The sequence below is a fragment of the Bombina bombina genome, chromosome 1 (genome assembly GCF_027579735.1).
Source record: "Bombina bombina isolate aBomBom1 chromosome 1, aBomBom1.pri, whole genome shotgun sequence".
Classification (NCBI taxonomy): Eukaryota; Metazoa; Chordata; class Amphibia; order Anura; family Bombinatoridae; genus Bombina; species Bombina bombina.
In genome coordinates this window covers 797,374,936-797,447,024 of record NC_069499.1, presented here as the reverse complement: position 1 = coordinate 797,447,024, position 72,089 = coordinate 797,374,936, and positions in this window count along the sequence as shown.

The window sequence follows — 72,089 nt, the reverse complement described above, 5'->3', positions numbered from 1 at the left end:
AATATAATGTTTTATGTTAAGATTTATCTTAAGTTTTATAAGAATATGAAACACACTGACATAACATCAAATTTTAAAACAAATGCATACTAGTTTATTAAAAAGGGTATTTAAATATATCCATCCAGATACTTTAAAAAGGAAGTACATTCTTAATTTAAAAAGTGCCCAAAAATATAAAAATAAATAGTTATACATCATGTGTCAATATCCGTTTCATCACATTTTTGCTTTTCCTTGTTTTGCAGGTGTTGTGGATCTGTCTGTAGTGAGCTTTGTATCATCTGGTCTTGCAGCTTTTGATGGTGTCACCTGGTCTCTTAACAGTGATACTTTCAACAGGATGCCTGTACCATCTGGCCCTTCCAGCATTTGTGTCCTCTGGTATCACAGCAGCAATTGTTTGAGCAAGCAGTCTGAATCATCTGGCCTTTCAGAATGGTGTCTCTTGTCTTCTCAGAAGTGGTCTTGTGTATCCTGGTCATCTAGCAGCAAGACTCTTGATATCTGTCATTTCAACATCAAATCTATGTACTTCCTGGCCACTCAAAACCCTGGGTCTAGCAACATCTTTGCAGCAAACCAGTCTCTTGCGGCTCTCAACATCGAGCCATTTTTCCTGAAAAGGGATGGACGATTTAACATCATTGTCCTCTCCTTGCTCTATTTCAACAAAGGAAAATAAGTGTTTATCAGAAAGTATGCTTAGTATATAGAGCATATGGTGTGTGTTTTTGTGAGTGTAAGGAGATATAAAAAGGTGTGTGAATGACCAGTAACATGGGCTGAAGCTTGATGCAGAGTTACTGCTCATATGGCTTTGCAACAAAATACTAGATCTAAAAGAAGCACTAATAGTTAAGCTAAAACCTCACAGGAACCTATATTACCTAATTGTAAGAATATGCTATTTAATTATAGTAATATATACAGTGTACAGTATATATGTATATATATATATATATATATATATATATATATACAGGTAGCCCTCAGTTTACGCCGGGGTTAGGTTCCAGAAGGGATGGTTGTAAATCGAAACCATTGTAAATTGAAACCCAGTTTATAATGTAAGTCAATGGGAAGTGAGAGAGTTAGGTTCCAGGCCCCTCTCAAAATTGGCATAAGTAACACACACCGAGATTACGAGTTTTGCAGTAACAGGGGTGCGTTGCTAACAAGCTTTTTTTTGTTAACGCTCCCTTAAGACAACGCTGGTATTACAGGTTTTTTTAAACCCGGTGTTAGCCGCAATACCAGCGTTGCTTACGGTAGCGGTAAGCTGGCTAAACGTGCTCATGCAGGATTTCCCCATAGGAAACAATGGGGCTGAGCCGACTGAAAAAAAACAGCGTTCAGCTCATAACGCAGCCCCATTGATTCCTATGGGGAAATGAATTTTATGTCTACACCTAACACCCTAACATGAACCCCGAGTCTAAACACCCCTAATCTTACACTTATTAACCCCTAATCTGCCGTCCCCGACATCGTCGCCACATACATTATAATTATTAACCCCTACTCTGCCGTTCCGGACACCGCCGCCACCTACATTATGCCTATGAACCCCTAATCTGCTGCCCCCAACATCTCCGAACCCTACATTATATTTATTAACCCCTAATCTGCCCCCCCAATGTCGCCACAACCTACCTACACTTATTAACCCCTAATCTGCCGCCGCCAATGTCGCCGCCACTATAATAAAGTTATTAACCCCTAAACCTAAGTCTAACCCTAACCCTAACACCCCCCTAATTTAAATATAATTTAAATAAATCTAAATAAAATAACTACAATTAAATAAATTATTCCTATTTAAAACTAAATACTTACCTATAAAATAAACCCTAAGATATCTACAATATAACTAATATTTACATTGTAGCTAGTTTAGGATTTATTTTTATTTTACAGGCAACTTTGGATTTATTTTAACTAGGTAGAATAGTTATTAAATAGTTATTAACTATTTAATAACTTTCTAGTTAAAATAAGTACAAATTTACCTGTAAAATAAACCCTAACCTAAGTTACAATTACACCTCACACTACACTATAATTAAATAAATTAACTAAATTAACTACAATTAATTACAATTAAATTAAATAAACTAAAGTACGAAAAACAACAAACACTATATTACAGAAAAAAAATAAATTACAAGATTTTTAAACTAAACTTTAAAAAATTGTAATTATTTTTTTATTTTCTGTAATTTAGTGTTTGTTGTTTTTCGTACTTTAGTTTATTTAATTTAATTGTAATTAATTGTAGGTAGTTTAGGTAATTAATTTAATGATAGTGTAGTGTTAGGTGTAATTGTAATTTAGGTTAGGATTTATTTTACAGGTAAATTTGTATTTATTTTAACTAGGTAGTTATTAAATAGTTAATAACTATTTAATAACTATTCTACCTAGTTAAAATAAATACAAAGTTGCCTGTAAAATAAATATAAACCCTAAGCTAGCTATAATGTAACTATTAGTTATATTGTAGCTATCTTATGGTTTATTTTACAGGTAAGTAGGTGTATTTAGTTTTAAATAGGATTAATTTATTCAATTGTAGTCATTTTATTTAGATTATTTTAAATTATATTTAAGTTAGGGGGGGTTAGGGTTAGGTTTAGACTTAGGTTTAGGGGTTAATACCTTTAATATAGTAGTGGCAACATTGGGGGTGGCAGATTAGGGGTTAATAAAATGTAACTAGTGTTTGCGAGGTGAGAGTGTGGCGGTTTAGGGGTTAATATATTTATTAAAGTGGCGGCGATGTCCGGTCGGCAGATTAGGGGTTAAAATTTTAATTTAAGTGTTTCCGATGTGGGGCGGGCCTCGGTTTAGGGGTTAATAGGTAGTTTATTGGTGTTAGTGTACTTTGTAGCACTTTAGTTAAGAGTTTTATGTTACGGCGATAGCCCATAAAACTCTTAACTACTGACTTTTAAATGCGGTAGGAGTCTTGACAGGAGAGGGTCTACCGCTCACTTCTTCCAAGACTCGGTGTTATGCAAGTCCCATTGAAAAGATAGGATACACAATTTACGTAAGGGGATTTGCGGTAAGCTCGAGTCGCGGAAGAAAATTGAGCGGTAGACCCTCTCCTGCCAGACTTGTAATACCAGCGGGCGTTAAAAAGCAGCGTTGGGACCTGTCAACACTGCTTTTTAAGGCTAACGCAAGACTCGTAATCTAGCAGACATTTAATACATTATTTTTAAAGCTTTGAAATGAAGACTTTAAATGCTAAACGGCATTATAAACCTAATAAAATAATCACACCACACAGAATATATAATTAAAATAAGTTAAATGAACAAAAACATTTGCTAAACAGCATTATAAACCTAATAAAATAATCATATAACATAGACTTTACTTGCATTTTTCTGAAAACAGTTCTTTCTATGCATTCCAATCTGGACTGATTTATAGAAAGGAAGATCTTGTTCCTTTGCAAGCTGCTCGATAGCTCAGGTCTGGTTAAACTGATTAATTTCAGGTTGCTTGGCTTGCATATCTTTGCTGCAACACAAGCGGACAGCTCCACCTACTGGCTATTTTAATCAATGCACTGCTTCTCAATGCTTTTCAATAGCAGTCACATGACTGAAAAAAAGGTTGTTATTCTGAAACGGTGCAAATTGAACCATTGTAAACCGAGGGCCACCTGTATATATATATATATATATATATATATATATTAAATGATCACATATAAATATTTATTCAAACATGATAAAACATTCCTATATTAAATAGAAGTGTTTAAAACATATAAACCATGAGCTAAGTACATTTCAGTTGGCCAACCTAAAAAGTCAGTCTTAGTTTTGTTAAAAAAGTTTCCGTTTTGGAACTTCCGGTGGGTGGGACAACTGGATGGTGGCTCGTATATGGAGCTCTGCACTGCAACCAGTAAACATATTCTAACCGGCTGCTCCCAGACCCCCACAAATTTGTATCTTGCTGGGCACATGTAGCTTCTACTGCTGCATTAGTGAAAAACAAGTTTAGAGTGAGTGCACCTGGTGAGTGTTAATATTGGGGAAACTGGTTTATATAACCACGCTCTAAACCCTACAAGTGTGACAGTTGTTCCTTCAAACGACTGTCAAAGAATGAAGCGCAATAACCAAGGTGAGGGGAGCTAAAGGTGTATTCGATGGTGTTTGTATGTTACTGTGTAACCTAAATAAGAGTTTATATATAAAACAATATACAATGTATAATTTGTAATAACAATACTTAAGGATAGAAAATAGTTGCTAAAATATTGTACACTTTTTGCTTGCCTCTTTAGTCTCTTTTGAGGCTTTAAAAGTTTCGTATTATTGTTGTTCTGGTACTCACGATTTTGTCTTGAGTGTGAAAGGCTTTTTAGCTTTATGGGGTCATAAAAAACCGTTGCGGAGGCAATATACGTTTGGAGTAATTACAGCCTTTAATTTGACAATCTTGCTTTTTGCTTTTTGTGGCTTTGGTGGTTAAATAGGAACAAGCAGTAGATTTGTTTCTATTTCCTTTTTTAGGAGTTACAAAGTTTTAAAAGAGGCTGATACAATGTGTATCTCCATTGGCTGTGCTAAAGAAAAATCTTAGCCGTTTTATCGTTGTTAAGGTGCTTGAAAGTTCCTCGATGTTTAGCGGGGGTTCAAAAATGAAATATCCGTTGGTCTCTGAGACTGTATACCCTATTTTTTGCTAGTATGCTGTTCAGGGTTTGCAGGAGTCTCTAAGAGGCTTATAGCGTTTGAAAATTCTTCAATCTTTAGCAGGAGTTTAATTAGGAATATCCGTTGGTCTCTGAGACTGTTTACCCTTGTAATTTTGCTGGTAGGTGTTCAGGGTTTGCAGGAGTCTCTAAGAGGCAGTTCTGTCTGTCGTCCGGTGTTTTTGTTTTGCTTCTTTTGCGCTTATTATTTCAAGTGCTAGATAGAGTTGAATCCGTTGAAGGGAAGATAGTTCTTATCCCACAGTGTGGGCATAAAATGTCAAAGAGGGTGCACACTCAGGTGGGGCAGATCTACGCGTTTCGGCGGGTGCCTTTATCAAGATGCCTCTGAGAGTGTTCGCGGTCCTTTTTAAAAAGGGGTAGGTAGGTCCTGATTGGTTAATTAGAGATTCTTTGTTGACCAATCTTTGTGCAGATATTTGTGCAGTGTGTTCGGTTACAATTTTTAGCTGTAGTACAGATTTGTGAAATGATATGATAACGTCAGCTTGATTGAAAAATTTAACATATAAAGTTACTCATAATTTTCTAAACATAGTTGATCTGATTGTGTGTTTAGTTTGTGTGTGCGCCCTCTATAAAACATTATATAGTTGAAAGAAATAAACTGCATAAATTTGTGAATGGGAAAAATAAACTATATATAATTGTGAGTTGGAAAGAAGGGGGGGGGGGGTGTGTGTGTTCGGACGTATGTGATAACTTTGAATTTTTGCATCAGCATAACAATGCTTTAATTATTTTGCAGTTTTGTAGCTGATTACTGTTAAAATTTGCGACAAATTTCGAAACGAAGATGTTATATGATATATTCCTCTATGAATATATGTAAATATAGGAATGTTTAAATCTAAAAGTATTAGATCAGAAAGTTTAAATCAAACTCCATATTTAATCCATGTGGATATAAAGTTTTAAAGGAGTAAATATATTCCGCTTCTTTTCTAAGTAGGAGGTTTTCTAGATTTCCCCCTCTGGGATTAAGGAAAACTTTTTTGACTCCCCAATATTTCAGGTGGTGGATATTGCCATTATGATGTTCAGTAAAATGTTTATATAGATTGGTGTTAGTTGATTTATGTTCGATATGGTGAAGATGTTCTCTTATGCGGTCTCTAAGCATACGGCTAGTTTGGCCAAAGTATTGGTAACCACATAAACATTGTAAACAATAAATGACATTCTTATCTGAACATCGTATGATTTCCTTGATGTTGATATATTGATTGTTATTATTAGATTTCAGGGTTTTAATCTTGCTACTATGTTTGCATGATTTACAGGATATACAAGGAAAGAAACCTTCAACTTTTTCTTTGTTAAGATCGAATGTATTGGGGTTGTGGATTTCCTTATTTTTAAATTGCTAACTAACTGGTTGGTGTCTCCTGAGTTTCCGGTGGAAGGCGGAGCATCAAGACGTGTGCTTCTACTCGGCGTCTGGGCCGACTACTGCTATCCTTGCCTTCAATTTTAGCCCGTTGTACCCGTAAGGGCTAGGGCTTACAGCTTGATTTTCCCATCGCAAGCTAAAGGGAAACTCCGTGTTGCAGTACCTGCAGCGGTAAATCCGCATCCTTTTTTACCCTCCCTTAACCTCCGAGGAGATCACTTTTACCTACCCTTTGTGGCACTTGCATGGAGTGTTGCTGAGCTCGCGCCCCCCCGGTGGGGGTTGCGAGGGCTGGAGTGGAGACGAAAGGAGGTCAAGTGAGGCCCCGTGAGTGACGGGTGAGTCCGTCCGGCTCGTAAGCAGTCCCTGGGGGCGAACCCAGGAGAGACCGCCCCACGGCAGAGCAAGTGGTGTTGGAGGAAGAGGTGGGCTCTGTATCAGCGGTGAAGTGCCGCAAGGTCGGGTGTCTGAGTCCGCGGAGGTGCACGGCACTAGGTGAGGCTGCAGTTATATCCGGCTGAGTGATTGCAGTCGGCTGGTTGGCAGATCAGGACCTGACACCGGGGTTCCACAACTAAGTTTCAGGGTGGCTTGATTGCATCGCTCCTCCGGGTAGGAGTGTCCCCTGTTGGTTATTAGTCTTCTTCAAGCGCAGCCCACATCCACTGTAAGTAATACAGGACTCTGTCTTCGCATGCTGTATACTTTTTCTTTTGATCTCAAGGAGTTTGGACTGGACTCTAATGGGCATAATACTTTCCACAGCCGGGCTGGCCAAGATTTGCTGCTCCTGGATTTATAGTGAATGATATAAGACCCCTAATATTATAGGACTCTTTGACTTTGTTAAGGACTCAGCCTGGGGTCTAGTTAGTCTGGGATTAGTTTTCTGGTCTCTAGTCTTAGCCGATCATGCTATATCTGTTTTATCCGCCAGAGGACTTGGTAGGATAATGTTCATTCACTGTCATGTGTATATTTTTCTCTGCATGCTGTTATAAGGGGTTGTTTTGGAGCTTACCCCCTATTTTTGTTTTTGCTTAGTCGCTTAAAGTAAGAAAAGTGCAGGCATTTGTATAAGGGCTTTTTTGTTAAAGTCACTTCACTTTCACAGAATACACCATTAACGTTTTTTTTTTTCTTTTTTTTCTGTTTCAGGTTATTTGATATGTAAAGGTCATATATTTTGGGCTGATTTTTAGTTTTTGTTCTTTTGTTCTTTTTTTTTATGTATTAAATTCACTATATTCACTATATTCACGCTAGAACACTTTTGCTAGTATCCACAGGATAAGAGGAAAAAAAGGAAAGAAAAAAAAAAAAAAAAAAAAAAAAAAAAGAAGAAAGAAAAAAAGTGGAGTTAATATATTTTGCTGTGGTTGTTTACCACGTATTGAGGTTTCACTATCTCTCCCTTATAACAGGAGTCAATTTATGTGTCACTTTGCATAGTATTTATCTATGCTATCAGTTGGTTTGTCTCATTATTCATGGAAAAATTTATAACGCACGTTAATAACACTTCACCCAAAATGCCTGCCAAACCTAGGGATAAAAAAAATACCAAAGGTGGCGACACGAGTATAGATACATCCTTAGAAGGGGTAGCTACAGCAATTGATACCCAGGTGCTGATCACTCAATTAACAGCAATTTTCTCCCCCCAGTTTGAGGGTATTAAAAGAGACCTGGGAGGTATTTCTACGGAATTATCTTCCCTTTCAACTGAAGTCAAACAGTTTTCTCAGAGAATTGGGGAGGTAGAAAATAGAATCTCCACAGTAGAAGATAAGCTGACAGTCCAAGAGGCTACTATTCAGGCCCAGGAAGTCAAACTTAAGAATATGCAGTTGCGCCTGGAGGAACTTGAAGATCGCTCCAGGCGCAACAATATTAGGATTATAGGTCTACCCGAAGCGCCAGAATTTGAAGACTTGGTTAAATTTACTTCCTCCACTCTCCCCCTTGCTATTGGGTTTCCATCGCAGCTTCTCCCCTTAGCAATTGAGAGAGCCCACAGAGTGGGTCCCAGAAGGGATTCTGCTGGCGCTCTGGGTAAATCTAGAATGTGTATTTTTAAGCTGTTGAAATTTCAGGATAAGCTTGAAATTTTGAAGTTAGCTAAGAAAGCGGGTTCACTGGAATTTGGGAACAGCAAGATCTTGCTGTTCCAGGACTTCTCGGCGGAAACTTCCGCCCGTAGAAGACTTATGGCACCGTATTGTTCGCAGCTCATCGCTAAGGGGATTAAAGCCAGTTTATTTTACCCTGCTAAAATCATAGGAGATAACAAGGGAGCCAAATTTATTTTTAACGAAGTTCCGGAGGTGAAAGATTTTTTGAGAACCTTAGAGTCCTAAAGTGAAATTCACGGTTGGGTCAGAGTTTTTTCCTCCTTTTGTTTTTCTTTTTTTTTTTTGTGAGAATTTTTGATTTTGGTTTATTTTGTGATTTTACAGGTTTGGGCTATTTTGTGATTTTTGGTTGCTGTTTTTATTTCTGCATTGTGTATAATGAATATTTTGATAATGTTTGAGAAAGATGCATATGTTATAATGTGTCGTGTAACAATGCCTGAAATTTTACTGTGTTGGTTTTTTTTTTTTTTTTCTTTCTCTCTCCGCCTCCTCGCCGCCGTCCCTCCCCTCCCCCCCGGATGGTGCTGCCAGTTCTCTGTTTCAGGGTCCAGTTCTGTTATTAATCAGGGAGAATAACAGCAATGGGCTGTAGAATTCTTTCGTGGAATGTGGGGGGGATATCCTCTCCCGCCAAGCGCAAGTTGGTTATTAAAACATTAGCTGTAGAAAAACCTGAAGTGGTGTTTCTGCAAGAGACTCATCTAGATGCATTAGAAGCAGCGAAGCTTAAAATGAGATGGGTCGGTGAGGTTTTGGCCTCATCTTCTCCTTCCAAAAAGCGAGGAGTTGCGGCTCTCTTTCATAAAGACTTGGATTATCAAGTTACGAAAGTTGAATTTGATCCTTCAGCCCGGTTTATGTTGTTACAGGTAGTGATAAAATCGGTAAATTACGTATTTTGTAATATTTATGCCCCCAACAAATTCTCAGTAAAATTTTGGGACCGGATCCAAAACATAATCTACCCTTTTATAAAGGAGAACTTAATTATCTGTGGAGATTTTAATGCTACCCTGAGTCCGGAACTAGATCGTTTTTCAAGAAAGAATGACGCTAAATATAAGTATCACGCCAACTATTTTAAAAAATTTTGCACCAAACTTACATTGACTGATATTTGGCGGCTGCAAAATCCCTTGGTTAAAGCTTATACATGCGAATCTAAGTCATTCAGGACATTCTCGCGGATAGATTTTTTTCTAATTGCGGAAGCACTGACAGTTCTTCAGCTTAAAACAGGAATTGGGGAATTTTTAGTTTCTGATCATTCTATAATATCTTTATCTATTCTTGATCCTCATGACACTCGTCCACTTTCACGGGTTTTTGGGTTCCCCCGTTTTTTATATGCCAACCCTAGCTTTTCTGCATGGATGAAGTCTACCTGGCATGAATATGTCTTGTTTAATTCGAACTTTAGTCATAAGGCAGAGGTGTATTGGGAGGCGGCCAAGGCTGTGATTCGTGGCAAAATAATAGCCTATTTGAGCCTGCGTGCAAAAAAAATTAAGGAACTAGGGAGTTCCCTTGTTGTAAGATCTAGAACCACTTATAGGGACTTTCAGTTAGATCCCTCCCCACTAAAATGGGTATTGTATCGTGAGGCTAGGAAGGAGAGGGAGATTTATTTAAAGCAGAAATCGCTGGAGGAAGATGCTAGAGTGAATCTCAAATTTAGGAGCTTTCATGGGTGTTCGGCGAAATATCTGTCCCGCTTGACTAAGATCAGAAAGAAAAGAAATTTTATCGCTGTTATAAAAAACGGCGAAGACAGGTTTTTTGAGCCGGTAGAGATCTCTCTGGAATTTTTTAAGTATTATCAAGAACTGTACTCGGCAGTTTCAGCAGATCACACCACTCAAAAGTCTTTTTGGGAGTCCATAAGTATCCCTAAGATCCAAGAAGAGGAGTTGGCCGTGCTGAATCAGCCGATATCACGGGAGGAGATTGGTACAGCTATTGATAATCTCAAGCTTAATAAGGCAGCTGGCCCTGATGGGCTTCCGGCCGAATTTTATAAATTACTCAAGGATGAATTGCTGCCCTCGTTAGAGGCTCTTTTTAATAATTATTATCTGTCTGAAAGCGGGATCTCGGAGAATTTTGCTGCAGCCAATATATCACTCATCCCGAAAAAAAATAAAAATCCAGAGAACATGGCCTCCTATAGGCCAATATCAGTGCTCAACACTGACTACAAGCTTCTGGCTGGTATTATTGCCTGTAGATTGAATCTTTGTTTGCAGAGTCTGATCCACCAGGACCAGACCGGATTTATGACTGCCAGAAACTCGTCGCAAAATATTCGAAGGGTTATTACGTTTTTGGACTATATGTCGAATTTGGAACCAGATTCTGGTAATGTTGGAATTCGTGATTCTGCAGTCTTAACCCTAGACGCAGTCAAGGCTTTTGACTCCATTGTCTGGGAGCATTTATTTTCCGCGTTGCAGAAATTTGGTTTCTCTGGCAAGTTTAGTCACTTTATTCATAAGATTTATTGCAAACCAATTTCGTTTCTTTTGGTAAATGGGATTCGTTCTTAGGGGATCGTGTTACATCGAGGGACGAGACAGGGGTGTCCATTATCTCCCCTTCTGTTTAATGTGGCTCTAGAACCCCTAGCGGTTAGATTTTGTGATGTTTTGTCAGGAATTTCGTTGGGATCTCATCGTTTAAAAACCCTTCTCTATGCGGATGATATGCTGATTTTTGTAGATAAACCCCTTCAATCGATTCCAATCATTCTTCAAATCCTCTCCCAATTTAGTTCTTTTTCAGGTTACCTGGTGAATTTAGAAAAGAGTGAACTCATGTATATGGGTAATAACTCATCTGGTTTGGTAAAATATCCTTTTAAGGTTGTTAATACAATTAGTTATTTGGGACTTGAGTTACATAAGAACCCGAAAGTATGGTATGTCGCGAATTTCGTCCCCCTTTTGAAAAAAATTAAAATAGATCTGCAGTTATGGGCCTCCTTTCCGCTATCAATTTCAGCAAAGGTTAATCTAATAAAAACGATTGTTTTTCCGCGTCTCCTATATGTGCTACAGAATCTCCCTCTCTTTATTTCTTGTTCAGATATTAGGAAGTTATATAGTGATTTCTCAAAATTCATCTGGAAAGATAAGAGACCAAGGATTGCACTAACTAAACTTATGCAAAGAACAGACCGTGCTGGGTTGGCATTGCCGGATATCAGGCTTTACAACACGGCGGCGCTAATGAAGTTCGCCATGGATTGGTTGGCGGATACTGATAGGTTAGCAGTCAGTCAAGAGGAATCTTTTTATACTCGGCCTTTTGCCCTTTCTGCGCTGCTACATTGTAGGTTAAGTCAGCTACCATCTAATATCAGTTTTGCACCTGTTTAGGGGTAGATCCCTCAGTGTCAGATTATTTACCTATTCAGGGAAACCCGAATTTTATCCCGGGTTTATATCAGAAGGTGTTCAAATCTTGGAGGGACAAGGGGCTGCGGTTTGTCAAGCAATTATTGGGGCCTGATAATCTGGTGCAGACTGCGGAGTCTCTGTTTCAAACTTATGATCTCTCCAGGTCTGATTTGTTCGCGTATTTTCAGATCCGTCATTTTATGGCTGAGCAAAACTGGGAGAATAGTATGTTAGCGGAATGGTCTGTCATCAAAATGCTGATTAAGAAATTCAGTCTGGGAAGTTCCTCGATTTCTTTAATATACGATATTATGCTTTCTAAACAATCTGATAAGCATTTGCATAGTATAAGTACCTGGTTGGTTCCGGCTATTAACAATATTACTGTAGAGAAGATCATTCAGAGCTGTAATATGGTCCAGAAATGTAGGGTTTCGGTGTCCTGGAAGGAATCGCATTGGAAGCTCCTGAATAATTTTTATTTGCATCCGCTTAAATTACAAAAATTTTCTGATTCCGGATTAAATATTTGTCCCAGATGCTCAAATTCTAGGGCCGATCTATTTCATATGTTTTGGTTTTGTCCCAAAATTAACCAGTTATGGCAGAAAGTGCTTCATTGGTTTAATTCGCTATTCGGGGTAAAGGTAGTGCTTACTCTGCAAGATGTGGTCCTGCTTAGAACAGAAGTACATAGAAACTCAGCAGCGATGACTTACACATTGAATACGATTATTCTAGCAGTACGTCATCTTATCTTGCAGAATTGGAAAGCTAAGAGAACTCCGAGCTTAGAGAGGTCTTGTAAAGAAATTCAAGGTCAAATTGTATTTGAGTCATATCACCTCTCGGAAGCTTCCGAGAAGAAAACTAAGGAGTTTTTTCAAGGATGGCTACCAATCATTTTGTCATATCCACCCCAGATTCAAAAGCAGATCCTTGTCCCGGTCCGTAATACGGTCTGCTTTGCTGAATTAGTTGTAGCAGGGGTATTCCCAGTATCTTGGGTAAACGTGGTTGTATAATCAGGTAGCTGTCGGTTGCCATGCTGCACAGGCAGCGGTAAGGTATTATGTTGCAGGGGGGGGGAGAGGGAGGGCGGCGGAGGTAGGGGGGTTTTTTTCTTTTTCTTTTTTTTTTTTTTTTTTTTTTAGAATCATATTATTTCTAGGCAGGTAACCGTTGAGAATTATTCAGGCCGAACAAAGTTTGCAATCGGTATCTGTTAATCTTTATTAGGCGAATCCAGTATTTGTGTTGAGGTATATAGAGTTACCAGATTTGTAGCAAGATGGAGCTGTGTCTCCAGATATGATTTACGAAATGTCGTTGTTTTTCTATTGTTTTTTTTTTATTATTATTTTCTCCTTTTCCTGTATGTGATATTTTTTTTTATGTATTGAATAAATGAAAAAAATATAATAAAAAAAAAAAAAAAAAAAAGAAAAAGAATTTTTGGGTGTTCTTGTGTCATATCTATTTTGACTTACGAATTTTTCTTCTGTTTGTGCTTTTGTGTGGTATTGGTCATCAGGGTAGTTAGTGTATTGTCTTCTATGATAGTTTTGTTGTTTATTAGATCCTTCTATATTTCGTATGTCTGATGGAATTTGATTCCTAAATGTCGTGTGATTCGATTGTGGGGGTATATTTTGGTTTATATTTGTATGGTTAGATTTCCCTAATAAATATGATTTGTCTAAAGTTTTTGGAATTGGAGAAGCGACTATTTCAGCTGCATTCTCGTTTGTGGAATCTATTTCTATTGGAATATCAATATCTAGAGTTTCAGAGTAGTCTTCCAGATCTCTATTATATTTAGATGATTTCGTTGCTAGAATATTTTCTTTAAAACTTGAAATGGTGTTAAAAATTTCTTTTTGATTGTTTAGGAACTCAGTATTGTTTTCATAAATTTTTAAAATGTTTTTTTGTTGGTCTATTTCCTTTTTAGTCTCACTTAATGTGATGTTTCTAGACTTGATTATTATTTTCATTAATGTTATAGAAGCGTTTTCAAGGGTATCAAACCATTCATTAGATAGTTCATCGTTTAGGTTGAATGTACAATTTTTCTTTAATCTAAGTCCTCTTGGGACCATGTTATTCTCAATATATTTTTCTGTGTATTTGATTTCTATGGTATTTTTTAGTTCTTTAATCAAAAGTTTTTCTAAGTTATCACATAGTTCTGTCAGATTTTTAGGAGTATTTGTGTGGGGATTAATATCTTGGTTTTGGTGTTCTATAGAGATACCTTGTAATATTTCTTCTCTTTGTGCAAATATATCCATATTGGTAGTAAAGTGGAAAATAAAAAGAAAAAGATAAAAGTATGATAATGTGTTGGGGCCCGATTAACTTTTTGAAGTTAAACTTTGTCTTTAAGTTAACAATTTATAGATAGTATTATATATTCTTTGTATATTCTTTGTGAAAAAACGGTGTGTCTCAAACTCAAATAGAAGGAAGTAAGTGATTAGTGAAAAACAAGTTTAGAGTGAGTGCACCTGGTGAGTGTTAATATTGGGGAAACTGGTTTATATAACCACGCTCTAAACCCTACAAGTGTGACAGTTGTTCCTTCAAACGACTGTCAAAGAATGAAGCGCAATAACCAAGGTGAGGGGAGCTAAAGGTGTATTCGATGGTGTTTGTATGTTACTGTGTAACCTAAATAAGAGTTTATGCTTATACGTTTTGGTTGAAAAAATATATTTATTTTAAAACACTTTAAAACATGTGCATAATAAAAGTATAGAGCTCTATTACTTTAAGACAATATAAAACAAAATACAATGTATAATTTGTAATAACAATACTTAAGGATAGAAAATAGTTGCTAAAATATTGTACACTTTTTGCTTGCTTCTGTTGTCTATATAGTCTCTTTTGAGACTTTAAAAGTTTCGTATTATTGTTGTTCTGGTACTCACGATTTTGTCTTGAGTGTGAAAGGCTTTTTAGCTTTATGGGGTCATAAAAAACCGTTGCAGAGGCAATATACGTTTGGAGTAATTACAGCCTTTAATTTGACAATCTTGCTTTTTGCTTTTTGTGGCTTTGGTGGTTAAATAGGAACAAGCAGTAGATTTGTTTCTATTTCCTTTTTTAGGAGTTACAAAGTTTTAAAAGAGGCTGATACAATGTGTATCTCCATTGGCTGTGCTAAAGAAAAATCGTAGCCGTTTTATCGTTGTTATGGTGCTTGAAAGTTCCTCGATGTTTAGCGGGGGTTCAAAAATGAAATATCCGTTGGTCTCTGAGACTGTATACCCTATTTTTTGCTAGTATGCTGTTCAGGGTTTGCAGGAGTCTCTAAGAGGCTTATAGGGTTTGAAAATTCTTCAATCTTTAGCAGGAGTTTAATTAGGAATATCCGTTGGTCTCTGAGACTGTTTACCCTTGTAATTTTGCTGGTAGGTGTTCAGGGTTTGCAGGAGTCTCTAAGAGGCAGTTCTGTCTGTCGTCCGGTGTTTTTGTTTTGCTTCTTTTGCGCTTATTATTTCAAGCGCTAGATAGAGTTGAATCCGTTGAAGGGAAGATAGTTCTTATCCCACAGTGTGGGCATAAAATGTCAAAGAGGGTGCACACTCAGGTGGGCAGATCTACGTGTTTCGGCGGGTGCCTTTATCAAGATGCCTCTGAGAGTGTTCGCGGTCCTTTTTAAAAAGGGGTAGGTAGGTCCTGATTGGTTAATTAGAGATTCTTTGTTGACCAATCTTTGTGCAGATATTTGTGCAGTGTGTTCGGTTACAATTTTTAGCTGTAGTACAGATTTGTGAAATGATATGATAACGTCAGCTTGATTGAAAATTTTAACATATAAAGTTACTCATAATTTTCTAAACATAGTTGTTCTGATTGTGTGTTTAGTTTGTGTGTGCGCCCTCTATAAAACATTATATAGTTGAAAGAAATAAACTGTATAAATTTGTGAATGGGAAAAATAAACTATATATAATTGTGAGTTGGAAAGAAGGGGGGGTGTGTGTGTGTTCGGACGTATGTGATAACTTTGAATTTTTGCATCAGCATAACAATGCTTTAATTATTTTGCAGTTTTGTAGCTGATTACTGTTAAAATTTGCGACAAATTTTGAAACGAAGATGTTATATGATATATTCCTCTATGAATATATGTAAATATAGGAATGTTTAAATCTAAAAGTATTAGATCAGAAAGTTTAAATCAAACTCCATATTTAATCCATGTGGATATAAAGTTTTAAAGGAGTAAATATATTCCGCTTCTTTTCTAAGTAGGAGGTTTTCTAGATTTCCCCCTCTGGGATTAAGGAAAACTTTTTTGACTCCCCAATATTTCAGGTGGTGGATATTGCCATTATGATGTTCAGTAAAATGTTTATATAGATTGGTGTTAGTTGATTTATGTTCGATATGGTGAAGATGTTCTCTTATGCGGTCTCTAAGCATATGGCTAGTTTGGCCAAAGTATTGGTAACCACATAAACATTGTAAACAATAAATGACATTCTTATCTGAACATCGTATGATTTCCTTGATGTTGATATATTGATTGTTATTATTAGATTTCAGGGTTTTAATCTTGCTACTATGTTTGCATGATTTACAGGATATACAAGGAAAGAAACCTTCAACTTTTTCTTTGTTAAGATCGAATGTATTGGGGTTGTGGATTTCCTTATTTTTAAATTCACTTGGTGATAGTATGTTTTTCAGATTTTTTGCTTTCCTAAAAATGATGTCTGGATTATTTTTCAATCTATGTCCCAAAATTTGGTCATGTTTTATATAAAAAATCAGTCCAAGTAAAGGGGTTTGGAAAGAAATTTGCAGGCTGTACCAATGTTAATTGTAAAATTAAATATTTATTGAAAATTTAGTTAAAAGTTTCAGTTATAGAAGGCACACTTTTGTTATGCATACAACCTCAGCACACAGGTGCTGCATCCGACGCGTTTCCTGCTTTACAACAAGCACTTCATCAGGGATACACAGCTGCTTTCCCTGTGAATATTTAAACCTCTCACATTTAACCCTTAACAATGCTGTTAGAAGTTTCAATGACCTTTACAAACTGCATTAATAATATGGTGTAATACACATGTATACTTTAAAAACATATATAATAGGCAACAAAGTTACAAATATTCTACACATATTAACATAGGATTTCTAACGTATCTCAAAGTTTTTTATTTCTTATTTTTACTTTTTTATTATTTATTTCCTAATTTTTGGAGCGATTACTAACATAATAAATCTGTTGGATCTAAAAAATAATTTCTGATCCTGAATATTTATTTTAACTCACTGTTGTAATTATGTTAGTCATTTCCGTTAAAGCATTAGTAAGAAGCTATTTAAAGGAGAATGTATGGTATATTGATTTTGAATAGGTTTCTTATATATATATAATTACAACTATTACCTCAACCATGATTAAAATTATAACCATAATTGTAGTTGTACCTAAAATTATATCTATAAGGGGGAGACTATTTACATTCCTAGATTTTAAGGTTTTTCTGTTGTTGGTATAGGTAATCTACATTTTTATTACTTTCTTTTGACTTGTTTATTAAATTTAATTTTAGAATACTAAATAAACTTAAGTTTTAATTCTTATTCACTAGCTTATTATTGTTTGTTGTATTCACTAAATAAAAACTAGTTCAAATTGTTGTTCACACTTTACCTATAATTTAGCCTATAAATAATTTTAGATCCCATATTTTGTTCATACCTTTTGGGAAGCCTGTTTGGAGTTTATGTATCCAAAAGGCTTCCTTTTTGTTTAAATATGCTAATCTATCCCCTCCTGTGATTTGTTTTGTGACACAGTCTATTGCTTGAAATTCAAACAAGGATAGGACATATTTCAAAGAATCTTCATCGAATGTGTGACCTGGTCTATGTCTGGAAAAATGTTCAGCCACTGGTGTTTTTGGTTCAAGGGACTCTAAGGACAACAAATGCTCACGAATTCGGTCCTTTAGGGGTCTGATGGTTCTGCCTGTATACTGGCATCCACATAACTTGCAGGAGATAAGATAAACTACATACTTTGATGTGCATGTTAAATGTTGGAATATCCTATACTCTTGTTTAGTAGTATTTGAGTGGAAGATTTCTCCCATTTTGATATAGCTACAACTTTTGCACGGTCTTACACCACATTTAAAGGTCCCATTCTTTTTGGTTAGCCAATTTCGTGTAGACCCTTTTGCAGTTTTTGCAAAATTTCTTTTTACATAATTACCTATGGTCTTGGCTCGTCTTGATACGAATTTCACACCTTCTGTTGTTATGTTATTTAATGATGGTTCTTTATTTAGCATGGGAAGATACCTTTCTACAATCTTACAGATTTTATGGTACTGATTGCTATATTTCGTTGAGAAAACCAATTGATTATTATTTCCTGTTCTTTCTCTTTGTTTATCATTGAGTAGTTCTGCCCTATCCATTGATCTGACTAACTCAATGGTTTCTGTAAGGGCTTTTTCTTTGTAACCCCTCTTGATTAGTCTATTTTTTAGGTCATCTGCATGGGTATTATAGTCCCTGAGATTGCTGCAATTTCTGCGCAATCTCATAAATTGTCCCTTTGGGATTGCTCTTTTCAGATGTGTAGGATGGTGGGAATCTGATCGCAGAATGGTATTACCTGAAATATCTTTTCTATATGTTTCTGTATATAAGACATTGTTAACGGTATCTATTTTAATCTGTACATCAAGAAAAGTTATCCTGTCTCTATGCCAAGTGTATGTAAATTTTAGGTTCATGCTGTTGTCATTCAGGGTCTTAACAAAGTTCTCTAGCTGTTTAATGTCACCTTGCCATACCACAAGGATATCATCGATAAATCTCGTATAAAATAAAACATTATCCTTGTAGTCATTTAATTCCCCAAATATTTTTTATATAATGCCAGTGTTTGTTTAAAATCTTTTTGATTTCATGATGTTGTGAGTTGTATTGCGTTATAAAAGGTATAAATAAGGGATCATTTTTGTTTTGGTTAGGTGCTGATTTTTGTTTTGGTGCGAGTATCAAGTTCCTATCCATTTCTTTTACCTCTAATTGTGTTTTCTCCAAAGTGTGGATGTTATATCTTTTTTCAATGAATCTTTGTTTTAAGGTTTCTGATTGGGTGGAGTATTGGTTAATATCTGAACAATTTTTCCTGATTCTGGTGAATTGATTCTTGGGGATATTTGTTTTCCATTTATTTAGGTGGCAGCTTTTATTGTGTATGTAGTTATTGGCATCTGTTTTTTTATGACCCCATAAAGCTAAAAAGCCTTTCACACTCAAGACAAAATCGTGAGTACCAGAACAACAATAATACGAAACTTTTAAAGCCTCAAAAGAGACTATATAGACAACAGAAGCAAGCAAAAAGTGTACAATATTTTAGCAACTATTTTCTATCCTTAAGTATTGTTATTACAAATTATACATTATATATTGTTTTATATTGTCTTAAAGTAATAGAGCTCTATACTTTTATTATGCACATGTTTTAAAGTGTTTTAAAATAAATATATTTTTTCAACCAAAACGTATAAGCATAAACTCTTATTTAGGTTACACAGTAACATACAAACACCATCGAATACACCTTTAGCTCCCCTCACCTTGGTTATTGCGCTTCATTCTTTGACAGTCGTTTGAAGGAACAACTGTCACACTTGTAGGGTTTAGAGCGTGGTTATATAAACCAGATTCCCCAATATTAACACTCACCAGGTGCACTCACTCTAAACTTGTTTTTCACTAATCACTTACTTCCTTCTATTTGAGTTTGAGACACACCGTTTTTTCACAAAGAATATACAAAGAATATATAATACTATCTATAAATTGTTAACTTAAAGACAAAGTTTAACTTCAAAAAGTTAATCGGGCCCCAACACATTATCATACTTTTATCTTTTTCTTTTTCTTTTCCACTTTACTACCAATATGGATATATTTGCACAAAGAGAAGAAATATTACAAGGTATCTCTATAGAACACCAAAACCAAGATATTAATCCCCACACAAATACTCCTAAAAATCTGACAGAACTATGTGATAACTTAGAAAAACTTTTGATTAAAGAACTAAAAAATACCATAGAAATCAAATACACAGAAAAATATATTGAGAATAACATGGTCCCAAGAGGACTTAGATTAAAGAAAAATTGTACATTCAACCTAAACGATGAACTATCTAATGAATGGTTTGATACCCTTGAAAACGCTTCTATAACATTAATGAAAATAATAATCAAGTCTAGAAACATCACATTAAGTGAGACTAAAAAGGAAATAGACCAACAAAAAAACATTTTAAAAATTTATGAAAACAATACTGAGTTCCTAAACAATCAAAAAGAAATTTTTAACACCATTTCAAGTTTTAAAGAAAATATTCTAGCAACGAAATCATCTAAATATAATAGAGATCTGGAAGACTACTCTGAAACTCTAGATATTGATATTCCAATAGAAATAGATTCCACAAACGAGAATGCAGCTGAAATAGTCGCTTCTCCAATTCCAAAAACTTTAGACAAATCATATTTATTTGGGAAATCTAACCATACAAATATAAACCAAAATAAACCCCCACAATCGAATCACACGACATTTAGGAATCAAATTCCATCAGACATACGAAATATAGAAGGATCTAATAAACAACAAAACTATCATAGAAGACAATACACTAACTACCCTGATGACCAATACCACACAAAAGCACAAACAGAAGAAAAATTCGTAAGTCAAAATAGATATGACACAAGAACACCCAAAAATTCTTTTTCAAACCAACATTCTTTTTCAAACCAATATTCACATAACAATTATGATTTGTCGAATAACGATTCAAACATAGATTGGGGCTATACCCCTAGGAGAAATTACTCATATAGAGAATACCAACACAATTCAAACCATAACAGAAATAATTATAATCAAAGAAATAACTATGAACATAGATGGGATAACCGAGAATGGAATTACAAACCAGATAACCAATATCCTTATAGACACTATTATGACCAATCTGATCACTACACATACAAGAATAAAAATAAAAACTCTTATTACACTAATCACAAAAGAAACCATTTTGACTCCAACTCAGATTGGAGAATTCAAACAAGAAATAGATATCAACCATTAGAACAAGACACAAGGTCCCCCGCACCTCATATTGCAGAACAACAGAAGGTTTTTTTAGAACAGGCCCCTTTAGGGGAAGGAACATCAAAAACCAACACACACCGCATCCTCCCAAAAAGAATCGTAAGAAACAAACGAGGATTAGAGGTAGGAGAAACGGAAGAAAATCTAGACAAAATCCCGAAAAGACAGAAATAAAACATACAGGAATATTCAACATAAGTAAATACCAATTAAATCCTCTCCAAAAATCAGTTCTAAGTAAAGGCTTATCATTTGCCCCATCATGCAAATTAAATAAATTTGAAACCCTCATAAACATAAACCAATACATACGTAAACTCACCTTAAAAAGATATTTCATAAAGAACCCTCTCGAGAACAGAACCCTCAAAAAAATGAACAAAAAATTTAAACACACAAATTTAAAAGCGCCCTCAACGTTCTATCCCACAAATGAAAAAAGCGAAGACATTAAACTCTTTGAGAAAATGGTCAAACAAGATATAGACAAACTAGATCAAAACAAATTCATAGAGTGGAATATGACTCAAAAGGAACTAAAAATAATAAAAGATCTAAAAAATAATAACGAAATCACTATTAAGCAAGCTGACAAGGGCGGAGGAATAGTCCTTATGGACACATCTTTTTATTTAGAGGAATCTTATAGACTTCTAAATGACCAAACAACATATAAAAAATTAAGATCTAATCCCTTAAAAAACCAAACAAAAAAACTACAAGATCTTCTTGTAAAAGCATTAAACTCAGGAGTACTTACAAAAAATGAATTTGATTTTATAAACATTGTAAATCCCATTTCACCTACTTTTTACATCCTTCCCAAAATCCATAAAAACTTAACTAAACCCCCTGGACGACCTATCATATCAGGCATAGGATCCCTCACATCAAATCTTTCGCAATATGTCGATTTCTTCTTACAGTCATACGTTTCCCAGTTACCCTCCTATCTAAAAGACTCGACTCAATTACTCAACATCCTAAAAGATATATCTTGGGAAGAAAACTTCCTTCTAGTAACATGTGATGTAAATTCCCTATACACAAACATAGATCACCAAAAAGGGCTTAAAGCTATAAAATTCTTCTTAGACAAGGACCCAAATTTAAATAAAGAACAAAATAAATTCCTAATTGATTGTATCCATTTTATATTATATAACAACTCTTTTTTATTTAATGAAGAGATTTTTCTACAACACAAGGGGACTGCTATGGGCACAAGGTTCGCCCCCAGTTATGCTAATCTATTCATGGGTTATTTTGAACATAATTACATAAATTCTAGCCCATGGGGGGCGAACCTTGTGCTATATTACCGCTATATAGATGACCTATTTATAATTTGGAAAGGCGAACCTGAACTTCTAGAATTATTTCTAGAAGACTTAAATAACAACATACTAGGCCTTAATTTCACTCATGAATTCAGTACAAACTCAATTCACTATTTGGACTTAGAAATAGAAATTAAAAATATGATGATTACAACCAAAACATTTTTTAAAAAAACAGATGCCAATAACTACATACACAATAAAAGCTGCCACCTAAATAAATGGAAAACAAATATCCCCAAGAATCAATTCACCAGAATCAGGAAAAATTGTTCAGATATTAACCAATACTCCACCCAATCAGAAACCTTAAAACAAAGATTCATTGAAAAAAGATATAACATCCACACTTTGGAGAAAACACAATTAGAGGTAAAAGAAATGGATAGGAACTTGATACTCGCACCAAAACAAAAATCAGCACCTAACCAAAACAAAAATGATCCCTTATTTATACCTTTTATAACGCAATACAACTCACAACATCATGAAATCAAAAAGATTTTAAACAAACACTGGCATTATATAAAACATGACCAAATTTTGGGACATAGATTGAAAAATAATCCAGACATCATTTTTAGGAAAGCAAAAAATCTGAAAAACATACTATCACCAAGTGAATTTAAAAATAAGGAAATCCACAACCCCAATACATTCGATCTTAACAAAGAAAAAGTTGAAGGTTTCTTTCCTTGTATATCCTGTAAATCATGCAAACATAGTAGCAAGATTAAAACCCTGAAATCTAATAATAACAATCAATATATCAACATCAAGGAAATCATACGATGTTCAGATAAGAATGTAATTTATTGTTTACAATGTTTATGTGGTTACCAATACTTTGGCCAAACTAGCCGTATGCTTAGAGACCGCATAAGAGAACATCTTCACCATATCGAACATAAATCAACTAACACCAATCTATATAAACATTTTACTGAACATCATAATGGCAATATCCACCACCTGAAATATTGGGGAGTCAAAAAAGTTTTCCTTAATCCCAGAGGGGGAAATCTAGAAAACCTCCTACTTAGAAAAGAAGCGGAATATATTTACTCCTTTAAAACTTTATATCAACATGGATTAAATATGGAGTTTGATTTAAACTTTCTGATCTAATACTTTTAGATTTAAACATTCCTATATTTACATATATTCATAGAGGAATATATCATATAACATCTTCGTTTCGAAATTTGTCGCAAATTTTAACAGTAATCAGCTACAAAACTGCAAAATAATTAAAGCATTGTTATGCTGATGCAAAAATTCAAAGTTATCACATACGTCCGAACACACACACACACCCCCTTCTTTCCAACTCACAATTATATATAGTTTATTTTTCCCATTCACAAATTTATACAGTTTATTTCTTTCAACTATATAATGTTTTATAGAGGGCGCACACACAAACTAAACACACAATCAGATCAACTATGTTTAGAAAATTATGAGTAACTTTATATGTTAAAATTTTCAATTAAGCTGACGTTATCATATCATTTCACAAATCTGTACTACAGCTAAAAATTGTAACCGAACACACTGCACAAATATCTGCACAAAGATTGGTCAACAAAGAATCTCTAATTAACCAATCAGGACCTACCTACCCCTTTTTAAAAAGGACCGCGAACACTCTCAGAGGCATCTTGATAAAGGCACCCGCCGAAATGCGTAGATCTGCCCACCTGAGTGTGCACCCTCTTTGACATTTTATGCCCACACTGTGGGATAAGAACTATCTTCCCTTCAACGGATTCAACTCTATCTAGCGCTTGAAATAATAAGCGCAAAAGAAGCAAAACAAAAACACCGGACGACAGACAGAACTGCCTCTTAGAGACTCCTGCAAACCCTGAACACCTACCAGCAAAATTACAAGGGTAAACAGTCTCAGAGACCAACGGATATTCCTAATTAAACTCCTGCTAAAGATTGAAGAATTTTCAAACGCTATAAGCCTCTTAGAGACTCCTGCAAACCCTGAACAGCATACTAGCAAAAAATAGGGTATACAGTCTCAGAGACCAACGGATATTTCATTTTTGAACCCCCGCTAAACATCGAGGAACTTTCAAGCACCTTAACAACGATAAAACGGCTACGATTTTTCTTTAGCACAGCCAATGGAGATACACATTGTATCAGCCTCTTTTAAAACTTTGTAACTCCTAAAAAAGGAAATAGAAACAAATCTACTGCTTGTTCCTATTTAACCACCAAAGCCACAAAAAGCAAAAAGCAAGATTGTCAAATTAAAGGCTGTAATTACTCCAAACGTATATTGCCTCCGCAACGGTTTTTTATGACCCCATAAAGCTAAAAAGCCTTTCACAATCAAGACAAAATCGTGAGTACCAGAACAACAATAATACGAAACTTTTAAAGCCTCAAAAGAGACTATATAGACAACAGAAGCAAGCAAAAAGTGTACAATATTTTAGCAACTATTTTCTATCCTTAAGTATTGTTATTACAAATTATACATTGTATTTTGTTTTATATTGTCTTAAAGTAATAGAGCTCTATACTTTTATTATGCACATGTTTTAAAGTGTTTTAAAATAAATATATTTTTTCAACCAAAACGTATAAGCATAAACTCTTATTTAGGTTACACAGTAACATACAAACACCATCGAATACACCTTTAGCTCCCCTCACCTTGGTTATTGCGCTTCATTCTTTGACAGTCGTTTGAAGGAACAACTGTCACACTTGTAGGGTTTAGAGCGTGGTTATATAAACCAGTTTCCCCAATATTAACACTCACCAGGTGCACTCACTCTAAACTTGTTTTTCACTAATCACTTACTTCCTTCTATTTGAGTTTGAGACACACCGTTTTTTTCACAAAGAATATACAAAGAATATATAATACTATCTATAAATTGTTAACTTAAAGACAAAGTTTAACTTCAAAAAGTTAATCGGGCCCCAACACATTATCATACTTTTATCTTTTTCTTTTTATTTTCCACTTTACTACCAATATGGATATATTTGCACAAAGAGAAGAAATATTACAAGGTATCTCTATAGAACACCAAAACCAAGATATTAATCCCCACACAAATACTCCTAAAAATCTGACAGAACTATGTGATAACTTAGAAAAACTTTTGATTAAAGAACTAAAAAATACCATAGAAATCAAATACACAGAAAAATATATTGAGAATAACATGGTCCCAAGAGGACTTAGATTAAAGAAAAATTGTACATTCAACCTAAACGATGAACTATCTAATGAATGGTTTGATACCCTTGAAAACGCTTCTATAACATTAATGAAAATAATAATCAAGTCTAGAAACATCACATTAAGTGAGACTAAAAAGGAAATAGACCAACAAAAAAACATTTTAAAAATTTATGAAAACAATACTGAGTTCCTAAACAATCAAAAAGAAATTTTTAACACCATTTCAAGTTTTAAAGAAAATATTCTAGCAACGAAATCATCTAAATATAATAGAGATCTGTAAGACTACTCTGAAACTCTAGATATTGATATTCCAATAGAAATAGATTCCACAAACGAGAATGCAGCTGAAATAGTCGCTTCTCCAATTCCAAAAACTTTAGACAAATCATATTTATTTGGGAAATCTAACCATACAAATATAAACCAAAATAAACCCCCACAATCGAATCACACGACATTTAGGAATCAAATTCCATCAGACATACGAAATATAGAAGGATCTAATAAACAACAAAACTATCATAGAAGACAATACACTAACTACCCTGATGACCAATACCACACAAAAGCACAAACAGAAGAAAAATTCGTAAGTCAAAATAGATATGACACAAGAACACCCAAAAATTCTTTTTCAAACCAACATTCTTTTTCAAACCAATATTCACATAACAATTATGATTTGTCGAATAACGATTCAAACATAGATTGGGGCTATACCCCTAGGAGAAATTACTCATATAGAGAATACCAACACAATTCAAACCATAACAGAAATAATTATAATCAAAGAAATAACTATGAACATAGATGGGATAACCGAGAATGGAATTACAAACCAGATAACCAATATCCTTATAGACACAATTATGACCAATCTGATCACTACACATACAAGAATAAAAATAAAAACTCTTATTACACTAATCACAAAAGAAACCATTTTGACTCCAACTCAGATTGGAGAATTCAAACAAGAAATAGATATCAACCATTAGAACAAGACACAAGGTCCCCCGCACCTCATATTGCAGAACAACAGAAGGTTTTTTTAGAACAGGCCCCTTTAGGGGAAGGAACATCAAAAACCAACACACACCGCATCCTCCCAAAAAGAATCGTAAGAAACAAACGAGGATTAGAGGTAGGAGAAACGGAAGAAAATCTAGACAAAATCCCGAAAAGACAGAAATAAAACATACAGGAATATTCAACATAAGTAAATACCAATTAAATCCTCTCCAAAAATCAGTTCTAAGTAAAGGCTTATCATTTGCCCCATCATGCAAATTAAATAAATTTGAAACCCTCATAAACATAAACCAATACATACGTAAACTCACCTTAAAAAGATATTTCATAAAGAACCCTCTCGAGAACAGAACCCTCAAAGAAAATGAACAAAAAATTTAAACACACAAATCTAAAAGCGCCCTCAACGTTCTATCCCACAAATGAAAAAAGCGAAGACATTAAACTCTTTGAGAAAATGGTCAAACAAGATATAGACAAACTAGATCAAAACAAATTCATAGAGTGGAATATGACTCAAAAGGAACTAAAAATAATAAAAGATCTAAAAAATAATAACGAAATCACTATTAAGCAAGCTGACAAGGGCGGAGGAATAGTCCTTATGGACACATCTTTTTATTTAGAGGAATCTTATAGACTTCTAAATGACCAAACAACATATAAAAAATTAAGATCTAATCCCTTAAAAAAACAAACAAAAAAACTACAAGATCTTCTTGTAAAAGCATTAAACTCAGGAGTACTTACAAAAAATGAATTTGATTTTATAAACATTGTAAACCCCATTTCACCTACTTTTTACATCCTTCCCAAAATCCATAAAAACTTAACTAAACCCCCTGGACGACCTATCATATTAGGCATAGGATCCCTCACATCAAATCTTTCGCAATATGTCGATTTCTTCTTACAGTCATACGTTTCCCAGTTACCCTCCTATCTAAAAGACTTGACTCAATTACTCAACATCCTAAAAGATATATCTTGGGAAGAAAACTTCCTTCTAGTAACATGTGATGTAAATTCCCTATACACAAACATAGATCACCAAAAAGGGCTTAAAGCTATAAAATTCTTCTTAGACAAGGACCCAAATTTAAATAAAGAACAAAATAAATTCCTAATTGATTGTATCCATTTTATATTATATAACAACTCTTTTTTATTTAATGAAGAGATTTTTCTACAACACAAGGGGACTGCTATGGGCACAAGGTTCGCCCCCAGTTATGCTAATCTATTCATGGGTTATTTTGAACATAATTACATAAATTCTAGCCCATGGGGGGCGAACCTTGTGCTATATTACCGCTATATAGATGACCTATTTATAATTTGGAAAGGCGAACCTGAACTTCTAGAATTATTTCTAGAAGACTTAAATAACAACATACTAGGCCTTAATTTCACTCATGAATTCAGTACAAACTCAATTCACTATTTGGACTTAGAAATAGAAATTAAAAATATGATGATTACAACCAAAACATTTTTTAAAAAAACAGATGCCAATAACTACATACACAATAAAAGCTGCCACCTAAATAAATGGAAAACAAATATCCCCAAGAATCAATTCACCAGAATCAGGAAAAATTGTTCAGATATTAACCAATACTCCACCCAATCAGAAACCTTAAAACAAAGATTCATTGAAAAAAGATATAACATCCACACTTTGGAGAAAACACAATTAGAGGTAAAAGAAATGAATAGGAACTTGATACTCGCACCAAAACAAAAATCAGCACCTAACCAAAACAAAAATGATCCCTTATTTATACCTTTTATAACGCAATACAACTCACAACATCATGAAATCAAAAAGATTTTAAACAAACACTGGCATTATATAAAACATGACCAAATTTTGGGACATAGATTGAAAAATAATCCAGACATCATTTTTAGGAAAGCAAAAAATCTGAAAAACATACTATCACCAAGTGAATTTAAAAATAAGGAAATCCACAACCCCAATACATTCGATCTTAACAAAGAAAAAGTTGAAGGTTTCTTTCCTTGTATATCCTGTAAATCATGCAAACATAGTAGCAAGATTAAAATCCTGAAATCTAATAATAACAATCAATATATCAACATCAAGGAAATCATACGATGTTCAGATAAGAATGTCATTTATTGTTTACAATGTTTATGTGGTTACCAATACTTTGGCCAAACTAGCCGTATGCTTAGAGACCGCATAAGAGAACATCTTCACCATATCGAACATAAATCAACTAACACCAATCTATATAAACATTTTACTGAACATCATAATGGCAATATCCACCACCTGAAATATTGGGGAGTCAAAAAAGTTTTCCTTAATCCCAGAGGGGGAAATCTAGAAAACCTCCTACTTAGAAAAGAAGCGGAATATATTTACTCCTTTAAAACTTTATATCCACATGGATTAAATATGGAGTTTGATTTAAACTTTCTGATCTAATACTTTTAGATTTAAACATTCCTATATTTACATATATTCATAGAGGAATATATCATATAACATCTTCGTTTCGAAATTTGTCGCAAATTTTAACAGTAATCAGCTACAAAACTGCAAAATAATTAAAGCATTGTTATGCTGATGCAAAAATTCAAAGTTATCACATACGTCCGAACACACACACACACCCCCTTCTTTCCAACTCACAATTATATATAGTTTATTTTTCCCATTCACAAATTTATACAGTTTATTTCTTTCAACTATATAATGTTTTATAGAGGGCGCACACACAAACTAAACACACAATCAGATCAACTATGTTTAGAAAATTATGAGTAACTTTATATGTTAAAATTTTCAATCAAGCTGACGTTATCATATCATTTCACAAATCTGTACTACAGCTAAAAATTGTAACCGAACACACTGCACAAATATCTGCACAAAGATTGGTCAACAAAGAATCTCTAATTAACCAATCAGGACCTACCTACCCCTTTTTAAAAAGGACCGCGAACACTCTCAGAGGCATCTTGATAAAGGCACCCGCCGAAATGCGTAGATCTGCCCACCTGAGTGTGCACCCTCTTTGACATTTTATGCCCACACTGTGGGATAAGAACTATCTTCCCTTCAACGGATTCAACTCTATCTAGCGCTTGAAATAATAAGCGCAAAAGAAGCAAAACAAAAACACCGGACGACAGACAGAACTGCCTCTTAGAGACTCCTGCAAACCCTGAACACCTACCAGCAAAATTACAAGGGTAAACAGTCTCAGAGACCAACGGATATTCCTAATTAAACTCCTGCTAAAGATTGAAGAATTTTCAAACGCTATAAGCCTCTTAGAGACTCCTGCAAACCCTGAACAGCATACTAGCAAAAAATAGGGTATACAGTCTCAGAGACCAACGGATATTTCATTTTTGAACCCCCGCTAAACATCGAGGAACTTTCAAGCACCTTAACAACGATAAAACGGCTACGATTTTTCTTTAGCACAGCCAATGGAGATACACATTGTATCAGCCTCTTTTAAAACTTTGTAACTCCTAAAAAAGGAAATAGAAACAAATCTACTGCTTGTTCCTATTTAACCACCAAAGCCACAAAAAGCAAAAAGCAAGATTGTCAAATTAAAGGCTGTAATTACTCCAAACGTATATTGCCTCCGCAACGGTTTTTTATGACCCCATAAAGCTAAAAAGCCTTTCACAATCAAGACAAAATCGTGAGTACCAGAACAACAATAATACGAAACTTTTAAAGCCTCAAAAGAGACTATATAGACAACAGAAGCAAGCAAAAAGTGTACAATATTTTAGCAACTATTTTCTATCCTTAAGTATTGTTATTACAAATTATACATTGTATTTTGTTTTATATTGTCTTAAAGTAATAGAGCTCTATACTTTTATTATGCACATGTTTTAAAGTGTTTTAAAATAAATATATTTTTTCAACCAAAACGTATAAGCATAAACTCTTATTTAGGTTACACAGTAACATACAAACACCATCGAATACACCTTTAGCTCCCCTCACCTTGGTTATTGCGCTTCATTCTTTGACAGTCGTTTGAAGGAACAACTGTCACACTTGTAGGGTTTAGAGCGTGGTTATATAAACCAGTTTCCCCAATATTAACACTCACCAGGTGCACTCACTCTAAACTTGTTTTTCACTAATCACTTACTTCCTTCTATTTGAGTTTGAGACACACCGTTTTTTTCACAAAGAATATACAAAGAATATATAATACTATCTATAAATTGTTAACTTAAAGACAAAGTTTAACTTCAAAAAGTTAATCGGGCCCCAACACATTATCATACTTTTATCTTTTTCTTTTTATTTTCCACTTTACTACCAATATGGATATATTTGCACAAAGAGAAGAAATATTACAAGGTATCTCTATAGAACACCAAAACCAAGATATTAATCCCCACACAAATACTCCTAAAAATCTGACAGAACTATGTGATAACTTAGAAAAACTTTTGATTAAAGAACTAAAAAATACCATAGAAATCAAATACACAGAAAAATATATTGAGAATAACATGGTCCCAAGAGGACTTAGATTAAAGAAAAATTGTACATTCAACCTAAACGATGAACTATCTAATGAATGGTTTGATACCCTTGAAAACGCTTCTATAACATTAATGAAAATAATAATCAAGTCTAGAAACATCACATTAAGTGAGACTAAAAAGGAAATAGACCAACAAAAAAACATTTTAAAAATTTATGAAAACAATACTGAGTTCCTAAACAATCAAAAAGAAATTTTTAACACCATTTCAAGTTTTAAAGAAAATATTCTAGCAACGAAATCATCTAAATATAATAGAGATCTGGAAGACTACTCTGAAACTCTAGATATTGATATTCCAATAGAAATAGATTCCACAAACGAGAATGCAGCTGAAATAGTCGCTTCTCCAATTCCAAAAACTTTAGACAAATCATATTTATTTGGGAAATCTAACCATACAAATATAAACCAAAATAAACCCCCACAATCGAATCACACGACATTTAGGAATCAAATTCCATCAGACATACGAAATATAGAAGGATCTAATAAACAACAAAACTATCATAGAAGACAATACACTAACTACCCTGATGACCAATACCACACAAAAGCACAAACAGAAGAAAAATTCGTAAGTCAAAATAGATATGACACAAGAACACCCAAAAATTCTTTTTCAAACCAACATTCTTTTTCAAACCAATATTCACATAACAATTATGATTTGTCGAATAACGATTCAAACATAGATTGGGGCTATACCCCTAGGAGAAATTACTCATATAGAGAATACCAACACAATTCAAACCATAACAGAAATAATTATAATCAAAGAAATAACTATGAACATAGATGGGATAACCGAGAATGGAATTACAAACCAGATAACCAATATCCTTATAGACACAATTATGACCAATCTGATCACTACACATACAAGAATAAAAATAAAAACTCTTATTACACTAATCACAAAAGAAACCATTTTGACTCCAACTCAGATTGGAGAATTCAAACAAGAAATAGATATCAACCATTAGAACAAGACACAAGGTCCCCCGCACCTCATATTGCAGAACAACAGAAGGTTTTTTTAGAACAGGCCCCTTTAGGGGAAGGAACATCAAAAACCAACACACACCGCATCCTCCCAAAAAGAATCGTAAGAAACAAACGAGGATTAGAGGTAGGAGAAACGGAAGAAAATCTAGACAAAATCCCGAAAAGACAGAAATAAAACATACAGGAATATTCAACATAAGTAAATACCAATTAAATCCTCTCCAAAAATCAGTTCTAAGTAAAGGCTTATCATTTGCCCCATCATGCAAATTAAATAAATTTGAAACCCTCATAAACATAAACCAATACATACGTAAACTCACCTTAAAAAGATATTTCATAAAGAACCCTCTCGAGAACAGAACCCTCAAAGAAAATGAACAAAAAATTTAAACACACAAATCTAAAAGCGCCCTCAACGTTCTATCCCACAAATGAAAAAAGCGAAGACATTAAACTCTTTGAGAAAATGGTCAAACAAGATATAGACAAACTAGATCAAAACAAATTCATAGAGTGGAATATGACTCAAAAGGAACTAAAAATAATAAAAGATCTAAAAAATAATAACGAAATCACTATTAAGCAAGCTGACAAGGGCGGAGGAATAGTCCTTATGGACACATCTTTTTATTTAGAGGAATCTTATAGACTTCTAAATGGCCAAACAACATATAAAAAATTAAGATCTAATCCCTTAAAAAACCAAACAAAAAAACTACAAGATCTTCTTGTAAAAGCATTAAACTCAGGAGTACTTACAAAAAATGAATTTGATTTTATAAACATTGTAAACCCCATTTCACCTACTTTTTACATCCTTCCCAAAATCCATAAAAACTTAACTAAACCCCCTGGACGACCTATCATATTAGGCATAGGATCCCTCACATCAAATCTTTCGCAATATGTCGATTTCTTCTTACAGTCATACGTTTCCCAGTTACCCTCCTATCTAAAAGACTTGACTCAATTACTCAACATCCTAAAAGATATATCTTGGGAAGAAAACTTCCTTCTAGTAACATGTGATGTAAATTCCCTATACACAAACATAGATCACCAAAAAGGGCTTAAAGCTATAAAATTCTTCTTAGACAAGGACCCAAATTTAAATAAAGAACAAAATAAATTCCTAATTGATTGTATCCATTTTATATTATATAACAACTCTTTTTTATTTAATGAAGAGATTTTTCTACAACACAAGGGGACTGCTATGGGCACAAGGTTCGCCCCCAGTTATGCTAATCTATTCATGGGTTATTTTGAACATAATTACATAAATTCTAGCCCATGGGGGGCGAACCTTGTGCTATATTACCGCTATATAGATGACCTATTTATAATTTGGAAAGGCGAACCTGAACTTCTAGAATTATTTCTAGAAGACTTAAATAACAACATACTAGGCCTTAATTTCACTCATGAATTCAGTACAAACTCAATTCACTATTTGGACTTAGAAATAGAAATTAAAAATATGATGATTACAACCAAAACATTTTTTAAAAAAACAGATGCCAATAACTACATACACAATAAAAGCTGCCACCTAAATAAATGGAAAACAAATATCCCCAAGAATCAATTCACCAGAATCAGGAAAAATTGTTCAGATATTAACCAATACTCCACCCAATCAGAAACCTTAAAACAAAGATTCATTGAAAAAAGATATAACATCCACACTTTGGAGAAAACACAATTAGAGGTAAAAGAAATGGATAGGAACTTGATACTCGCACCAAAACAAAAATCAGCACCTAACCAAAACAAAAATGATCCCTTATTTATACCTTTTATAACGCAATACAACTCACAACATCATGAAATCAAAAAGATTTTAAACAAACACTGGCATTATATAAAACATGACCAAATTTTGGGACATAGATTGAAAAATAATCCAGACATCATTTTTAGGAAAGCAAAAAATCTGAAAAACATACTATCACCAAGTGAATTTAAAAATAAGGAAATCCACAACCCCAATACATTCGATCTTAACAAAGAAAAAGTTGAAGGTTTCTTTCCTTGTATATCCTGTAAATCATGCAAACATAGTAGCAAGATTAAAACCCTGAAATCTAATAATAACAATCAATATATCAACATCAAGGAAATCATACGATGTTCAGATAAGAATGTCATTTATTGTTTACAATGTTTATGTGGTTACCAATACTTTGGCCAAACTAGCCGTATGCTTAGAGACCGCATAAGAGAACATCTTCACCATATCGAACATAAATCAACTAACACCAATCTATATAAACATTTTACTGAACATCATAATGGCAATATCCACCACCTGAAATATTGGGGAGTCAAAAAAGTTTTCCTTAATCCCAGAGGGGGAAATCTAGAAAACCTCCTACTTAGAAAAGAAGCGGAATATATTTACTCCTTTAAAACTTTATATCCACATGGATTAAATATGGAGTTTGATTTAAACTTTCTGATCTAATACTTTTAGATTTAAACATTCCTATATTTACATATATTCATAGAGGAATATATCATATAACATCTTCGTTTCGAAATTTGTCGCAAATTTTAACAGTAATCAGCTACAAAACTGCAAAATAATTAAAGCATTGTTATGCTGATGCAAAAATTCAAAGTTATCACATACGTCCGAACACACACACACACCCCCTTCTTTCCAACTCACAATTATATATAGTTTATTTTTCCCATTCACAAATTTATACAGTTTATTTCTTTCAACTATATAATGTTTTATAGAGGGCGCACACACAAACTAAACACACAATCAGATCAACTATGTTTAGAAAATTATGAGTAACTTTATATGTTAAAATTTTCAATCAAGCTGACGTTATCATATCATTTCACAAATCTGTACTACAGCTAAAAATTGTAACCGAACACACTGCACAAATATCTGCACAAAGATTGGTCAACAAAGAATCTCTAATTAACCAATCAGGACCTACCTACCCCTTTTTAAAAAGGACCGCGAACACTCTCAGAGGCATCTTGATAAAGGCACCCGCCGAAATGCGTAGATCTGCCCACCTGAGTGTGCACCCTCTTTGACATTTTATGCCCACACTGTGGGATAAGAACTATCTTCCCTTCAACGGATTCAACTCTATCTAGCGCTTGAAATAATAAGCGCAAAAGAAGCAAAACAAAAACACCGGACGACAGACAGAACTGCCTCTTAGAGACTCCTGCAAACCCTGAACACCTACCAGCAAAATTACAAGGGTAAACAGTCTCAGAGACCAACGGATATTCCTAATTAAACTCCTGCTAAAGATTGAAGAATTTTCAAACGCTATAAGCCTCTTAGAGACTCCTGCAAACCCTGAACAGCATACTAGCAAAAAATAGGGTATACAGTCTCAGAGACCAACGGATATTTCATTTTTGAACCCCCGCTAAACATCGAGGAACTTTCAAGCACCTTAACAACGATAAAACGGCTACGATTTTTCTTTAGCACAGCCAATGGAGATACATATTGTATCAGCCTCTTTTAAAACTTTGTAACTCCTAAAAAAGGAAATAGAAACAAATCTACTGCTTGTTCCTATTTAACCACCAAAGCCACAAAAAGCAAAAAGCAAGATTGTCAAATTAAAGGCTGTAATTACTCCAAACGTATATTGCCTCCGCAACGGTTTTTTATGACCCCATAAAGCTAAAAAGCCTTTCACACTCAAGACAAAATCGTGAGTACCAGAACAACAATAATACGAAACTTTTAAAGCCTCAAAAGAGACTATATAGACAACAGAAGCAAGCAAAAAGTGTACAATATTTTAGCAACTATTTTCTATCCTTAAGTATTGTTATTACAAATTATACATTGTATTTTGTTTTATATTGTCTTAAAGTAATAGAGCTCTATACTTTTATTATGCACATGTTTTAAAGTGTTTTAAAATAAATATATTTTTTCAACCAAAACGTATAAGCATAAACTCTTATTTAGGTTACACAGTAACATACAAACACCATCGAATACACCTTTAGCTCCCCTCACCTTGGTTATTGCGCTTCATTCTTTGACAGTCGTTTGAAGGAACAACTGTCACACTTGTAGGGTTTAGAGCGTGGTTATATAAACCAGTTTCCCCAATATTAACACTCACCAGGTGCACTCACTCTAAACTTGTTTTTCACTAATCACTTACTTCCTTCTATTTGAGTTTGAGACACACCGTTTTTTTCACAAAGAATATACAAAGAATATATAATACTATCTATAAATTGTTAACTTAAAGACAAAGTTTAACTTCAAAAAGTTAATCGGGCCCCAACACATTATCATACTTTTATCTTTTTCTTTTTCTTTTCCACTTTACTACCAATATGGATATATTTGCACAAAGAGAAGAAATATTACAAGGTATCTCTATAGAACACCAAAACCAAGATATTAATCCCCACACAAATACTCCTAAAAATCTGACAGAACTATGTGATAACTTAGAAAAACTTTTGATTAAAGAACTAAAAAATACCATAGAAATCAAATACACAGAAAAATATATTGAGAATAACATGGTCCCAAGAGGACTTAGATTAAAGAAAAATTGTACATTCAACCTAAACGATGAACTATCTAATGAATGGTTTGATACCCTTGAAAACGCTTCTATAACATTAATGAAAATAATAATCAAGTCTAGAAACATCACATTAAGTGAGACTAAAAAGGAAATAGACCAACAAAAAAACATTTTAAAAATTTATGAAAACAATACTGAGTTCCTAAACAATCAAAAAGAAATTTTTAACACCATTTCAAGTTTTAAAGAAAATATTCTAGCAACGAAATCATCTAAATATAATAGAGATCTGGAAGACTACTCTGAAACTCTAGATATTGATATTCCAATAGAAATAGATTCCACAAACGAGAATGCAGCTGAAATAGTCGCTTCTCCAATTCCAAAAACTTTAGACAAATCATATTTATTTGGGAAATCTAACCATACAAATATAAACCAAAATAAACCCCCACAATCGAATCACACGACATTTAGGAATCAAATTCCATCAGACATACGAAATATAGAAGGATCTAATAAACAACAAAACTATCATAGAAGACAATACACTAACTACCCTGATGACCAATACCACACAAAAGCACAAACAGAAGAAAAATTCGTAAGTCAAAATAGATATGACACAAGAACACCCAAAAATTCTTTTTCAAACCAACATTCTTTTTCAAACCAATATTCACATAACAATTATGATTTGTCGAATAACGATTCAAACATAGATTGGGGCTATACCCCTAGGAGAAATTACTCATATAGAGAATACCAACACAATTCAAACCATAACAGAAATAATTATAATCAAAGAAATAACTATGAACATAGATGGGATAACCGAGAATGGAATTACAAACCAGATAACCAATATCCTTATAGACACAATTATGACCAATCTGATCACTACACATACAAGAATAAAAATAAAAACTCTTATTACACTAATCACAAAAGAAACCATTTTGACTCCAACTCAGATTGGAGAATTCAAACAAGAAATAGATATAAACCATTAGAACAAGACACAAGGTCCCCCGCACCTCATATTGCAGAACAACAGAAGGTTTTTTTAGAACAGGCCCCTTTAGGGGAAGGAACATCAAAAACCAACACACACCGCATCCTCCCAAAAAGAATCGTAAGAAACAAACGAGGATTAGAGGTAGGAGAAACGGAAGAAAATCTAGACAAAATCCCGAAAAGACAGAAATAAAACATACAGGAATATTCAACATAAGTAAATACCAATTAAATCCTCTCCAAAAATCAGTTCTAAGTAAAGGCTTATCATTTGCCCCATCATGCAAATTAAATAAATTTGAAACCCTCATAAACATAAACCAATACATACGTAAACTCACCTTAAAAAGATATTTCATAAAGAACCCTCTCGAGAACAGAACCCTCAAAGAAAATGAACAAAAAATTTAAACACACAAATCTAAAAGCGCCCTCAACGTTCTATCCCACAAATGAAAAAAGCGAAGACATTAAACTCTTTGAGAAAATGGTCAAACAAGATATAGACAAACTAGATCAAAACAAATTCATAGAGTGGAATATGACTCAAAAGGAACTAAAAATAATAAAAAATCTAAAAAATAATAACGAAATCACTATTAAGCAAGCTGACAAGGGCGGAGGAATAGTCCTTATGGACACATCTTTTTATTTAGAGGAATCTTATAGACTTCTAAATGACCAAACAACATATAAAAAATTAAGATCTAATCCCTTAAAAAACCAAACAAAAAAACTACAAGATCTTCTTGTAAAAGCATTAAACTCAGGAGTACTTACAAAAAATGAATTTGATTTTATAAACATTGTAAACCCCATTTCACCTACTTTTTACATCCTTCCCAAAATCCATAAAAACTTAACTAAACCCCCTGGACGACCTATCATATCAGGCATAGGATCCCTCACATCAAATCTTTCGCAATATGTCGATTTCTTCTTACAGTCATACGTTTCCCAGTTACCCTCCTATCTAAAAGACTTGACTCAATTACTCAACATCCTAAAAGATATATCTTGGGAAGAAAACTTCCTTCTAGTAACATGTGATGTAAATTCCCTATACACAAACATAGATCACCAAAAAGGGCTTAAAGCTATAAAATTCTTCTTAGACAAGGACCCAAATTTAAATAAAGAACAAAATAAATTCCTAATTGATTGTATCCATTTTATATTATATAACAACTCTTTTTTATTTAATGAAGAGATTTTTCTACAACACAAGGGGACTGCTATGGGCACAAGGTTCGCCCCCAGTTATGCTAATCTATTCATGGGTTATTTTAAACATAATTACATAAATTCTAGCCCATGGGGGGCGAACCTTGTGCTATATTACCGCTATATAGATGACCTATTTATAATTTGGAAAGGCGAACCTGAACTTCTAGAATTATTTCTAGAAGACTTAAATAACAACATACTAGGCCTTAATTTCACTCATGAATTCAGTACAAACTCAATTCACTATTTGGACTTAGAAATAGAAATTAAAAATATGATGATTACAACCAAAACATTTTAAAAAAAAACAGATGCCAATAACTACATACACAATAAAAGCTGCCACCTAAATAAATGGAAAACAAATATCCCCAAGAATCAATTCACCAGAATCAGGAAAAATTGTTCAGATATTAACCAATACTCCACCCAATCAGAAACCTTAAAACAAAGATTCATTGAAAAAAGATATAACATCCACACTTTGGAGAAAACACAATTAGAGGTAAAAGAAATGGATAGGAACTTGATACTCGCACCAAAACAAAAATCAGCACCTAACCAAAACAAAAATGATCCCTTATTTATACCTTTTATAACGCAATACAACTCACAACATCATGAAATCAAAAAGATTTTAAACAAACACTGGCATTATATAAAACATGACCAAATTTTGGGACATAGATTGAAAAATAATCCAGACATCATTTTTAGGAAAGCAAAAAATCTGAAAAACATACTATCACCAAGTGAATTTAAAAATAAGGAAATCTACAACCCCAATACATTCGATCTTAACAAAGAAAAAGTTGAAGGTTTCTTTCCTTGTATATCCTGTAAATCATGCAAACATAGTAGCAAGATTAAAACCCTGAAATCTAATAATAACAATCAATATATCAACATCAAGGAAATCATACGATGTTCAGATAAGAATGTCATTTATTGTTTACAATGTTTATGTGGTTACCAATACTTTGGCCAAACTAGCCGTATGCTTAGAGACCGCATAAGAGAACATCTTCACCATATCGAACATAAATCAACTAACACCAATCTATATAAACATTTTACTGAACATCATAATGGCAATATCCACCACCTGAAATATTGGGGAGTCAAAAAAGTTTTCCTTAATCCCAGAGGGGGAAATCTAGAAAACCTCCTACTTAGAAAAGAAGCGGAATATATTTACTCCTTTAAAACTTTATATCCACATGGATTAAATATGGAGTTTGATTTAAACTTTCTGATCTAATACTTTTAGATTTAAACATTCCTATATTTACATATATTCATAGAGGAATATATCATATAACATCTTCGTTTCGAAATTTGTCGCAAATTTTAACAGTAATCAGCTACAAAACTGCAAAATAATTAAAGCATTGTTATGCTGATGCAAAAATTCAAAGTTATCACATACGTCCGAACACACACACACACCCCCTTCTTTCCAACTCACAATTATATATAGTTTATTTTTCCCATTCACAAATTTATACAGTTTATTTCTTTCAACTATATAATGTTTTATAGAGGGCGCACACACAAACTAAACACACAATAAGATCAACTATGTTTAGAAAATTATGAGTAACTTTATATGTTAAAATTTTCAATCAAGCTGACGTTATCATATCATTTCACAAATCTGTACTACCGCTAAAAATTGTAACCGAACACACTGCACAAATATCTGCACAAAGATTGGTCAACAAAGAATCTCTAATTAACCAATCAGGACCTACCTACCCCTTTTTAAAAAGGACCGCAAACACTCTCAGAGGCATCTTGATAAAGGCACCCGCCGAAATGCGTAGATCTGCCCACCTGAGTGTGCACCCTCTTTGACATTTTATGCCCACACTGTGGGATAAGAACTATCTTCCCTTCAACGGATTCAACTCTATCTAGCGCTTGAAATAATAAGCGCAAAAGAAGCAAAACAAAAACACCGGACGACAGACAGAACTGCCTCTTAGAGACTCCTGCAAACCCTGAACACCTACCAGCAAAATTACAAGGGTAAACAGTCTCAGAGACCAACGGATATTCCTAATTAAACTCCTGCTAAAGATTGAAGAATTTTCAAACGCTATAAGCCTCTTAGAGACTCCTGCAAACCCTGAACAGCATACTAGCAAAAAATAGGGTATACAGTCTCAGAGACCAACGGATATTTCATTTTTGAACCCCCGCTAAACATCGAGGAACTTTCAAGCACCTTAACAACGATAAAACGGCTACGATTTTTCTTTAGCACAGCCAATGGAGATACACATTGTATCAGCCTCTTTTAAAACTTTGTAACTCCTAAAAAAGGAAATAGAAACAAATCTACTGCTTGTTCCTATTTAACCACCAAAGCCACAAAAAGCAAAAAGCAAGATTGTCAAATTAAAGGCTGTAATTACTCCAAACGTATATTGCCTCCGCAACGGTTTTTTATGACCCCATAAAGCTAAAAAGCCTTTCACACTCAAGACAAAATCGTGAGTACCAGAACAACAATAATACGAAACTTTTAAAGCCTCAAAAGAGACTATATAGACAACAGAAGCAAGCAAAAAGTGTACAATATTTTAGCAACTATTTTCTATCCTTAAGTATTGTTATTACAAATTATACATTGTATTTTGTTTTATATTGTCTTAAAGTAATAGAGCTCTATACTTTTATTATGCACATGTTTTAAAGTGTTTTAAAATAAATATATTTTTTCAACCAAAACGTATAAGCATAAACTCTTATTTAGGTTACACAGTAACATACAAACACCATCGAATACACCTTTAGCTCCCCTCACCTTGGTTATTGCGCTTCATTCTTTGACAGTCGTTTGAAGGAACAACTGTCACACTTGTAGGGTTTAGAGCGTGGTTATATAAACCAGTTTCCCCAATATTAACACTCACCAGGTGCACTCACTCTAAACTTGTTTTTCACTAATCACTTACTTCCTTCTATTTGAGTTTGAGACACACCGTTTTTTTCACAAAGAATATACAAAGAATATATAATACTATCTATAAATTGTTAACTTAAAGACAAAGTTTAACTTCAAAAAGTTAATCGGGCCCCAACACATTATCATACTTTTATCTTTTTCTTTTTCTTTTCCACTTTACTACCAATATGGATATATTTGCACAAAGAGAAGAAATATTACAAGGTATCTCTATAGAACACCAAAACCAAGATATTAATCCCCACACAAATACTCCTAAAAATCTGACAGAACTATGTGATAACTTAGAAAAACTTTTGATTAAAGAACTAAAAAATACCATAGAAATCAAATACACAGAAAAATATATTGAGAATAACATGGTCCCAAGAGGACTTAGATTAAAGAAAAATTGTACATTCAACCTAAACGATGAACTATCTAATGAATGGTTTGATACCCTTGAAAACGCTTCTATAACATTAATGAAAATAATAATCAAGTCTAGAAACATCACATTAAGTGAGACTAAAAAGGAAATAGACCAACAAAAAAACATTTTAAAAATTTATGAAAACAATACTGAGTTCCTAAACAATCAAAAAGAAATTTTTAACACCATTTCAAGTTTTAAAGAAAATATTCTAGCAACGAAATCATCTAAATATAATAGAGATCTGGAAGACTACTCTGAAACTCTAGATATTGATATTCCAATAGAAATAGATTCCACAAACGAGAATGCAGCTGAAATAGTCGCTTCTCCAATTCCAAAAACTTTAGACAAATCATATTTATTTGGGAAATCTAACCATACAAATATAAACCAAAATAAACCCCCACAATCGAATCACACGACATTTAGGAATCAAATTCCATCAGACATACGAAATATAGAAGGATCTAATAAACAACAAAACTATCATAGAAGACAATACACTAACTACCCTGATGACCAATACCACACAAAAGCACAAACAGAAGAAAAATTCGTAAGTCAAAATAGATATGACACAAGAACACCCAAAAATTCTTTTTCAAACCAACATTCTTTTTCAAACCAATATTCACATAACAATTATGATTTGTCGAATAACGATTCAAACATAGATTGGGGCTATACCCCTAGGAGAAATTACTCATATAGAGAATACCAACACAATTCAAACCATAACAGAAATAATTATAATCAAAGAAATAACTATGAACATAGATGGGATAACCGAGAATGGAATTACAAACCAGATAACCAATATCCTTATAGACACAATTATGACCAATCTGATCACTACACATAAAAGAATAAAAATAAAAACTCTTATTACACTAATCACAAAAGAAACCATTTTGACTCCAACTCAGATTGGAGAATTCAAACAAGAAATAGATATCAACCATTAGAACAAGACACAAGGTCCCCCGCACCTCATATTGCAGAACAACAGAAGGTTTTTTTAGAACAGGCCCCTTTAGGGGAAGGAACATCAAAAACCAACACACACCGCATCCTCCCAAAAAGAATCGTAAGAAACAAACGAGGATTAGAGGTAGGAGAAACGGAAGAAAATCTAGACAAAATCCCGAAAAGACAGAAATAAAACATACAGGAATATTCAACATAAGTAAATACCAATTAAATCCTCTCCAAAAATCAGTTCTAAGTAAAGGCTTATCATTTGCCCCATCATGCAAATTAAATAAATTTGAAACCCTCATAAACATAAACCAATACATACGTAAACTCACCTTAAAAAGATATTTCATAAAGAACCCTCTCGAGAACAGAACCCTCAAAGAAAATGAACAAAAAATTTAAACACACAAATCTAAAAGCGCCCTCAACGTTCTATCCCACAAATGAAAAAAGCGAAGACATTAAACTCTTTGAGAAAATGGTCAAACAAGATATAGACAAACTAGATCAAAACAAATTCATAGAGTGGAATATGACTCAAAAGGAACTAAAAATAATAAAAGATCTAAAAAATAATAACGAAATCACTATTAAGCAAGCTGACAAGGGCGGAGGAATAGTCCTTATGGACACATCTTTTTATTTAGAGGAATCTTATAGACTTCTAAATGACCAAACAACATATAAAAAATTAAGATCTAATCCCTTAAAAAACCAAACAAAAAAACTACAAGATCTTCTTGTAAAAGCATTAAACTCAGGAGTACTTACAAAAAATGAATTTGATTTTATAAACATTGTAAACCCCATTTCACCTACTTTTTACATCCTTCCCAAAATCCATAAAAACTTAACTAAACCCCCTGGACGACCTATCATATCAGGCATAGGATCCCTCACATCAAATCTTTCACAATATGTCGATTTCTTCTTACAGTCATACGTTTCCCAGTTACCCTCCTATCTAAAAGACTTGACTCAATTACTCAACATCCTAAAAGATATATCTTGGGAAGAAAACTTCCTTCTAGTAACATGTGATGTAAATTCCCTATACACAAACATAGATCACCAAAAAGGGCTTAAAGCTATAAAATTCTTCTTAGACAAGGACCCAAATTTAAATAAAGAACAAAATAAATTCCTAATTGATTGTATCCATTTTATATTATATAACAACTCTTTTTTATTTAATGAAGAGATTTTTCTACAACACAAGGGGACTGCTATGGGCACAAGGTTCGCCCCCAGTTATGCTAATCTATTCATGGGTTATTTTAAACATAATTACATAAATTCTAGCCCATGGGGGGCGAACCTTGTGCTATATTACCGCTATATAGATGACCTATTTATAATTTGGAAAGGCGAACCTGAACTTCTAGAATTATTTCTAGAAGACTTAAATAACAACATACTAGGCCTTAATTTCACTCATGAATTCAGTACAAACTCAATTCACTATTTGGACTTAGAAATAGAAATTAAAAATATGATGATTACAACCAAAACATTTTAAAAAAAAACAGATGCCAATAACTACATACACAATAAAAGCTGCCACCTAAATAAATGGAAAACAAATATCCCCAAGAATCAATTCACCAGAATCAGGAAAAATTGTTCAGATATTAACCAATACTCCACCCAATCAGAAACCTTAAAACAAAGATTCATTGAAAAAAGATATAACATCCACACTTTGGAGAAAACACAATTAGAGGTAAAAGAAATGGATAGGAACTTGATACTCGCACCAAAACAAAAATCAGCACCTAACCAAAACAAAAATGATCCCTTATTTATACCTTTTATAACGCAATACAACTCACAACATCATGAAATCAAAAAGATTTTAAACAAACACTGGCATTATATAAAACATGACCAAATTTTGGGACATAGATTGAAAAATAATCCAGACATCATTTTTAGGAAAGCAAAAAATCTGAAAAACATACTATCACCAAGTGAATTTAAAAATAAGGAAATCCACAACCCCAATACATTCGATCTTAACAAAGAAAAAGTTGAAGGTTTCGTTCCTTGTATATCCTGTAAATCATGCAAACATAGTAGCAAGATTAAAACCCTGAAATCTAATAATAACAATCAATATATCAACATCAAGGAAATCATACGATGTTCAGATAAGAATGTCATTTATTGTTTACAATGTTTATGTGGTTACCAATACTTTGGCCAAACTAGCCGTATGCTTAGAGACCGCATAAGAGAACATCTTCACCATATCGAACATAAATCAACTAACACCAATCTATATAAACATTTTACTGAACATCATAATGGCAATATCCACCACCTGAAATATTGGGGAGTCAAAAAAGTTTTCCTTAATCCCAGAGGGGGAAATCTAGAAAACCTCCTACTTAGAAAAGAAGCGGAATATATTTACTCCTTTAAAACTTTATATCCACATGGATTAAATATGGAGTTTGATTTAAACTTTCTGATCTAATACTTTTAGATTTAAACATTCCTATATTTACATATATTCATAGAGGAATATATCATATAACATCTTCGTTTCGAAATTTGTCGCAAATTTTAACAGTAATCAGCTACAAAACTGCAAAATAATTAAAGCATTGTTATGCTGATGCAAAAACTCAAAGTTATCACATACGTCCGAACACACACACACCCCCCCTTCTTTCCAACTCACAATTATATATAGTTTATTTTTCCCATTCACAAATTTATACAGTTTATTTCTTTCAACTATATAATGTTTTATAGAGGGCGCACACACAAACTAAACACACAATAAGATCAACTATGTTTAGAAAATTATGAGTAACTTTATATGTTAAAATTTTCAATCAAGCTGACGTTATCATATCATTTCACAAATCTGTACTACAGCTAAAAATTGTAACCGAACACACTGCACAAATATCTGCACAAAGATTGGTCAACAAAGAATCTCTAATTAACCAATCAGGACCTACCTACCCCTTTTTAAAAAGGACCGCGAACACTCTCAGAGGCATCTTGATAAAGGCACCCGCCGAAATGCGTAGATCTGCCCACCTGAGTGTGCACCCTCTTTGACATTTTATGCCCACACTGTGGGATAAGAACTATCTTCCCTTCAACGGATTCAACTCTATCTAGCGCTTGAAATAATAAGCGCAAAAGAAGCAAAACAAAAACACCGGACGACAGACAGAACTGCCTCTTAGAGACTCCTGCAAACCCTGAACACCTACCAGCAAAATTACAAGGGTAAACAGTCTCAGAGACCAACGGATATTCCTAATTAAACTCCTGCTAAAGATTGAAGAATTTTCAAACGCTATAAGCCTCTTAGAGACTCCTGCAAACCCTGAACAGCATACTAGCAAAAAATAGGGTATACAGTCTCAGAGACCAACGGATATTTCATTTTTGAACCCCCGCTAAACATCGAGGAACTTTCAAGCACCTTAACAACGATAAAACGGCTACGATTTTTCTTTAGCACAGCCAATGGAGATACACATTGTATCAGCCTCTTTTAAAACTTTGTAACTCCTAAAAAAGGAAATAGAAACAAATCTACTGCTTGTTCCTATTTAACCACCAAAGCCACAAAAAGCAAAAAGCAAGATTGTCAAATTAAAGGCTGTAATTACTCCAAACGTATATTGCCTCCGCAACGGTTTTTTATGACCCCATAAAGCTAAAAAGCCTTTCACACTCAAGACAAAATCGTGAGTACCAGAACAACAATAATACGAAACTTTTAAAGCCTCAAAAGAGACTATATAGACAACAGAAGCAAGCAAAAAGTGTACAATATTTTAGCAACTATTTTCTATCCTTAAGTATTGTTATTACAAATTATACATTGTATTTTGTTTTATATTGTCTTAAAGTAATAGAGCTCTATACTTTTATTATGCACATGTTTTAAAGTGTTTTAAAATAAATATATTTTTTCAACCAAAACGTATAAGCATAAACTCTTATTTAGGTTACACAGTAACATACAAACACCATCGAATACACCTTTAGCTCCCCTCACCTTGGTTATTGCGCTTCATTCTTTGACAGTCGTTTGAAGGAACAACTGTCACACTTGTAGGGTTTAGAGCGTGGTTATATAAACCAGTTTCCCCAATATTAACACTCACCAGGTGCACTCACTCTAAACTTGTTTTTCACTAATCACTTACTTCCTTCTATTTGAGTTTGAGACACACCGTTTTTTTCACAAAGAATATACAAAGAATATATAATACTATCTATAAATTGTTAACTTAAAGACAAAGTTTAACTTCAAAAAGTTAATCGGGCCCCAACACATTATCATACTTTTATCTTTTTCTTTTTCTTTTCCACTTTACTACCAATATGGATATATTTGCACAAAGAGAAGAAATATTACAAGGTATCTCTATAGAACACCAAAACCAAGATATTAATCCCCACACAAATACTCCTAAAAATCTGACAGAACTATGTGATAACTTAGAAAAACTTTTGATTAAAGAACTAAAAAATACCATAGAAATCAAATACACAGAAAAATATATTGAGAATAACATGGTCCCAAGAGGACTTAGATTAAAGAAAAATTGTACATTCAACCTAAACGATGAACTATCTAATGAATGGTTTGATACCCTTGAAAACGCTTCTATAACATTAATGAAAATAATAATCAAGTCTAGAAACATCACATTAAGTGAGACTAAAAAGGAAATAGACCAACAAAAAAACATTTTAAAAATTTATGAAAACAATACTGAGTTCCTAAACAATCAAAAAGAAATTTTTAACACCATTTCAAGTTTTAAAGAAAATATTCTAGCAACGAAATCATCTAAATATAATAGAGATCTGGAAGACTACTCTGAAACTCTAGATATTGATATTCCAATAGAAATAGATTCCACAAACGAGAATGCAGCTGAAATAGTCGCTTCTCCAATTCCAAAAACTTTAGACAAATCATATTTATTTGGGAAATCTAACCATACAAATATAAACCAAAATAAACCCCCACAATCGAATCACACGACATTTAGGAATCAAATTCCATCAGACATACGAAATATAGAAGGATCTAATAAACAACAAAACTATCATAGAAGACAATACACTAACTACCCTGATGACCAATACCACACAAAAGCACAAACAGAAGAAAAATTCGTAAGTCAAAATAGATATGACACAAGAACACCCAAAAATTCTTTTTCAAACCAACATTCTTTTTCAAACCAATATTCACATAACAATTATGATTTGTCGAATAACGATTCAAACATAGATTGGGGCTATACCCCTAGGAGAAATTACTCATATAGAGAATACCAACACAATTCAAACCATAACAGAAATAATTATAATCAAAGAAATAACTATGAACATAGATGGGATAACCGAGAATGGAATTACAAACCAGATAACCAATATCCTTATAGACACAATTATGACCAATCTGATCACTACACATACAAGAATAAAAATAAAAACTCTTATTACACTAATCACAAAAGAAACCATTTTGACTCCAACTCAGATTGGAGAATTCAAACAAGAAATAGATATCAACCATTAGAACAAGACACAAGGTCCCCCGCACCTCATATTGCAGAACAACAGAAGGTTTTTTTAGAACAGGCCCCTTTAGGGGAAGGAACATCAAAAACCAACACACACCGCATCCTCCCAAAAAGAATCGTAAGAAACAAACGAGGATTAGAGGTAGGAGAAACGGAAGAAAATCTAGACAAAATCCCGAAAAGACAGAAATAAAACATACAGGAATATTCAACATAAGTAAATACCAATTAAATCCTCTCCAAAAATCAGTTCTAAGTAAAGGCTTATCATTTGCCCCATCATGCAAATTAAATAAATTTGAAACCCTCATAAACATAAACCAATACATACGTAAACTCACCTTAAAAAGATATTTCATAAAGAACCCTCTCGAGAACAGAACCCTCAAAGAAAATGAACAAAAAATTTAAACACACAAATCTAAAAGCGCCCTCAACGTTCTATCCCACAAATGAAAAAAGCGAAGACATTAAACTCTTTGAGAAAATGGTCAAACAAGATATAGACAAACTAGATCAAAACAAATTCATAGAGTGGAATATGACTCAAAAGGAACTAAAAATAATAAAAGATCTAAAAAATAATAACGAAATCACTATTAAGCAAGCTGACAAGGGCGGAGGAATAGTCCTTATGGACACATCTTTTTATTTAGAGGAATCTTATAGACTTCTAAATGACCAAACAACATATAAAAAATTAAGATCTAATCCCTTAAAAAACCAAACAAAAAAACTACAAGATCTTCTTGTAAAAGCATTAAACTCAGGAGTACTTACAAAAAATGAATTTGATTTTATAAACATTGTAAACCCCATTTCACCTACTTTTTACATACTTCCCAAAATCCATAAAAACTTAACTAAACCCCCTGGACGACCTATCATATCAGGCATAGGATCCCTCACATCAAATCTTTCGCAATATGTCGATTTCTTCTTACAGTCATACGTTTCCCAGTTACCCTCCTATCTAAAAGACTTGACTCAATTACTCAACATCCTAAAAGATATATCTTGGGAAGAAAACTTCCTTCTAGTAACATGTGATGTAAATTCCCTATACACAAACATAGATCACCAAAAAGGGCTTAAAGCTATAAAATTCTTCTTAGACAAGGACCCAAATTTAAATAAAGAACAAAATAAATTCCTAATTGATTGTATCCATTTTATATTATATAACAACTCTTTTTTATTTAATGAAGAGATTTTTCTACAACACAAGGGGACTGCTATGGGCACAAGGTTCGCCCCCAGTTATGCTAATCTATTCATGGGTTATTTTAAACATAATTACATAAATTCTAGCCCATGGGGGGCGAACCTTGTGCTATATTACCGCTATATAGATTACCTATTTATAATTTGGAAAGGCGAACCTGAACTTCTAGAATTATTTCTAGAAGACTTAAATAACAACATACTAGGCCTTAATTTCACTCATGAATTCAGTACAAACTCAATTCACTATTTGGACTTAGAAATAGAAATTAAAAATATGATGATTACAACCAAAACATTTAAAAAAAAAACAGATGCCAATAACTACATACACAATAAAAGCTGCCACCTAAATAAATGGAAAACAAATATCCCCAAGAATCAATTCACCAGAATCAGGAAAAATTGTTCAGATATTAACCAATACTCCACCCAATCAGAAACCTTAAAACAAAGATTCATTGAAAAAAGATATAACATCCACACTTTGGAGAAAACACAATTAGAGGTAAAAGAAATGGATAGGAACTTGATACTCGCACCAAAACAAAAATCAGCACCTAACCAAAACAAAAATGATCCCTTATTTATACCTTTTATAACGCAATACAACTCACAACATCATGAAATCAAAAAGATTTTAAACAAACACTGGCATTATATAAAACATGACCAAATTTTGGGACATAGATTGAAAAATAATCCAGACATCATTTTTAGGAAAGCAAAAAATCTGAAAAACATACTATCACCAAGTGAATTTAAAAATAAGGAAATCCACAACCCCAATACATTCGATCTTAACAAAGAAAAAGTTGAAGGTTTCGTTCCTTGTATATCCTGTAAATCATGCAAACATAGTAGCAAGATTAAAACCCTGAAATCTAATAATAACAATCAATATATCAACATCAAGGAAATCATACGATGTTCAGATAAGAATGTCATTTATTGTTTACAATGTTTATGTGGTTACCAATACTTTGGCCAAACTAGCCGTATGCTTAGAGACCGCATAAGAGAACATCTTCACCATATCGAACATAAATCAACTAACACCAATCTATATAAACATTTTACTGAACATCATAATGGCAATATCCACCACCTGAAATATTGGGGAGTCAAAAAAGTTTTCCTTAATCCCAGAGGGGGAAATCTAGAAAACCTCCTACTTAGAAAAGAAGCGGAATATATTTACTCCTTTAAAACTTTATATCCACATGGATTAAATATGGAGTTTGATTTAAACTTTCTGATCTAATACTTTTAGATTTAAACATTCCTATATTTACATATATTCATAGAGGAATATATCATATAACATCTTCGTTTCGAAATTTGTCGCAAATTTTAACAGTAATCAGCTACAAAACTGCAAAATAATTAAAGCATTGTTATGCTGATGCAAAAACTCAAAGTTATCACATACGTCCGAACACACACACACCCCCCCTTCTTTCCAACTCACAATTATATATAGTTTATTTTTCCCATTCACAAATTTATACAGTTTATTTCTTTCAACTATATAATGTTTTATAGAGGGCGCACACACAAACTAAACACACAATAAGATCAACTATGTTTAGAAAATTATGAGTAACTTTATATGTTAAAATTTTCAATCAAGCTGACGTTATCATATCATTTCACAAATCTGTACTACAGCTAAAAATTGTAACCGAACACACTGCACAAATATCTGCACAAAGATTGGTCAACAAAGAATCTCTAATTAACCAATCAGGACCTACCTACCCCTTTTTAAAAAGGACCGCGAACACTCTCAGAGGCATCTTGATAAAGGCACCCGCCGAAATGCGTAGATCTGCCCACCTGAGTGTGCACCCTCTTTGACATTTTATGCCCACACTGTGGGATAAGAACTATCTTCCCTTCAACGGATTCAACTCTATCTAGCGCTTGAAATAATAAGCGCAAAAGAAGCAAAACAAAAACACCGGACGACAGACAGAACTGCCTCTTAGAGACTCCTGCAAACCCTGAACACCTACCAGCAAAATTACAAGGGTAAACAGTCTCAGAGACCAACGGATATTCCTAATTAAACTCCTGCTAAAGATTGAAGAATTTTCAAACGCTATAAGCCTCTTAGAGACTCCTGCAAACCCTGAACAGCATACTAGCAAAAAATAGGGTATACAGTCTCAGAGACCAACGGATATTTCATTTTTGAACCCCCGCTAAACATCGAGGAACTTTCAAGCACCTTAACAACGATAAAACGGCTACGATTTTTCTTTAGCACAGCCAATGGAGATACACATTGTATCAGCCTCTTTTAAAACTTTGTAACTCCTAAAAAAGGAAATAGAAACAAATCTACTGCTTGTTCCTATTTAACCACCAAAGCCACAAAAAGCAAAAAGCAAGATTGTCAAATTAAAGGCTGTAATTACTCCAAACGTATATTGCCTCCGCAACGGTTTTTTATGACCCCATAAAGCTAAAAAGCCTTTCACACTCAAGACAAAATCGTGAGTACCAGAACAACAATAATACGAAACTTTTAAAGCCTCAAAAGAGACTATATAGACAACAGAAGCAAGCAAAAAGTGTACAATATTTTAGCAACTATTTTCTATCCTTAAGTATTGTTATTACAAATTATACATTGTATTTTGTTTTATATTGTCTTAAAGTAATAGAGCTCTATACTTTTATTATGCACATGTTTTAAAGTGTTTTAAAATAAATATATTTTTTCAACCAAAACGTATAAGCATAAACTCTTATTTAGGTTACACAGTAACATACAAACACCATCGAATACACCTTTAGCTCCCCTCACCTTGGTTATTGCGCTTCATTCTTTGACAGTCGTTTGAAGGAACAACTGTCACACTTGTAGGGTTTAGAGCGTGGTTATATAAACCAGTTTCCCCAATATTAACACTCACCAGGTGCACTCACTCTAAACTTGTTTTTCACTAATCACTTACTTCCTTCTATTTGAGTTTGAGACACACCGTTTTTTTCACAAAGAATATACAAAGAATATATAATACTATCTATAAATTGTTAACTTAAAGACAAAGTTTAACTTCAAAAAGTTAATCGGGCCCCAACACATTATCATACTTTTATCTTTTTCTTTTTCTTTTCCACTTTACTACCAATATGGATATATTTGCACAAAGAGAAGAAATATTACAAGGTATCTCTATAGAACACCAAAACCAAGATATTAATCCCCACACAAATACTCCTAAAAATCTGACAGAACTATGTGATAACTTAGAAAAACTTTTGATTAAAGAACTAAAAAATACCATAGAAATCAAATACACAGAAAAATATATTGAGAATAACATGGTCCCAAGAGGACTTAGATTAAAGAAAAATTGTACATTCAACCTAAACGATGAACTATCTAATGAATGGTTTGATACCCTTGAAAACGCTTCTATAACATTAATGAAAATAATAATCAAGTCTAGAAACATCACATTAAGTGAGACTAAAAAGGAAATAGACCAACAAAAAAACATTTTAAAAATTTATGAAAACAATACTGAGTTCCTAAACAATCAAAAAGAAATTTTTAACACCATTTCAAGTTTTAAAGAAAATATTCTAGCAACGAAATCATCTAAATATAATAGAGATCTGGAAGACTACTCTGAAACTCTAGATATTGATATTCCAATAGAAATAGATTCCACAAACGAGAATGCAGCTGAAATAGTCGCTTCTCCAATTCCAAAAACTTTAGACAAATCATATTTATTTGGGAAATCTAACCATACAAATATAAACCAAAATAAACCCCCACAATCGAATCACACGACATTTAGGAATCAAATTCCATCAGACATACGAAATATAGAAGGATCTAATAAACAACAAAACTATCATAGAAGACAATACACTAACTACCCTGATGACCAATACCACACAAAAGCACAAACAGAAGAAAAATTCGTAAGTCAAAATAGATATGACACAAGAACACCCAAAAATTCTTTTTCAAACCAACATTCTTTTTCAAACCAATATTCACATAACAATTATGATTTGTCGAATAACGATTCAAACATAGATTGGGGCTATACCCCTAGGAGAAATTACTCATATAGAGAATACCAACACAATTCAAACCATAACAGAAATAATTATAATCAAAGAAATAACTATGAACATAGATGGGATAACCGAGAATGGAATTACAAACCAGATAACCAATATCCTTATAGACACAATTATGACCAATCTGATCACTACACATACAAGAATAAAAATAAAAACTCTTATTACACTAATCACAAAAGAAACCATTTTGACTCCAACTCAGATTGGAGAATTCAAACAAGAAATAGATATCAACCATTAGAACAAGACACAAGGTCCCCCGCACCTCATATTGCAGAACAACAGAAGGTTTTTTTAGAACAGGCCCCTTTAGGGGAAGGAACATCAAAAACCAACACACACCGCATCCTCCCAAAAAGAATCGTAAGAAACAAACGAGGATTAGAGGTAGGAGAAACGGAAGAAAATCTAGACAAAATCCCGAAAAGACAGAAATAAAACATACAGGAATATTCAACATAAGTAAATACCAATTAAATCCTCTCCAAAAATCAGTTCTAAGTAAAGGCTTATCATTTGCCCCATCATGCAAATTAAATAAATTTGAAACCCTCATAAACATAAACCAATACATACGTAAACTCACCTTAAAAAGATATTTCATAAAGAACCCTCTCGAGAACAGAACCCTCAAAGAAAATGAACAAAAAATTTAAACACACAAATCTAAAAGCGCCCTCAACGTTCTATCCCACAAATGAAAAAAGCGAAGACATTAAACTCTTTGAGAAAATGGTCAAACAAGATATAGACAAACTAGATCAAAACAAATTCATAGAGTGGAATATGACTCAAAAGGAACTAAAAATAATAAAAGATCTAAAAAATAATAACGAAATCACTATTAAGCAAGCTGACAAGGGCGGAGGAATAGTCCTTATGGACACATCTTTTTATTTAGAGGAATCTTATAGACTTCTAAATGACCAAACAACATATAAAAAATTAAGATCTAATCCCTTAAAAAACCAAACAAAAAAACTACAAGATCTTCTTGTAAAAGCATTAAACTCAGGAGTACTTACAAAAAATGAATTTGATTTTATAAACATTGTAAATCCCATTTCACCTACTTTTTACATCCTTCCCAAAATCCATAAAAACTTAACTAAACCCCCTGGACGACCTATCATATCAGGCATAGGATCCCTCACATCAAATCTTTCGCAATATGTCGATTTCTTCTTACAGTCATACGTTTCCCAGTTACCCTCCTATCTAAAAGACTCGACTCAATTACTCAACATCCTAAAAGATATATCTTGGGAAGAAAACTTCCTTCTAGTAACATGTGATGTAAATTCCCTATACACAAACATAGATCACCAAAAAGGGCTTAAAGCTATAAAATTCTTCTTAGACAAGGACCCAAATTTAAATAAAGAACAAAATAAATTCCTAATTGATTGTATCCATTTTATATTATATAACAACTCTTTTTTATTTAATGAAGAGATTTTTCTACAACACAAGGGGACTGCTATGGGCACAAGGTTCGCCCCCAGTTATGCTAATCTATTCATGGGTTATTTTGAACATAATTACATAAATTCTAGCCCATGGGGGGCGAACCTTGTGCTATATTACCGCTATATAGATGACCTATTTATAATTTGGAAAGGCGAACCTGAACTTCTAGAATTATTTCTAGAAGACTTAAATAACAACATACTAGGCCTTAATTTCACTCATGAATTCAGTACAAACTCAATTCACTATTTGGACTTAGAAATAGAAATTAAAAATATGATGATTACAACCAAAACATTTTTTAAAAAAACAGATGCCAATAACTACATACACAATAAAAGCTGCCACCTAAATAAATGGAAAACAAATATCCCCAAGAATCAATTCACCAGAATCAGGAAAAATTGTTCAGATATTAACCAATACTCCACCCAATCAGAAACCTTAAAACAAAGATTCATTGAAAAAAGATATAACATCCACACTTTGGAGAAAACACAATTAGAGGTAAAAAAAATGGATAGGAACTTGATACTCGCACCAAAACAAAAATCAGCACCTAACCAAAACAAAAATGATCCCTTATTTATACCTTTTATAACGCAATACAACTCACAACATCATGAAATCAAAAAGATTTTAAACAAACACTGGCATTATATAAAACATGACCAAATTTTGGGACATAGATTGAAAAATAATCCAGACATCATTTTTAGGAAAGCAAAAAATCTGAAAAACATACTATCACCAAGTGAATTTAAAAATAAGGAAATCCACAACCCCAATACATTCGATCTTAACAAAGAAAAAGTTGAAGGTTTCTTTCCTTGTATATCCTGTAAATCATGCAAACATAGTAGCAAGATTAAAACCCTGAAATCTAATAATAACAATCAATATATCAACATCAAGGAAATCATACGATGTTCAGATAAGAATGTCATTAATTGTTTACAATGTTTATGTGGTTACCAATACTTTGGCCAAACTAGCCGTATGCTTAGAGACCGCATAAGAGAACATCTTCACCATATCGAACATAAATCAACTAACACCAATCTATATAAACATTTTACTGAACATCATAATGGCAATATCCACCACCTGAAATATTGGGGAGTCAAAAAAGTTTTCCTTAATCCCAGAGGGGGAAATCTAGAAAACCTCCTACTTAGAAAAGAAGCGGAATATATTTACTCCTTTAAAACTTTATATCCACATGGATTAAATATGGAGTTTGATTTAAACTTTCTGATCTAATACTTTTAGATTTAAACATTCCTATATTTACATATATTCATAGAGGAATATATCATATAACATCTTCGTTTCGAAATTTGTCGCAAATTTTAACAGTAATCAGCTACCAAACTGCAAAATAATTAAAGCATTGTTATGCTGATGCAAAAATTCAAAGTTATCACATACGTCCGAACACACACACACCCCCCCTTCTTTCCAACTCACAATTATATATAGTTTATTTTTCCCATTCACAAATTTATACAGTTTATTTCTTTCAACTATATAATGTTTTATAGAGGGCGCACACACAAACTAAACACACAATCAGATCAACTATGTTTAGAAAATTATGAGTAACTTTATATGTTAAAATTTTCAATCAAGCTGACGTTATCATATCATTTCACAAATCTGTACTACAGCTAAAAATTGTAACCGAACACACTGCACAAATATCTGCACAAAGATTGGTCAACAAAGAATCTCTAATTAACCAATCAGGACCTACCTACCCCTTTTTAAAAAGGACCGCGAACACTCTCAGAGGCATCTTGATAAAGGCACCCGCCGAAACGCGTAGATCTGCCCACCTGAGTGTGCACCCTCTTTGACATTTTATGCCCACACTGTGGGATAAGAACTATCTTCCCTTCAACGGATTCAACTCTATCTAGCACTTGAAATAATAAGCGCAAAAGAAGCAAAACAAAAACACCGGACGACAGACAGAACTGCCTCTTAGAGACTCCTGCAAACCCTGAACACCTACCAGCAAAATTACAAGGGTAAACAGTCTCAGAGACCAACGGATATTCCTAATTAAACTCCTGCTAAAGATTGAAGAATTTTCAAACGCTATAAGCCTCTTAGAGACTCCTGCAAACCCTGAACAGCATACTAGCAAAAAATAGGGTATACAGTCTCAGAGACCAACGGATATTTCATTTTTTAACCCCCGCTAAACATCGAGGAACTTTCAAGCACCATAACAACGATAAAACGGCTAAGATTTTTCTTTAGCACAGCCAATGGAGATACATATTGTATCAGCCTCTTTTAAAACTTTGTAACTCCTAAAAAAGGAAATAGAAACAAATCTACTGCTTGTTCCTATTTAACCACCAAAGCCACAAAAAGCAAAAAGCAAGATTGTCAAATTAAAGGCTGTAATTACTCCAAACGTATATTGCCTCCGCAACGGTTTTTTATGACCCCATAAAGCTAAAAAGCCTTTCACACTCAAGACAAAATCGTGAGTACCAGAACAACAATAATACGAAACTTTTAAAGCCTCAAAAGAGACTATATAGACAACAGAAGCAAGCAAAAAGTGTACAATATTTTAGCAACTATTTTCTATCCTTAAGTATTGTTATTACAAATTATACATTGTATATTGTTTTATATTGTCTTAAAGTAATAGAGCTCTATACTTTTATTATGCACATGTTTTAAAGTGTTTTAAAATAAATATATTTTTTCAACCAAAACGTATAAGCATAAACTCTTATTTAGGTTCTACTGCTGCATTATCACATTGCCCCCTGACGCGCGACATCGCTCCTTACTTCTGGAAGCCCTCGAGTTGATCTGCCTGTGCTCTCCGGCGCCATCTTGACACGCAGGCTAAGCCACTATTTCATCCTTTCCAGGTGCATCTTTTTTCCTCAGACTAGAACCAGGAAGGAAGTATCACAGGACTGCATAATCCCTGTGACGACCTTTACCTTCATTCCTTCGTGAAGTACTGTGGGGAAGGTCGGTGAGACTGCTCTTTGTCACCTCTTCAATTGTAACTGCACCACACAGCCTATTAGCTGTTTCACACTAATAAAAAATATACACGGTCACACCTGTTATGTAACTGCTGTGCTATACTTCATCTTCATCTGCTGCACCTCTCTGCCGATCCCTTCACTGGCTTCCTCTTGCCTCCAGGATTAAACACACAATTCTCACTCTGACATTCAAAGCCCTCAACTGCACTGCTCCCCCCTACATCTCAGACCTTGTCTCCAGATACTCTCCCTCCCGTCCCCTTCGCTCCGCTCATGATCTCCTATTCTCCTCCTGTCACGCTCGGCCGCTGGAAAGCTCCAGCTGTCCTCTCTGTGTGCTTGATTGACAGGTAGTCTGAGCTGCCCCTTCCTGATGATGTCAGTACCAGGCTTTTTATTCCGGGCTTCCTGTTTCTTCAGTGCCCGTTTGTTTGTTACTCTTTGTGGCTCCTGTGAGGACTTTGCTGTGGAATCTCTCTAATTACCAAACTCTGCAAAGACTGACTATCCTGGGTTAATCCTCTACTTCCTGATAACCTGTTGCCGAACATTGCAAGTACTATTTATTCTGTGAATCTCTCAATCTGCTTGATATCCTGTTGCCAAACATTGCAAAGACTGTTTATTCTGTGAAACTCTCAAACTGCATGTTTACCTGTTGCCAAAACTCTGCAAATACTGTTAATTCAGTGTAAACCTTCAAACTGCTTGATATCCTGTTGCCAAACATTGCAAGAACGGTTTATTCTGTGAAACTCTCAAACTGCATGTTTACCTGTTGCCAAAACTCTACAAATACTGTTAATTCAGTGTAAACCTTCAAACTGCTTTGATATCCTGTTGCCAAACAATGCAAAGATTGTCTATTCTGTGAAACTCTCAAACTGCATGACAACTGGTTGCCAATCCCTGCAAGTGCTGATTAATCTGTATTAACCCTCAAACTACCTGTTATCCTGTTATCTAACTCTGCATGTACTGACTATTCAGTATAAACCTACAAACTGCGTGATAACCTGTTGCCAAACTCTTCAAGGACTGACTACACAGTATTAACCCTCAAACTGCCTGATAACAAGTTACCTACTCCTGCATTATTAACTGTTTCTTGTTTACCCTTCTTCTGTCTGAGTATAAGTGACTATTTCTGCTCTCCTGATTCTGGGGAAGACTTTTCCTGTAACCAGTTCCTTACTCAGAAGTCTATTTGGCTGATATCTTGAATTACTTTGGACTCAGGCTAACCCTGCTCCATATCGTGAGTACATTGTTTTGTAGAGGTTGTCGTGGGGTCACGTCCTGGATTACACTCAGAGTGCAAGGGTGTTGTTTAAGTTCGCCCTAGCATTTGGGTCTTCTTCTGGACTTTTCCTAACCAGACAGTACAAACGGGCCATAATATGGACCCTGATGAGTTATCCAGGGCTGTGGCTCTACAAGGGCAACTTCTGGGAAATCATTCTGCTCATTTGCAATCTTTGGATTCCAAGCTTGACCAGATTACTGCTCTGCTACATAACCTCTCCGCTCCTTCTCAAGCTACTGTGACACCTACTGCAGCTGCTACTAGCTCCAATGCTGTCTTTAACCCACCTCAACCTGTTGGACAGTATATACCACGAATCCCACTTCCAGATAAATATGACGGTAATCCTGAAGAATGCAGTGGATTCCTTAATCAATGTCGTTTACACTTCAGAAACAATCCTCAAGTTTTTTCCAATTCTACTTCCAAGATCACCTTTTTTATTTCCCACATGAAGGGTAAGGCTCTAGCCTGGGTGTCTCCTCTTTTAGAGAAGAATGATCCTTTACTACAGGATGTGGAATTATTTGTGTCCATTTTTTGACAAGCCTGGGAGTTCTGCAGCTGCAGAGGCAGGATTGTTGGATCTGAGACAGGGATCCCTTTCGGTAGCTCAATATGCTATTGAATTCAGGACTTTAGCCGCAGAAACTGATTGGAACCATGGAACCTTACGGGCAGCCTTTCGCAAGGTACTTTGCGAACGCCTTAAAGATGAACTTGTATTTCGGGAACTCCCCGATTCATTGGATGGTCTTATCAATTTGTGTATTACTCTTGACAACCGGCATTCTGAACGTCTTCAGGAGAGAGATAGGAATCGGAGATCCTTTGTTAAATCTTCTTTTCATCCTCCTATTCGAGCCTCAAGTCTGTCTCATAATAATTCCCAATCTCCTGAGTCTGTGGAACCCATGGAAGTAGGAGCTATTAAATTGTCAGAAGCTGAACGCCATAGAAGACGTACTCTTGGATTATGTCTGTATTGTGGTACCAAAGGACATTTACTGAAGGACTGTCCTATCCGGCCAGTAAAAGCCAAGGCTTAACTTTTGATAGAGGGACAGAGTTAAGCCAGAATCCCATGTCTTCCCTCAATTCTAAACTTTTTGTTCCTGTAACTATCTCTTTTGGAGACACCAAGTTTCGAGCTCAAGCCCTCATTGACTCTGGAGCTGCTGGAGTTTTCATTGATTCAAACTTTGCTGACTCTCTCAGGATTCCTCTTCAAGCCAAGGAACAGTTAATTAAGGTAACCACTGTTAGTGGACAGCCTTTAGGTTCTGGTATCATACAAAATTCTACCATTCCTCTTCTTTTGTCTGTGGGCATACTCCATTCTGAAGTTATTCGTTTTGACGTCATCACTTCTCCCCACATACCGTTGATTCTGGGGTTACCTTGGTTGCAGCTTCATGATCCAGTCTTCTCATGGTCTAAAGGTGAACTTATTTCCTGGGGAACTACCTGTTTTTAACATTACCTGCAAAATCCCTCAAAACCATCTGGTCCTGTCGTAGCTATGGTGGAAGTTTCTGATTCATTGCCTAATTACTATCATGCCTTTAGTGATGTGTTTTCTAAGAAGGAGGCTGAGACATTACCTCCACACCAGATATTTGACTGTCCTATCGAATTGTTTTCAGGGGCTCCTCTACCTAAGGGAAGGACCTATCCCCTCTCTCGTCAAGAAAATGTCTCTATTGAGGAATACATAAAGGACAACTTAGCCAGAGGATTTATTAGTCCTTCCTCTTCACCTGTGGGTGCGGGTTTTTTCTTCATTGGGAAAAAAGATGGAGGTCTCCGTCCCTGTATCGATTATCGGGCCTTTAATCAGATTACTGTCAAAAACAGCTATCCTCTGCCGCTCATTCCTGAGTTATTTGATCGTCTTCAAGGTGCTTCTATTTTTTCCAAGTTAGATCTCCGTGGGGCCTACAATTTGGTCAGAATTCGTAAAGGAGACGAATGGAAGACGGCATTTAACACTAGATTTGGTCACTACGAGTATCTAGTAATGCCATACGGATTGTGCAATGCACCAGCAGTATTTCACACTTTGTTAACGAAATCTTCAGAGACTATCTAAATCAATTTGTTATTATTTATCTCGACAACATTCTGATCTATTCCAAAACATTACAGGAACATGTACATCATGTAAAACTGGTACTTCAGAGGTTACGAGACAATTCCCTGTTCGCTAAATTGGAGAAATGCTCTTTTCATCAGAGTTCCATTCCCTTTTTGGGTTATATCATTTCAGAATCAGGTTTTGAGATGGATCCTGCTAAACTTTCGGCTATCAAGGACTGGCCAAGACCAACCACTCTCAAATCCCTGCAGAGGTTTCTTGGCTTTGCCAATTACTATAGAAAGTTTATTAAAAACTTTGCTGACATCACGTCTCCGCTCACTTCTCTTACTAAGAAAGGGCAAAATTGTAAGAACTGGCCCGCTTCGACAGTACAGGCTTTTGAAACGCTAAAATCAGCATTTTCTTCAGCACCTCTTCTCAGTCATCCAATTCCTGATCTCCAGTTTATTTTGGAGGTTGACGCTTCTTCTATAGCAGCTGGAGCTGTTCTCTCCCAACGTGATCCGACTACCAGCAAGATACATCCTGTGGCGTTCTTTTCGAAAAAAATTCAATCCTGCCGAGTTAAATTATGATGTGGGCAATAAGGAGCTTTTGGCTATAAAATTAGCTTTGGAGGAATGGAGGCATTGGTTAGAGGGTACCAGTCAACCTTTTTTCATTCTGACAGATAATAAGAATCTTTTATACCTCCATACAGCTACTAGTCTCAATCCTCGTCAGGCTCGGTGGGCCTTGTTCTTCTCCAGGTTTAATTTTGTACTTTCCTATGTTCCTGGTTCAAAAAATTCCAAGGCAGATGCTTTATCTAGGCAGTTCCAATCTTCTGAGCCTTCTCCTTTGGATTCTGAACCTATACTACGTCCAGTCAAAGTTTTGGCTCAAGTATCCTCTTTTCCAGTACAGGCTTTACATGCTGCTCAAGTCCAGGTACCATCTTCTTGCAAACTACCTTCTGGTATCCTGTATGTACCCAAAGGATTACGTCTTAAGCTTCTACGTTGGGCTCACGACAACATTTCAGCAGGTCATCCTGGAGTAACCAATACTTTGTGGAAACTGAAGCAGCATGTTTGGTGGTCCACTATGAGGAGGGATGTTAAGGATTATATTGCTGCTTGTCATTCTTGTGCTTCGAACAAACAATCTTCTCATCGACCGTTTGGTCTATTACACCCTCTTCCTATTCCTCATTACCCTTGGTCTCACTTATCCATGGACTTCGTAACAGATCTTCCTGTTTCTGCTGGAAATACAACCATTTGGGTAGTGGTGGATCGGATCTCCAAGTCTGCTCACTTCATACCTCTTCCAGGCTTGCCTTCAGCTCAAAGACTTTCTGAACTCTTTGTTCTTCATATATCTCGTTTACATGGTTTTGCCACTGACATAGTCTCAGATCTCGGAGTTCAATTTGTTTCCAAGTGTTGGAGGTCTTTTTGTAAGCACTTCGGAATCAACATATCTCTTTCTACTTCACATCATCCTCAATCCAACGGACAGACTGAGCGTGTAAATCAAGCCTTAGAATCTTTTCTTAGACATTATGTAGACCATCACCACTCCAACTGGTCTCAGTTATTGCCTTTGGCGGAATTAGCTCACAACTCACGCTATAACGCCTCATTACAGACCTCTCCCTTTAAGGCAGCTTATGGTTTTGAACCTAGAACCTTTCCTATTATTACCAGTTCTACTGAAGTCCCTGGAGCGGATCGTATTGTGAAAAATCTCAGTAACCACTGACAACTCATTCGTCAAAATCTACTTTCCTCTTCCTTAAGACACAAGAGATATGCTGATCGCAGAAGGTGTAAGGCTCCTTTACTTCGTACTGGAGATAGAGTATTTTTATCCACTAGATTCATACGTCGAAAACAACCTTTTACTAAGTTGGGTCCTAAGTACATTGGACCTTTTCAAATTGTTTCTAAAGTTTGTTTTTCTGCATACCGCCTGGCTTTACCCAAGACTCTCAAGATATATACAGTGTTTCATGTCTCCTTACTCAAGCCAGTAATCTACAACCGGTACTCTATCAAGAGTAAACCACCTCCTCCACTTTCCGTAGAGGGAACTTCTGAGTTTGAAGTCAGCCAGATTTTGGATTCCAAGCTACGGGGCAATCGGCTGTACTACCTGGTCCATTGGAAAGGCTATCCTATCTCTGAACGATCTTGGGAACCAGCCTCTCATGTTCATGCTCCAGCTCTTGTCAAGTCTTTTCACAACAAATACCCTGCCAGGCCAGGTTGGGTCCCCCGGAGGGGTCCTTGAGGAGGGGGCACTGTCACGCTCGGCCGCTGGGAAGCTCCAGCTGTCCTCTCTGTGTGCTTGATTGACAGGTAGTCTGAGCCGCCCCTTCCTGATGATGTCACTACCAGGCTTTTTATTCCGGGCTTCCTGTTTCTTCAGTGCCCGTTTGTTTGTTACTCTTTGTGGCTCCTGTGAGGACTTTGCTGTGGAATCTCTCTAACTGCCAAACTCTGCAAAGACTGACTATCCTGGGTTAATCCTCTACTTCCTGATAACCTGTTGCCGAACATTGCAAGTACTATTTATTCTGTGAATCTCTCAATCTGCTTGATATCCTGTTGCCAAACATTGCAAAGACTGTTTATTCTGTGAAACTCTCAAACTGCTTGTTTACCTGTTGCCAAAACTCTGCAAATACTGTTAATTCAGTGTAAACCTTCAAACTGCTTGATATTCTGTTACCAAACATTGCAAAGACTGTTTATTCTGTGAAACTCTCAAACTGCATGTTTACCTGTTGCCAAAACTCTGCAAATACTGTTAATTCAGTGTAAACCTTCAAACTGCTTGATATCCTGTTGCCAAACATTGCAAAGACTGTCTATTCTGTGAAACTCTCAAACTGCATGACAACCTGTTGCCAATCCCTGCAAGTACTGATTAATCTGTATTAACCCTCAAATTACCTGTTATCCTGTTATCTAACTCTGCATGTACTGACTATTCAGTATAAACCTACAAACTGCGTGATAACCTGTTGCCAAACTCTTCAAGGACTGACTACACAGTATTAACCCTCAAACTGCCTGATAACAAGTTACCTACTCCTGCATTATTAACTGTTTCTTGTTTACCCTTCCTCTGTCTATGTATAAGTGACTATCCCTGCTCTCCTGATTCTGTGGAAGACTTTTCCTGTAACCAGTTCCTTACTCAGAAGTCTATTTGGCTGATATCTTGAATTACTTTGGACTCAGGCTAACCCTGAGTACATTGTTTTTTAGAGGTTGTCGTGGGGTCACGTCCTGGATTACACTCAGAGTGCAAGGGTGTTGTTTAAAGGGACACTGTACCCAAATTTTTTCTTTCATGATTCAGATAGAGCATGCAATTTTAAGCAACTTTCTAATTTACTCCTATTATCAATTTTTCTTTGTTCTCTTGCTATCTTTATATGAAAAAGAAGGCATCTAAGCTTTTTTTCTTGGTTCAGAACTCTGGACAGCAGTTTTTGATTGGTGGATGAATTTATCCACCAATCAGCAAGGACAACCTAGGTTGTTCACCAAAAATGGGCCGGCATCTAAACTTACATTCTTGCATTTCAAATAAAGATACCAAGAGAATAAAGAACATTTGATAATAGGAGTAAATTAGAAAGTTGCTTAAAATGTTATGCTCTATCTGAATCACGAAAGAAAAAAATTGGGTTCAGTGTCCCTTTAAGTTCGCCCTAGCATTTGGGTCTTCTTCTGGACTTTTCCTAACCTGACACCTCCACTCTTGTTACCTCCTCACATTCCCGTTTACAAGACTTCTCCAGACTGGCTCCCATCTTATGGAACTCTCTGCCTCGCTCCACAAGACTCTCCCCTAGTTTTAAAAGCTTCAAGCTCTCTCTAAAGACTCTACTGTTCAGGGATGCATACAACCTACACTAAACTTTCTTTATAACAGTTCCTGTCCTCCATTGCTATCCCCTTGAACTCCCTTAGCATGTAAGCCTATGAGCCCAGCTCAGATCTGTTATCTTGTATACCGCCTATGTTTATAGCGCTGCAGAATCTGTTGGAGCTCTACAGGGAGTGCAGAATTATTAGGCAAGTTGTATTTTTGAGGATTAATTTTATTATTGAACAACAACCATGTTCTCAATGAACCCAAAAAACTCATTAATATCAAAGCTGAATATTTTTGGAAGTAGTTTTTAGTTTGTTTTTAGTTTTAGCTATTTTAGGGGGATATCTGTGTGTGCAGGTGACTATTACTGTGCATAATTATTAGGCAACTTAACAAAAAACAAATATATACCCATTTCAATTATTTATTTTTACCAGTGAAACCAATATAACATCTCAACATTCACAAATATACATTTCTGACATTCAAAAACAAAACAAAAACAAATCAGTGACCAATATAGCCACCTTTCTTTGCAAGGACACTCAAAAGCCTGCCATCCATGGATTCTGTCAGTGTTTTGATCTGTTCACCATCAACATTGCGTGCAGCAGCAACCACAGCCTCCCAGACACTGTTCAGAGAGGTGTACTGTTTTCCCTCCTTGTAAATCTCACATTTGATGATGGACCACAGGTTCTCAATGGGGTTCAGATCAGGTGAACAAGGAGGCCATGTCATTAGATTTTCTTCTTTTATACCCTTTCTTGCCAGCCACGCTGTGGAGTACCTGGACGCGTGTGATGGAGCATTGTCCTGCATAAAAATCATGTTTTTCTTGAAGGATGCAGACTTCTTCCTGTACCACTGCTTGAAGAAAGTGTCTTCCAGAAACTGGAAGTAGGACTGGGAGTTGAGCTTGACTCCATCCTCAACCCGAAAAGGCCCCACAAGCTCATCTTTGATGATACCAGCCCAAACCAGTACTCCACCTCCACCTTGATGGCGTCTGAGTCGGACTGGAGCTCTCTGCCCTTTACCAATCCAGCCACGGGCCCATCAATCTGGCCCATCAAGACTCACTCTCATTTCATCAGTCCATAAAACCTTAGAAAAATCAGTCTTGAGATATTTCTTGGCCCAGTCTTGACGTTTCAGCTTGTGTGTCTTGTTCAGTGGTGGTCGTCTTTCAGCCTTTCTTACCTTGGCCATGTCTCTGAGTATTGCACACCTTGTGCTTTTGGGCACTCCAGTGATGTTGCAGCTCTGAAATATGGCCAAACTGGTGGCAAGTGGCATCTTGGCAGCTGCACGCTTGACTTTTCTCAGTTCATGGGCAGTTATTTTGCGCCTTGGTTTTTCCACACGCTTCTTGCGACCCTGTTGACTATTTTGAATGAAACGCTTGATTGTTCGATGATCACGCTTCAGAAGCTTTGCAATTTTAAGAGTGCTGCATCCCTCTGCAAGATATCTCACTATTTTTTACTTTTCTGAGCCTCTCAAGTCCTTCTTTTGACCCATTTTGCCAAAGGAAAGGAAGTTTCCTAATAATTATGCACACCTGATATAGGGTGTTGATGTCATTAGACCACACCCCTTCTCATTACAGAGATGCACATCACCTAATATGCTTAATTGGTAGTAGGCTTTCGAGCCTATACAGCTTGGAGTAAGACAACATGCAATAAGAGGATGATGTGGTCAAAATACTCATTTGCCTAATAATTCTGCACTCCCTGTACAAATAACTGATAATAATAATACTTACATAACTGCTTACCAGAAATAAGAAGGTGTACCATCTGGATATATGGTTCTTGTCTGTAAGATCTTAAAACTCATCTTGTCTGGACCTCAAAGCCAGTACTGATACACCTTACAATTTTCATTGGAACTTACAGCATGATTTGCTAGTATTCCTCATTACTATTGAGCCTCCTGGCCAAAAAAGGCGGAAAAAAAAAGAAGAAAGAAAGAGAGAGAGAGAGAAACATAAGCAAAAGTTGCAGATAAATGTTTTGCTTCACTGGAATTTATTTTTATTCTCTATCACTAATGGAGTGCATACTTGCTAGTCACATGAACAGTTTTTTTATTTTTTTTATTTTAATTCTCTCTTAAACCACAGTTAAAGGGGTTAATATAGGTTCAGGCACAAGTGAAATATTCTATATACCTTAATTTGTAATGCTTCTATACATACTGCAAGTTTATTTTTGAGACTGCAAAATACAAGGATTATTTTATTTTAAGTTTTATGTACGCTACCTGCTTTTATTGAGATTACAATACAAAAACTTTGCAAATATACCATAACAACCTTGTCACAGCTTTGTGTGCTTTTACATGGGACTTTAGCTGCCTTATTTCTTGCTAATCTGGGTGAAGATTTCATGCAAGGTGGGATCTTTGTCTCTCTAAACTGAACCAACAACAAAGCCTTACTTTGCTTATACATACAACAGATTATTTTCTCTGTGCATACATTGAAGCTTCAGCACCATCTTGTGGAAAATACATAGTGCTACATTGGATTTGTCACAGTATCAGTTCTATGATGTAGATCACTGATTTGCAACCTTTTTTTGCCGTGGCACACTCTTTTACATTAAAAAATCCTGTGGCACACCACCATCCCAAAATTTTACAAAATCACGCATTGTAGCCTAATACAGGATATATATACAGTATATATATATATATATATATATATATATACACTGTACTGTGCTGTCATGCCATGCCTCCTACAAACTATACATGACATATTGACATTCTTTTACAAACAATCTTGGGCCCGATCCGATAAAAATCGTCGCCCGCAAAAGTTGGCGACGCCAATATTTGCGCTGGTTTGGTATCTTATATACGGCGTAACTTAGAAGTTACGCGCGTATATTTCTGGCGTCGCCCGTAGTTTTTTGGGCCATAGACAGGTATACAAAACCAGCGCAGTTTGGTATCCAATATACAGCGTAAGGACTTACGTGGCGAAAATGGAGAAATCTTACTCCATTTTCAACTTGCCATCTACATAAACTAACCCCCTACTGTGAGCCCCTAAAACCGCCACCATCTAACTGATCTATCCCCTAATGTGAACCCCTAAAACCGCCGCCATCTACCTTATCTATCCCCTAATCTGACCCCTTACACCGCCGCCACCTATATAAAAATTATTAACCCCTAATCTAATCCCCCTATACCGCTGCCAGCTATATTAATATTATTAACCCCTAATCTAATATCCCTAAAGTAATAAGCTCTATTACCAGCCCTTAAAAGGGCCTTTTGCGGGGCTTTGCCCCAAAGTAAACAGCTCTTTTGCCCTATAACCTGCCCTCCCTACACCGCTGCCACCTATATTAATAGTATTAACCCCTAATGTAAGCCCCTTACACCGCCGCCATCTATATTAAAATTATTAACCCCTAATTTAATCTACCTACCCCGCCGCCAGCTATATTATCTATATTAACCCTAAGTATATTATAGTTAATATAGTTATTACATTATATATATTAACTATATTAACCCTAATTATATTAGGTTTAATATAGTTAATATAGTTACTATAGTATTTATATTAACTATATTAACTCTATCTAACCCTAACAACCCTAACTAAATTCTTATTAAATAAATCTAATTCATATTATAAACTAAAATATTCCTATTTAAATCTAAATACTTACCTATAAAATAAACCCTAAGATAGCTACAATATAATTAATAATTACATTGTAGCTATGTTAGGGATTATATTTATTTTACAGGTAAATTGTTAATTATTTTAACTAGGTATAACAGCTATTAAATAGTTATTAACTATTTAATAGCTACCTAGTTAAAATAATTACCCAATTACCTGTAAAATAAATCCTAACCTAAGTTACAAATACACCTACACTATCAATAAATTAAATAAACTACAAATATCTATCTAAAATTACAATTAAATAAACTAAACTAAATTACAAAAAACAAACAAACACTAAATTACAAAAAATAAAAAAAAGATTACAATTATACCTATTCTAAGCCCCCTAATAAAATAATAAACCCCCAAAATAAAAAAATGCCCTACCCTATTTTAAATTAAACAAGTTCAAAGCTCTTTTACCTTACCAGCCCTTAAAAGTTCCTTTTGCGGGGCATGCCCCAAAGAAAACTGCTCTTTTGCCTGAAAAACCCCCCCACAATACCACCCCCCAACATTACAACCCACCACCCACATACCCCTAATCTAACCCAAACCCCCCTTAAATAAACCTAACACTACCCCACTGAAGATCTCCCTACCTTGTATTCACCCCGCCGGGCAGAACTCTTCATCCGATCCGGGCGATGTCCAATCAAGCGGCAAAGAAGAATTCTTCATCCCGGCGATGTCTTTATCCAAGCGGCAAAGAAGAAGTCTTCATCCCGGCGATGTCTTTATCCAAGCGGCAGCAAAGTCTTCTTCCATCCGGCAGCATCTTCCATCAAGCGGCATCTTCAATCTTCTTTCTTCGCTCCTCCGACGCGGAGCATCCATCCCGGCCGACGACTGAACGACGAATGAGGTACCTTTAAATGACGTCCGTCGAATTCCGATTGGCTGATAGGATTCTATCAGCCAATCGGAATTAAGGTAGAAAAATCTGATTGGCTGATTGAATCAGCCAATCAGATTCAAGTTCAATCCGATTGGCTGAACCAATCAGAAAAGAGTTTAAAAAAAGAGTTTAGTTAGGGATGTTAGAGTTAGATAGGGTTATTATACTTAATATATATATAATATAATAACAATATTAACTATATTAACCCTAATATAATTAGGGTTAATATAGTTAATATATATAATATAATAATTATATTAACTATATTAACCCTAATATAATTAGGGTTAATATAGTTAATATAGTTGGAGGCGGTGTAGGGGGATTAGATTAGGGGTTAATGTGTTTAATATAGGTGGCGGCGGTGTAGGGGGATTAGATTGGGGGTTAATACATTTATTATAGGTGGCAGCGGTGTAGGGGGATTTAGATTGTAGGCAAAAGAGCTGATTACTTTGTGACAAAGCCCCGCCAAAAGCCCTTTTAAGGGCTGGTAAAAGAGCAGTTTTCTTTGGGGCATGCCCCGCAAAAAGCCCTTTTAAGGGCTGGCAAAAGAGCTGTTTACTTTGGGGTAATGCCACGCAAAAAGCCCTTTTCAGGGCTATTTGTAGGGTTAGACTTAGGTTTAGTGGTAGGGATAGTTTAGTATTTTAGGGGTTAAATAATTTAATATAGATGGCGGCGGGGTAGGGGGATTAGATTAGGGTTAATAATTTTAAAATAGATGGCGGCAGGGTAGGGGCTCACTTTAGGGGTAGGTAAGGTAGATGGCGGCGGGGTAGGGGCTCACTTTAGGGGGTTATAGATTTAATATAGCTGGCGGCGGGGTCCGGGAGCGGCGGTTTAGGGGTTAATAACTTTATTAGGTTGCGGCGGGGTCCGGGAGCGGCGGTTTAGGGGTTAATACATTTTTTATTGTTAGGATAGTTAGGGGGGATAGCGGATAGAGGGTTAGAGGTGTCGGGCTATGTTTAGGAGGCGTGTTAGACAGTGCAGGTGATTTCATACTTTAGTCAGGTTTTGTAGGCGCCGGCAGTTTCTAACGTGGCGCAAGTCACTGGCGACGCCAGAAATTTGTACTTACGCAGATTTCTGGACATCGCTGGTTTATCCGACTTACGGCACGTTAGCATCTGACGGCGCCGTATATTAGATAGCTCGAGTTGCGAGCTGAAACTGCGGGCGACGCGGGTTCCCTCGCTTGCGCCGCAAACTACGCCGTATATCGGATCGCGCCCCTTAATGATTGTCTGTGAATGAATGTCAATGTCATGGTTGTAAATGATGCCTGATGAGCCTGTCACATACCTACCAATATTTCAAAATTTGAAAGAGGGACACACCTGAGGATCTCTCACGGCACACTGGTTGAAAAACACTGATGTAGATAACCTGCAGAAATTGCCTCTCTAATTGTTCTATTGAGAATGAGTGTTATTATTTTATATTCCCTTCAAGATCTCTCTATTGTCATCTAGTCTCATGAAAGTTGACAAATATTTCCAAAAACTTTCTCCTCCTTTGAAAGACAACATGAGCTATAAATCCAAAGCAACTGAAAATAAGCAGCGACATGCTGTAGAACTTCATATG